The sequence below is a fragment of the Aquarana catesbeiana genome, linkage group LG02 (assembly GCF_042186555.1).
Source record: "Aquarana catesbeiana isolate 2022-GZ linkage group LG02, ASM4218655v1, whole genome shotgun sequence".
Taxonomy (NCBI): Eukaryota; Metazoa; Chordata; class Amphibia; order Anura; family Ranidae; genus Aquarana; species Aquarana catesbeiana.
Window position 1 is genome coordinate 293,212,500 of NC_133325.1, and position 72,089 is coordinate 293,284,588.

The window sequence follows — 72,089 nt, forward strand, 5'->3', positions numbered from 1 at the left end:
GGAACACCATCAGAGAGAGAACCCTGGTGCCCTGTGCCACCAGAGGGAAAGCCACACAGCCTAGCGCCATCCCTGGCAGAGAAAGGAATGGAGTCATTGCAGGAATACAGATCTGGGTGCTACCCAGCGGAGTCACCACAGGCAATTCAGAGTGAGCTGACTCCTGATCAGAGGAACCGTTGCTGTATCGCAGGGTCAGGTGAGAGGGCCAATCGGCCATTATGTACTAATGTCCATAGGAACTGCAGTCTCTGACCATCTCCTGTACTATGTCTGCAGTCTCTGACCATCTCCTGTATTATGTCTGCAGTCTCTGACCATCTCCTGTACAGTCTCTGACCATCTCCTGTATTATGTCTGCAATCTCTTAGCATCTCCTGTACTATGTCTGCAGTCTCTGACCATCTCCTGTAGTATTTCTGCAGTCTCTGGCTATCTCCTGTACTATGTCTGCAGTCTCTGACCATCGCCTGTAGTATGTCTGCAGTCTCTGACCATCTCCTGTATTATGTCTGCAGTCTCTGACCATCTCCTGTATTATGTCTGCAGTCTCTGACCATCTCCTGTACTATGTCTGCAGTCTCTGACCATCTCCTGTACTATGTCTGCAGTCTCTGACTATCTCCTGTACTATGTCTGCAGTCTCTGACCATCTCCTGTATTATGTCTGCAGTCTCTGACCATCTCCTATACTATGTCTGCAGTCTCTGACCATCTCCTGTATTATGCCTGCAGTCTCTGACCATCTCCTGTACTATGTCTGCAGTCTCTGACTATCTCCTGTACTATGTCTGCAGTCTCTGACCATCTCCTGTACTATGTCTGCAGTCTCTGACCATCTCCTGTACTATGTCTGCAGTCTCTGACCATCTCCTGTACTATGTCTGCAGTCTCTGACCATCTCCTGTATTATGTCTGCAGTCTCTGACCATCTCCTGTACTATGTCTGCAGTCTCTGATCATCTCCTTTATTATGTCTGCAGTCTCTGACTATCTCCTGTACTATGTCTGCAGTCTCTGACCATCTCCTGTATTATGTCTGCAGTCTCTGACCATCTCCTATACTATGTCTGCAGTCTCTGACCATCTCCTGTATTATGCCTGCAGTCTCTGACCATCTCCTGTACTATGTCTGCAGTCTCTGACCATCTCCTGTACTATGTCTGCAGTCTCTGACCATCTCCTGTACTATGTCTGCAGTCTCTGACCATCTCCTGTACTATGTCTGCAGTCTCTGACCATCTCCTGTACTATGTCTGCAGTCTCTGACCATCTCCTGTATTATGTCTGCAGTCTCTGACCATCTCCTGTACTATGTCTGCAGTCTCTGATCATCTCCTTTATTATGTCTGCAGTCTCTGACCATCTCCTGTACTATGTCTGCAGTCTCTGACCATCTCCTGTACTATGTCTGCAGTCTCTGACCATCTCCTGTATTATGTCTGCAGTCTCTGACCATCTCCTGTATTATGTCTGCAGTCTCTGACCATCTCCTGTACTATGTCTGCAGTCTCTGACCATCTCCTGTATTATGTCTGCAGTCTCTGACCATCTCCTGTATTATGTCTGCAGTCTCTGACCATCTCCTGTAGTATGTCTGCAGTCTCTGACCATCTCCTGTAGTATTTCTGCAGTCTCTGGCTATCTCCTGTACAATGTCTGCAGTCTCTGACCATCGCCTGTAGTATGTCTGCAGTCTCTGACCATCTCCTGTATTATGTCTGCAATCTCTGATCATCTCCTGTACTATGTCTGCAGTCTCTGACCATCTCCTGTAGTATGTCTGCAGTCTCTGACCATCTCCTGTATTATGTCTGCAGTCTCTGACCATCTCCTGTACTATGTCTGCAGTCTCTGACCATCTCCTGTATTATGTCTGCAGTCCCTGATCATCTCCTGTACTATGTCTGCAGTCTCTGGCTATCTCCTGTACTATGTCTGCAGTCTCTGATCATCTCCTTTATTATGTCTGCAGTCTCTGACCATCTCCTGTACTATGTCTGCAGTCTCTGACCATCTCCTGTACTATGTCTGCAGTCTCTGACCATCTCCTGTATTATGTCTGCAGTCTCTGACCATCTCCTGTATTATGTCTGCAGTCTCTGACCATCTCCTGTACTATGTCTGCAGTCTCTGACCATCTCCTGTATTATGTCTGCAGTCTCTGACCATCTCCTGTATTATGTCTGCAGTCTCTGACCATCTCCTGTAGTATGTCTGCAGTCTCTGACCATCTCCTGTAGTATTTCTGCAGTCTCTGGCTATCTCCTGTACAATGTCTGCAGTCTCTGACCATCGCCTGTAGTATGTCTGCAGTCTCTGACCATCTCCTGTATTATGTCTGCAATCTCTGATCATCTCCTGTACTATGTCTGCAGTCTCTGACCATCTCCTGTAGTATGTCTGCAGTCTCTGACCATCTCCTGTATTATGTCTGCAGTCTCTGACCATCTCCTGTACTATGTCTGCAGTCTCTGACCATCTCCTGTACTATGTCTGTAGTCTCTGACCATCTCCTGTATTATGTCTGCAGTCTCTGACCATCTCCTGTATTATGTCTGCAGTCCCTGACCATCTCCTGTACTATGTCTGCAGTCTCTGGCTATCTCCTGTACTATGTCTGCAGTCTCTGAGCATCTCTTGTACTATGTCTGCAGTCTCTGACCATCTCCTGTATTATGTCTGCAGTCTCTGACCGTCTCCTGTACCATGTTTGCAGTCTCTGACCATCTCCTGCACTATGTCTGGGGGCTCTTTCTAACAGACTCTCTAACAGAAGCCCTCTTTGTGTGCATCAGAGAGACTCCCCTTCAGGTGTCATTAGTGTGTATTTTTTTTATTGTTAAAAGATCATGGGAGGATCCTAGGGTAACAAAGACTTCTTAGGGGAGCATCTCTGTGTTTGAGTCGTTGCCATAGAAACATTTGTAAAGGGGAGGAGTTGGTAAGATGACCACGCCCATGTGGGGGCGCCAGAAATATTTCTGCACCCAGGCGCCGGTGACCCTAGGATCGGCCCTGGGTCCTCCTTCCTTCGCACACATCACCCGCCCCTGACGTTCTTTCTAGAATATTCACCGCCCCTTCTCTTTCGACGCAGTGGGAGATGAACATGGCAGAGACACAGCAGGTGCGTAATAGCAGTAACGAGGAGGAGGAAAGCCCGGAGCCCGAAACATCCCGATCTTGTTGGAGAAGATTTAAGGCCTCAAATATGGTCTCTGTAGAGATGGTGGAGATGGTGGACATCTTGAAGAGGGCCGACTGTGACTATGACGGGAAGTATGGACCGTACCTAAACCCAAATGTGAGAAAGGCCAAGATCATGACTAAAGTTGTGAAGAGTCTGCACAGGAATTTTGGGGTATGATGATCCAAGGAGCAATTGAGGAAACGTTGGTCAGACCTGAAATTGAGGGAGCAGGATCAGTACAGAAGAATCAAGAAAGTGTTTCTAAAAAGTAAGTAGTTGTTGCGTGTTCCGATTATTATTATTACTTGCATGCTGCTCCAAGTGCTTTTCTTTACTGTTGTACAGTTTAAAATGGCTACTTTCAGGCTCGTGGGCACAGTAATCGTTCGCAGTAAACATTGTTCATTCGCCAACTAAATACGATGTTTTTGGCAGATACAGGGTTAACTACATTTGGTCATGCTAATTTGTATTAAAAGAAGTTTAGGACATTGTTGTCTAGATGTGTTTGTAACTAGAATGAAATGCAAACTTGATTCAGTGTAATGTAAGGAGAGGACACTCAGCAGCTGTTTACACATCTGGACTCAGGAGCACTTGTGTGGGACACAAGAACAAACTTTTTAGGGTGTCCCACACAGGTGCTCCAGTGGATACTTGGGGTGTCTCCATGTGTGAAACTTGTCCAAAAAATTTAAGTATTCCAGCTTTGTTAAGGGAATAAATCATGTCTTCAGCTTGGAACTCTGTCCAAACAGACAATTGTACCCCACATCCAAGCAATGTTTCACATCCATATTTCTGGCCACAAATATCGTTGTGCTAAGTATACCTTTTGTTTCATTCTTATAAGGGAGAAAAGACTTGGGATGTCTGAGGACACCAGGGACCACCCACCTACTAAAGAAGGGGAACGCAGCAATACAACCACAAGATATGGAGGAAGGAGAGGTAGTTGAAATAGTGACCACAACAGGTGAGTGTCTGACACCACAGATTCAGGTAATAGATGTATGCCTGCATATTTATAATACATGGTGTGTATTTTTCTTTTAGGTGATGTGCATGTTGTGGAAGAACAATCTACTCATTTCACCACTGACAGTGCACAAAGACTAATCCAGGACATAATGTGGTGCATTCGGGATTTAGACTTCATAAAGGAAAAAACCAAGGAGATTGAACAAAGAATGAAGAATATGATTGATGTGTTAGGAATAATCTAAATCCAAAAAATTACACCTTTTTTTAAAATAAAATGTAACTAATGTTTTAATACAGTTTAAAAGCCACATTTGGAAGATGCACACAGTGTGTCAACATGTGCTATCTGCCATCAGGGTATATCAATGTATGCGTTTTGTGAGTGCAACCCCTTCCTCGCAACTCTAGTAGGTGAGAGGAATGGGTTGCACCCCCAAAACACGTCCATTGATCCCCCATGATGGGAGATAGCACATGTTGACATTAACATGGGATCAGGAGGGAAATCCCCATTTTGACTCCCAATTTGTGTGCATCTTCTAAATTTGGCTTTTACAGGGGTGACATTACCCCATCTGATGAAGACAATATCAACACATTTTTAACACTTTAATGTCTGATATTGCCTTCAGTTTTTTAATGTTGAACTTTGTAAGTTCTTGAGTTGTGTATGTTATGCCTTGAAACATGCCTGTTTACGTAAAAAAAAAAAAAAATTTCAAGGTAAAAATGTATTAATTAATTTTGCATTAAGCTGGTGTTTACAGTGACAATGGGTGTTATTTAACTAATGGAAAAATCACTTGGCACTACAAGTGCACTAGGAGAACCCAGGAGACAGATAAAAGAAACACAAGCAGTAAATCAAATTCAAGATTTTATCATATAATTTTTTTTTTAATTTTGAAAATATTTAAAAATTTGCTGGCATAGCAATGGCCCCCCTACCCATAAAATAATCAACATATTTTTGACGCACTTCATGGGCGCTTTGAGGGGGCAAGCCAGGATGGTCAGCTTCCAGGGCCGTCAGTGTTGGTTCATGAAGTCCGGTTTTAGGCCCAACTGAGGCAACATAATTAGGAGCATTTCGCTTTAAAAATGTGTGCAGTATGCAACATAACACGATGTGGTTAAGTTTGTACTCCACCAAATTTATTGCCATTAGAAATAGGTGGAACCAGCTGGCCATTATCCCAAAGGTATTCTCCATGACTCTTCTGGCTCTGGCCAGCCGGAAATGAAAAACCCTCTTCTCCGGGGTGAGGGTCCTCTGGGGGAATGGCCTCATCATGTGATCACCCAGACCAAATGCTTCATCAGCAATAAAAACAAATCGGAGTCCTTCGACGTTCTCTTCCACAAGTGGCAATCCCAAGCCACCACTCTGGAGATGTCGGTAGAACTCGGCCTGGGTAAAGACTCCACAATCCGACATCCAGTCATTCTTCCCCATGTCCACATAGAGAAACTCGTATGTTGCCGAGACCACCGCCATCAACACGATACTATTGAAACCCTTATAATTAAAATAGTATGACCCCGAATGGGGTGGTGGGACAATGTGAACATGTTTCCCATCGATTGCCCCTCCAGTTGGGAAAGTCCCAACGCTCGGCAAACTGGGATGCCACAGTCTGCCATTCCTGTGGCATTGAAGGAAACTGTGGAGTCAAACCAGAAAAAAACAAATTAGTACTTTTGCACATAACATTGCAAGCAGATTAGACACAAACATTCTTGGCCAACATCAGTATAACATTTATTTTAAGGAGTATTTAAAGACAAAAAGATAAGGTACACTTATCAGATTCCTCAGCTCCTCTGATGGATCATTGGAAAAAGTTTAGGGGGGGTTCTAAATGAGTTTGGGAGCCAAAAAAAAAAGCCTCTTGCACTCTACCTGAATTTAAGGACAACAATAACATTTGTACACATTTTAAGGGTTGTTTAGGGTAAAGCACTATTATGGAGCTGACAAAATACATTGTTAAGTGACTAGGCTAGGTGTGTATGGGCCCAGGATAGCATGCTGGGGAGGTAAGTAAAGGCAAATATGCATGAAGGACAAAAAAGGAGCATTAAAAACTTACAGCATGCATGAGAACAAAGGGGACATTCACAACATAATACAATCATGGTAATTAGGGAATGATGAAAGAAATACAAAACATTAGCATACATTAAATACATAGAATGTGATGTTAAAGGAGAAAACTTACCCTAATATAGTCCTTCTGCAGGACCTGAATGATGGTAGAACAGGTCTCTGGGATAATGATCCCCAGAGCCTGGGGGAAGATGCCTGTAGAGAACTTGAGGTCCTACAGACTTCTCCCTGTCGCCAAGTACTGCAACGTGGCAACTAGCCTCTGCTCAGGAGTGATGGCTTGCCTCATGCAGGTGTCCTGCTTCGTAATATAAGGGGACAGCAAAGCCAACAGACAGTGAAAAACGGGGTCCATCATCCTGAGAAAATTCCTGAAATCATCAGGGTTATTCTCCTGGATCTCACGCAGCAAAGGCATATGAGAGAATTGGTCATGCTGGAGCAACCAATTATTGGTCCATGAACTCCTCCCCACTCTGTTCATGGATTGGGCTTGGGTCAAAGCAAGAACCCCAACACCAAGCCCCCGCATAGCATGAACTCTATGACGAGCACGTACCCGCAACATGGCTTCAAAATGGTCGGCTGGTCAGAACAAACTAACAGAGCGCACTGAAGAATAGCAAGGCCTGTGAAGAGCGAGCTGAAAATCATAAACAAGCGGACAAGAAAGCATTGAAAAACAGATACGAACTGACTACACGCACTGAAAACCAGATAGAAACCCACAAGCACAAACTGAACAGCAGTAACGGATTGAAAAGCACAAAAGCTGAAAAGAGCGAATCGTCTCACACCAAACTTCTACTAACACGAGATTAGCAGAAGGAGCCCAAAGGGTGGCGCACTGGCTATTGAACTTCCTTTTTCTAGTCCCGTCGTACGTGTTGTACGTCACCACGTTCTTGACGGTTGGAATGTTATGTGACCGTGTGTATGCAAGACAATCCCTTCAGAAAAGCCATCATACCTTTTTCTGACCAAAATTCTGATCGTGTGTACGCGGCATCACTTTTATTTTCTGCTGTACTTGCTGGGGACATTTCCTTCAATTCTTGTGCTTCAGACACGATGGAAAGAGAGAGTGAACCTTTTCAAAGTGTGCAGAAATCTCCTCTTAGACAGGTGCCACCAGAACATGTGTACCCGTTGGGAGATTTCACATTTACTCTTGTTTCTGTAAAATTTGGGATGGTTACTAGGACCAACAGAGAGGGTGAAATTCCTCACTGATCATGATAAAAAAAATGACAAGACTATAGATACACTGGGGAGTCTAAGCTGAACGAAAACTGGAGGCTATAATTGCTGGCTTCTCATTCTGAACATGCTAGTTTCTTGGTTCTCATACTGATATCTGAATAAATGACCATAAACATGCATATAAGAAGTTCTGAATTCACTCTGACCTTGAACTCCAGATATCAAATTCCTTCCCCTCTTTCTCTATTCAATATGTTAAAGGGTAAAAGTCAACTTTACTTACAATCTTTAGTCGCTGACACACCAGGACCTTACTCCTCTATCAGAGAAGGATGCTTTTTCTTCAGTTATTCTGCTTACTGTCTAGATGGCATGGACACATCTTACTGGCTTTCCAGCAGTGTGATCTTTTCTCTAGCTCCACATGACTGCACAGGGTTATTACATAGCAAACAAGTGGCCAGTCAATTTTCGGCATAGACTGGTTCCCTGGTTATCACTTATGGTATTATGGCGTAAGACAAGTACCTTAGTTAGGTAAGTAAAAAAGAGCTTCAGAAGATATTTTTTTAAAGCTGATAAATAGGTGAGGGGGTGGAAGATGGGAGGGGGGGGAGCCTTGCCTGGAGAAGAGCTTTAAGAACTGCATACATCTAGGTAAGTAGCTGGGAAGGTACTACAGTCAGAGGTTCAGCATGACTGTCAGAATACAGCTGGAGGTCAGTAATGGCAGATTGCCATCAAAGTATCCTAGAGTATTTTCTTTAAACTGACTACAATTACTTCCAATTACAAAATTTTAAAGGCTTGAAAAAGCCTTGTGTTGCGTCATAAACTGTAGTCTGGGAGGCAGAGTAGTTATAGACTGCTTTAGTAACAAGTTCAGGCATCCATATTACACATGTAAGCTTGTGAGTATCTCATAACAGGAATAGGAACTGCAACATGCAGTTTAGTTTGCATTTGTCTGTCATGTAGTAGTTCATCTGGTGATGCCTGTGTAGTTGCATGTCTAATTGCTCTATAAACATGTAAGGACTCTGTAATAAAAAAAAAATTCACATGAATTGGCAGTCTGAGGAGCTTCTTAAAGTCTTCTCTTGAGTCTATCTCTGTCTTTTTCGGTTTGCTTGGGGGTAAGAAACTGAACACTTCCTCTACACAATATTTCCCTCTCAGGAGGGATTCAGATTAAACAAATTGTGGTCCATTGTCAGACACTAGTTCCTCTGGGTTACATTCCTTGCTGAAGACTGGAGAGAAAAGTAATTACAATAGCAGATGTTATATTTGAGATAAATTCAATTTCTGGCCATTTGCTGTAATAATCTATGAATGCAATAGCAAATTGGCAGTGCACAGGATCTTCTGTGAAAGGACCTACAATATCAATAGCAAGCATTTCCCAAGCAGAATAAGTAGATGGCACTGGCTACAGTGGTGGAGAGCGTATGACAGCTAATTTGTCATGACTCTGATAAGTAACAACAAATTTATTGAGAGTTAAGCCAGGTACACACTTACTAAAAGTTGGAAGGTTCAGCAGTAACAAGCCAACTTTCAGTATGTGTGTATGTGTGTACTGTTCTCTAGTCAACAGAAGCCAGTCTAATGACCAGCTTCTGTCAAACAGCCCTGCCAGTGGCTATAGGCACTGATTAGTGTGTTATGGTGGGGGGGAGTTCCCCTCAGAATGCAAAGACACATCGGGAGAGATCCCTGCATCAACACCATTTGTTTATTTTTTTTGTTCAACCCACTTGTTAAACAAAAAAAAATGTGTGTGTATTGCCAGCTTTAGTATTTGGGCATCCATGGCTGGCCACTAGTATAACTGAAGTAGTCTTTGCTTGTTCTTAACATTTCTTGGCTACCTCCCATGTGCAAGTTCTAAAAAAAAAACACTCTCTCAAGGTTTCTTGAAATCAGCTTGGAGACAGTTGATTGAAATTTTACAGTCACTGACAAGCACAGGAGTAGGCTCTCTAAGATGATTAACTACTTTAGGAATAGGTGCAATAAGTGGGTCATTTGCAAAGTACTTCTGGTAGTATAGAGAAAGCAGATTCTGTATCAAGCATCAAGATAATGGAGTAGCCCATGTTAGCAGAAGCAGTAGTAATATTTACAGTACATAGAAGTTGATCTGGAATTGAAGCATCATGTTTATATACACTTAGGCCATATCTAAACCAAAAATCTTATAAATTGCAGCTTACCAATCCTTGTTTTTGTTAGCCTTTTTTCTTTGTTTCACCTGGTGATAATGGCAATAATTCTGTTATTCTGTTCAATTTCCTTTAACAGATTAGGATGTCCTGCAAAAGTGACAGTTTGAAGGCTGAGACACACCATTTAATTTAAATGATGTGTGCCCCCCAAAAATGTATACTAAAACCTTATTCTACATAGAGGTTCTGTATGAAATTTTAAGGGAGACCCCATGCAAAATGATGGCATGAAGTACCTACCAATGTCTACAACATTATGCTAAATGGGGTCTGGTATGAAGTTTTAAGAGGCATCCTATGCTAAAAACAAAAAAAAGTATGGTGTCCCTCCTAAAAACCATGCCAAACCCTTATCTGGACATGCAGCCTTACTGGCCAGGAAAGGGAGGGGTAGCTATCATGCGTCCTCCCTCCTGAACCATGTCAGGTTACATGCCTTCACCATAGAGAAGGCACCCTGTGCAAGTGTTGATAGAGACAGGAGCCTCAAACTCCTATCCCTAGCCCAGTGGATGTGGGCTCTTCAGGGGGGATTTATTAGAACCTGGAAGTCCATTTTAACCCTTTCACTGCCAAAGGCATAAGGCTTACATTAAAACAGAAATACTTCCAAATGGCCAACTCAGTAAGCCTTATACAGTATCATTGGCATTACTCTCTGCAATAAGTTCAGGAATTTATAGTAGAATGTTCCTCTAGGTTCTGCTGATTAAATTAATAATTATGAAAAACAACTGACAAGCTGCGGATTGTAGCCAGTCATTCAAAATGTGATCATGCCCCCTCACTGCTACAACTAATATTGTCACTCTGCCTGCCAGATCCTCCCTGCTCAGTTCCATGCCTGCCAGCGATCTTCCCTGCCCTGCACCCATAATCTTACATGTCTCCTGTGTGCCTTCTGATCCATGCTGCTTTTACTGCTGCTAGAGATCTCTAGTATCCCCTGAAGATGTGCATGCGCACCAAATGCATTGGGAGGAGCTACGTGTTGACGTTACGCCTCCGCTTCTGTTTTTGGGACCGGCGGCCAACTTAGAAAGTGAATGTTCCCACATGGTAGATTTACACTCTGCTATACCTGTAATCTTTGATGTATGAATTTAATAAATTGATAGAAGCTGATTTTATGAATAAATTACTATATATCTTTTTTCTGTGGCTCCAGTGTTGTGAGCGTTCCTCCTAGGTTTGATATATCGGCAGATTACAATGCAGATGGATTCCCATGCTATGATGCCCTGTCAGTGCTAAAAACATTGTCTGGTGCCTTTTTGATGCAGCTTAATAGCTGGTGAGTGTGCAAAGGTAGTAATATGGAGCAACACAGTGGGATATATATTTGGACTGTTGGATGAATACTACGCACAAACAACTGTTGGAATTATTATTTACCACTAAGAAGAGTCACGTTTGTGGGATTTTCTATGAACTTTTAAAGTCACTTTTTTGTTTGTTATTTTTGTCATAAGTATATTATTTACACTTTGATTTTTAATTATAAGATTGTTATATTCAGTCTTGACCACTTAGGCACTGCTTTTTTGTTTTCACATTTTATTTTGGGGTTTGTATAGTTACCTTACTTGCTAGCTGCCTAAGCATTGCACTTATTTGATTTCAGAGGGTACGCAGGGTTGGGTCTGGTCAGTTCTTGGATGGGAGACGCATTACCTTGCTAGCTGCATACATTTTCTCTTTTTCCCTCTTTTCTTAGAAGAATAGTCAGCTCTAGGGAAAAGAAATTAAATAAAATGTGTTTTTTTCACAAAGTTATCATTTTAACAAGTTATTTCTCACATACAGCATAGACATAGTTACATATATACCCAAAAACACATTCTTAAATGGCTAGGGATAACACATGACTTTTTCATAGCTTAGATGCACAGATGAGCTCAAGATCCAATGAGCACCTTTGGGCTTTAAAGGAGCATAAATAACACATCTTATTTCCTGACTACCTATCATATTTCTTGAGTCCATGAAGTGCTAGGACAGGAATAAACAACCACAAAATGAACACATTTTGGAAATTAAACACCCTGAGGTATTTTCTGAAAGGCATAGTGAATCTTTTGAAAATGTCATTTTTGCCACAAGTTTTTGGAAAATGTGGAGCAGAATGAAAATGAAAGCAGAGCTTCACCCAAAAGGTTTTTGCACCTTTTGGGGGGAGCAGATACCTGTCAAAACCAGTTGTCTGCTCCCACTTCTGAGTAAGATCGCAGCAATCTTGTGCAGCGAACTTTGCAATGTCTGGCTCCTCCTCCCCTCCCCGCTGCTTTCTGGGAGACACACAGGTCCCAAAAGACAGTGGGACCATTCAGATGCAGCACGACTCAGGCATGCGCAGTAAGTAACAGGCTGTGAAGCCACAAGGCTTCACTTTCTGTTTCCCTTAGTAAGGATGCCAGCACCTGCACCCAAAGCCAATGGACAGATCAGCTAGGGGTGCAGACATTACGGGCTCCCTGGACAGGTAAGTGTCCTTATATTAAAAGTCAGCAGTATTTATAGATGCTGACTTTAAAAAAAAGTTGTACAGGCTGGAACTCCTCTTCAAAATGTATTTTTTACAAATTACAGCATAAGGCAAAGGCAAACTTATAATTACACCCCAAACCACATAGTGAGGCTCACAATCCAAGGAGCACCTTCAGGCTTTCTAGGGGGATAAATTACGCATCACTTTTCTGACTAACTCACATTTTTGAGGGTGGCCCTGGAGAACCAGGCTAGTAAAAACACCTACAAAATGGTCACATTTAGGAGAGAAAGTATTTAAAGGTGTTTTTAACCACTTACCACTGACCGAGCCTCTTTCTGAGATTTGTTGTTTACAAGTTAAAAACAGTTTTTTTTTTGCTAGAAAATTACTTAGAACCCCCAAACATTATACTTTTTTTATAACACCCTAGAGAATAAAATGGCGGTTGTTGCAATACTTTCTGTCACACTGTATTTATGCAGCGGTCTTACAAGCGCACTTTTTCGGAAAAAAATACACTTTTTTGAATTAAAAAATAAGACAACAATTTTATTTTATATTGTGAAAGATGATGTTACGCCGAGTAAATTGATACCCAACATGTCACGTTTCAAAATTGCGCCCGTTAGTGGAATGGCGACAAACTTTTGCCCTTGAAAATCTCCATAGGCGACATTTAAAAAATTCTTCAGGTTGCATGTTTTGAGTTACAGAGGAGGTCTAGGGCTAGAATTATTGCTCTTGCTCTACCGATTGTGGCAATACCACACGTGTGGTTTGAAAACCATTTTCATAATCGGAAGGCTACTCCCGTATCCGCTCGCTTCTGCATGCGAGCTCATCGGGACGGGGCACGTTTAAAAAATGTATTTTTTCTCATTTATTTTACCTTTTATTTTTTATTTTACACTGTTCTTAAAAAAAAAAGGTCACTTTTATTGCTATTACAAGGAATGTAAACATCCTTTGTAATAGAAAAAAAGCATGACAGATCTGAGACCTCAGATCTCATATTTACATTAAAATGCAATAGATGCAATAAAAATATTGTCATTTAAAAAAAAATGGCCCCTTTAAGAGCTATGGGCGGAAGTGTCGTTTTGACATCGCTCCCCCTGCATTGATATGGAGACTGGTGGGGACCGTCTTCCCCTCACTCGTCTCTATGTCAGGCCAGAAGAAGGATCCGATCGCCTCCGCTGCTGCCGACGGCTTCGGTAAGAAGGGGAGGGCACCGGAGTGCGGCGGGGAAGGGAGGCCCCTCTCTCACCACCGATAAAAGTGATTTTGCAGCCAAACCTGCTGCAGAGACCACTTTTATCTTGAAGCAAACCGCCCGCTGAAGAAGAGGATACCGGGGTTATGGCAGCTAGTTGCTGCCATAACAACGATACTCCTCTTCAAAATACCGACGTATAATGACGGAAGTGGTTAAGAGGCATGGTGAGTCTTTTGAAGACTTCATTTTTTGACACAAGTTTTTGAGAAATACGGAAAGAAAACAATAATGTATTTTTTAGTTTTTCATTGTTTGGACTGATTATGTACTGGACATTGTACCTTGTGTATTGTACTCTAATGGTCGCCTCTATACGAGTGGTCAGGGAATACAGCTTAGTGTAGCTTAGTGTAGCGTCACCTATAGCAGTTATCATTCCTATAAGCCAAGCAATCCTAGCCTACTGGTATGTGGCTGCCCCCAGAAATGCCATTTTCACTGGGCAGGAAATACAGGAGGCTGAAGAAAGGAAGAACAGTTAGTTTGATGTGCAGATGGGTCAGGCAGCAGGCAGAGACATGGTCAGAAAACAAGCAAAGGATCAGTCCAGGCAGCAGGCAGAAATTTGGTCAATAAACAGGCCAGGATTGGTACAGACAACAGGCAGAAGCAACACTGCACTGGTCTAGCTGTAATCGGAACACTGTTGCTGGCTTACACCAATCTGGTGACACTGGGGACTAGTGTGGCAGCAATCAGGGAAAACTGCTGCTGACTTACCGGTAAACTGATCTGGTAAAACTGCAACTGGTGTGATGGTGATAAGGAACACTGTTGCTGGCATACACTAGTCTGGTGACACTGACAATTTTTTTTACATACTGTCAACAGTGCAGGGTCACAATAGTGACATGGTACTGCTCTGGGGGGGTGATTGGATTTTTTTTGCTTACATAGTCAAGATGACAGTACAAGCAATCAGTTTTCTGACACCATTTGGCTGCATTCATGCAGCCTTTGTTTACTGCTGTGATCGTTGTGATTGGTCACAGTGATTACATGGTACAGGGCCAATGAAATTGTGACCAATCGCAGTGATCACAGCCGTAGACAATGGCTGCATGAATGAAAGCCTTTGTTTACTACTACTACTGTGATCACTGTGATTGGTCACAGTGATCACATGGTACAGGGTCAACAATACTGTCCCTGTACCCCGATCTGTGATCTGCTGTGTCTGAGGGACACATTAAAGTGTTACAGGAAGCTAGGATATATTGTATTAGAATATTACTACTGCTGCTTAGTAAGCAGTTGGCACTTTAAGGCCTCTTGCACACGATACTCCTGTTTGAGCATCTACTTTTTACACGTTTCCTTTTCTATGTATTTGCGCGTATTTTTGCACACTTTTGCGCATATGTGTTCGTGCAAATTTGCGCAATTTTGGGTGCATTTTTATGCAAACTTATTCTCACGTTCCTGTTCTGTAGTATGTACATGGTAATTTTGTGTACGTTTGTGTGCAACTTTTGTGCGTATTTGCATGCATGAGTCGTAACTTACTGACCAAAAATGTAGGTTTTTCTATTTTATCTTTACTGAATATTGCACGGCGCTTGTTTATGCGCCTGTGTGCATAGGCACATTAAAATGAATAGGCTGTATTTTAGCTCAGTAAAAAAAAAAAGCTGTACTGAGCTTTTTCAAGCTGTAGTGTGCAAGAGGCCTAAAAGATAGCTTCAGTTTCAATTAAAATCCAATTAACCCCCACCCCCGCCTAGCCACCTACCCTAATATAACCTTGAGACCCAACTCATATATTTACTTCCTAAGTTGTTTACTTACTCCATTCCCAAATCTTCTCCAGAGATAGCCTCCCCTGGACAGAGGCTCCCCATAGACTTTTATGGGGACATACAAGTAGTGTCTCTAGTGTTGCTCTGATATATGGCATCATTCAAGTAGATGGGGGTCATTTCACAAACGCAGCCACCACCAGAGAAAATTTCAGGCCAGGAAAGGCAAACAATGGAGTAGGTCACCACTGTCAAGAGAGGTAAGTAAATATCTAGGTAAGTGTATCTAGACTATTTTAGATGGGGTGGGGCTTTTGATTATGCCTAAGTTCTTAACAGAGCTTTGCTCCTTTTTTTCATGGATACTTCATAATTGGATAAATTATGATTTTTACACTGAATTCATTGTCATTTTATAATTTGAATATTAACATTGGCAGCCTTGAAGATATCATATTGTTTTGCCTAGCTGTTGAACTTCTGCAAGAAAAAAATCCTCTTTGTTTGGCAGTGGATGTTGTCTGTAAAGGCATAAAACATAGATTTGTTTCTCTAGATCTATCCACCATTATCTATATTTTTCTGGACATCAAGTAAAATCAATGGGCAGAGACAGGTGATATGCTTTTTGAAATATTTCAATTATTTTAAAACTGTATGTATCTATGAATTGCTGATAAATGATATAGTACTGTACCAAATATTTCATCAAAACTTCTAAAGTGCAAATACATCCAAGAACACAGTGAAAGTAAAAGAAATAGTTTGTGGTGTTGCATGATATATTTATAAAATGATTTTATATTTCTGTCATGTCCCCCATGCTTTCATTTGTTATTGACCCATCCATAAAACGGTCTGCTTATTTGTAGCTGTGTCCTAAATGTTGAACATCTATGATTGGCACTTAGGCAGATGTCTGTGATTCTCATTGACCTTGTCATCATTACAGAGGTCATATATTTTCTCAGAAATGAAATGGTCTTGAACAATTGTCCTGGCCAAGTCAGAAGCAAGCTCACCTTAGACATCAGTAATGCATGTCTTCTATCATCATCTATTTTCCCCTTCAACAAACGTTCTTATGTAGGCCACGGGCAGGACAATCACATTCTTTAGTACTATGTGACCTCCATCACATTGTTTGTAAATGGCAGGATAGCTGATTGGCCTGAAGTGTGATTGACTTCAGTCTGGCAGCCCTTCACTGTACAAACATTTGGAAAAAGTAACAAGCCATCAAACATTGAATACAAGTCAGATGAGAGACATACTGCTGATAGAAAAAAATGTTCACTCACATCACCTTTGGTTACTACTTTTTATGGGTCAGAATCATGTTACCATTTTTATTTTGCATGACAAAAGCAGCAATAGAATAGTCTTTTCCGGCAATGTGTTTAGAAAGATTTTAAATAAAGCATTAATGAACATTACAACTAGAGATTACACATGTATTCATTCGTTTCAGATAATGATAGATAGATAGATAGATAGATAGATAGATAGATAGATAGATAGATAGATAGATAGATAGATAGATAGATAGATAGATAGATAGATAGATAGATAGATACCCAATATTTAACCAGTTCAAGCACTGATATAATTTATCTGGTAATGTAAAGGTAGGAAGGGTAAAGGTACCTGAAATGTAAATTTCTTTAATTACAAAAGTCTGAGAAAAATAAAATTGATGCAGTCACCACATCTAGTAAGCTGCAATATACACCATTTTTGTTTAGATACACTTTGAGTTTATTTACTGAAGGCATATAGGTTGTTCACTTTGCAAGGAAATTGCCCCTTTAGCTTGGTGAACTTGGTGAAAATTCACTTTGCAAAGAATGACAAACACATTCAAGGAAAATTTTTAAAAAATTGCAACATATTTGCTTGCACATGATTGAATGATGAAAATTAGTAAATATTCAACGCATTCACTAAGCTAAGAAGAGATTCCCATGCAAAGTGCGATTTCCTTCTTACATTAGGCTAAGAGGTAAAACACTTTTAAAACTGTGCGTGTTTCCTGCATCACATTCAAAACTTACTGGGTGTGTGATCTTCTGCGGGTGTCAATCTAATCTTAACAACACCCCAAATGCAGATTGGAAATGCAGTGTGTTTGACTGCACCGGATCACATGGTACCACAGCACTAACAGCATAATGCATATTGAGATTAGTAGCTGCAAAAAAGTGGTGCACATAACTGAAAAACCTGTGCATGGCACGTGTTCCATGGGCAAGGTATTTTAAGGCCAATTGACAAGGGATTGGCAAACAAAAGGAATGGGAAGTTCCACTGCCCTGGGGGATAAGTACCAGTACAAAAAACGTTTTTAAAATTCAGTTCAGTAAAAAAAGTGTCCTCCTTTTAAGGCAACTTCAAGGGTCACGTTGGAAAAACTTCAGTCCTTTCAATTATATGTTTTGGAGATGCATATAGGCTGTGTGTATTGTTATGGAATAGTACAATTCCCAACACTGCATTCTGGAATAACATAATTTGCATGTGGAATACATTGTTTTACATTTATATTATTATTTGGCTGTAATGGAGCAGCAGAGTCCCAATCTAATTTATTATAGCCAGCAAAGAAAAGTTTTGTTTTAGGTAGTTTGTATGCAACACCTGTTGTTTTATAACCAGCAGTTTTAACTGGAAAAAGAGGTTGCTAGGGAATGGAATGTGCGGAACTTCCAACATCCTATATTATAAACATAGAGAACATGCAACTAGTGCATTAGGAGCCGCCCCCTTGGACTTTTTGGCAGAAAAGAGTATAAAGGTATAGAAGTATATAAAAGGCAGCTATGTGCCACTTTATTTAGGTACAAAACGGTGGCTATTGCCAACAGACGACAATAATTAAAAGGTTTTTTACAAAAAAACAAAAAATACACCAATAGAATTCATAATACATGAATATACATATATATCAAACCCAAGGCTAATAATCAAGGCACTGCCAGAGTCAAGCTGAGGTCAGTCCATGGAGATTTGTAGCATAGGAATAACATGGAAGAAACATAAAAACAGTGGCATATTTACCACATTGGCTGAAAGAGCTCAGACAAAGACCTGCAGACGTGCAACTGCGCAATCAAATTGATTGTTTTTATGTTTCTTCCATGTTATTCCTATGAAATCCATATGTAAGTACCTTTCGACTCAAAACAATGTATAGATTAACTATATGATACTATTTGTTTTCACATGTCACTGCACATATATTATGTATCATATTTATGTTGCAGATAATGATAAAGTCACCCCAAGTAAATTTTCCCTGATGAAGGAAAATATGTACCAATAAAAATTTCTGAAACATGTTGGGATGTATGCTACAAATCTCCATGGAATGACCTCAGCTTGACTCTGGCAGTGCCTTGATTATTAGCCTTGGGTTTGATATATATGTATATTCATGTAATATGAATTCTATTGGTGTATTTTTTTTGTAAAAAAAACCTTTTAACGATCGTCGTCTGTTGGCAATACCCACCGTTTTGCACTTAAATAAAGTGGCACATAGCTGCCTTTTATATACTTCTATAACTTTATACTCTTTTATGCCTAAAAAGTCCAAGGGGTGGCTCCTAATGCACTAGTTACATGTTCTCTAAGCATTTTTAACTGTCATGAATAAACCAGGGAAGTAGAAGCACCAACATTTCCAAAAGCTAAAGGAAATTGTACTCTTATGCCTCACACGAGCAGACTTTCCAGCAGACTTGGTCCGACGGTCTTTCCGCCGGACTTTCCGGCGGACTACCTGAACGGACGGACTTGCCTACATATGACCGGACTTTCTGGCAGGCTAGGTCCGCTCATCTTTCTGACGGACTTTCGCCGGGGTTACGGCGGACTTTCAGAATGAACGGACTTGCCCACACACGGACAAGTCCGTTCATTTTGAATGTGACTTGGGTACGACGGGACTAGAAAAGGAAGTGAATCTCGCCGCTTATTATTTTAATAAGAGGGCCCCCAGATCCCGGCCCCCCACCCTATGTGAATGAGTATGGGGTACATGGTACCCCTACCCATTTACCTAGGGAAAAAGTGTCAATAATAAAACACACTACACAGGTTTTTAAAGTAATTTATTAGACAGCTCCAGGGGGGGTCTTCTTCCGGCTTCAGGGGTCTTCTTCCGACTGCGAGGGCCCCTCCGGTTCCTCTTCTCCTGGTGTCCAGTTGGTTCTTCTCCACTCTCTCTGGCCTCTTCTCCCGGTGTTCCAGATCTTCTGCCAACTCCTCCGCTATATTCATGCCGCTCTTTTGCCAGCGGAGGCCAAGACTTCTGGCTTCTTGGCTTCTGGGCTTCTTCTCTTCTTCTCTTCTTCCGATGTTGACACGACGGTCTCTCAGGCTGGGATGCTCTCTGAGTGCTCCGATGTGACTTATATAGGCGGAGAACCCGCCCCCTTATGCCGTCACAGTCCCTGGGCATGCTGGGACTGTGACGTTTTAGGGGGACGTGGTCAACATCACCTGGCCAAACAGAATTGTTCTTATCCATCCTGGAGGCTTTACAGAATGAAGGGGAAGAAGAGCAGTGCTTCATATTCTGAGGGATCAGACTGCTACACTGGCTTTGTGGGCACTGACAGATCATTACCCATGGAGGTAAGTAAAGTGGGAACTGAGGGGGTGGGGGGATGTAGGAGATTAGTTCACTTTTTCAATTTATCTGAAAAGGTGAACTTACATTTTAATAGTGCCTGCTGAGACAATTGCATCACAGAGGTGATGGCTTTAAGGAATCCTACCTTTTAGATGAGAGTAGAGATGTGAATGTCTCTAATATTTAAAAGAGGCTCTTTTTGAAGCACAAACAGAACAAGATTAGGCCTTATTATTTAAAGAGTGATAGGTCAATGAAAGAAGATAGAAAAGGCAGAAACACGACCTTTAATAGTGCTGAAGGCCAAACACTGATCCAGGCCCATCCATTTTTCACAGTATTTTTTGGTCAAATATCTCTGTTTTCAAAGGGTTTTGCGGTATATAGGTTGATTCAGACAACAATAAGAAAATGGTTTTGTAACACATAAATCTGCAGTGCAATCAAGTACAATATGAAGAACACTAAAACATTTGACTTGCCAAAGGATAATTTAAAGAACTATTTGTGACAGACTCACCCGAGACAGAGGCTATTGGAGGGGACTGAACGCTAGCCTCTTGCCAACAGATTATCGGCCCTGGCATTTGGGGAAATGGTGCTCTCTGTGAGCTGTATGCCTGGGGACCCTGGGGTTGGTGTTACTTTGGATTCAGCTCCATGTCCCCCCAAAACACACAGACTCTGGGGACCCTGTATTTGCCATAGTGACTGAGCCATACTGTTGGGGCTCATAATGTGAGAAGATGCTAATGTCATCAACTCCACTCACCTGTCTGATGTCAGCTATAATGTGTTTAATGTAAATAAGTTTAGTCTAGGTTCTAAGGGTATCTCATTGTTTGTTCTAATTAACCCTGTGTTGATGTTTATGGTAATGTGTGTTAATTGAATGAGCTGATCACATTAGCCACCAGCACTGGCTAGGAGACGAACAGTCTAGGCTGAGGAAGGGGGAGATTGTTGTTTGTATTGTTAATTGTAATTAGCTCCAGCTATTGTGTTTATACTACTGTGTGAAGCTCGGTGCCCACAAGTCTGTCATCTGGTCTGGGTAAATTTTTTAGTAAATTAGCTCATGTTAATTAGGTTAGCTTTGTGTCAGCCTGCTGTATAAATGTGTGTGAGATCTCAAATAAAGAGTTAGTCCTGATGTACGCCAAGACTGGTGTTGTCTAGTTCTTGGGGGTTCCTATAGCCAGATCCATTGGACTCGTGTTCCAGAACTTAGGAAGCGGTATACTGATGGAAGCACTCAAGCAGAGTGTGGGACGTTCCGTGACATTGGTGGCAGCAGTGGGATCGCTTCCTGCAGTCTGGGACATCCAAACCTCCAACTGGATCCAAGATCAGCATAGCAGACTTCAGTCACCCCAGCGGAGATATGGACCTGGCATCAGAGTTCCCGGGGCTGCTGCGGATCATCCTTTCAACATACACCAGAACGGTGTCTGAGGATGAATACCTGGAGCTCAGGCAGCTGATTCGGGTGAAGCTCTGGATTGGAGCCCTTCAGCTCGCTGGTATAAAACAGGGCAAGTGCTTTCCAACCCAAGAGCAACGGGCCAGTGACCAACGGGCATTGCGGATGGCATTCCTGGGAGAGCGGCCCCAGGAGCAATGGGTGACTGAGTTGGACAAGCTGGTCCAGCAGGAGATAGAGCTGGACAATCGTTATCGGGCTCTGCAATGGCACGCAGAGGAGGGATATTTAGGGGAGACAACAGAATGCTCTCCGGAGGGATATGACTTTGGAGGCCCTGGATTGCTGTGGGAGAGCCTTACAGATCATTTTATGTTTGGTGATGAAGGGGAACCTGACCTTGAGGACCTGCGAGAATATAGAGAGGCTATGCTCGGTCTTGCAGGGGTCTCAGAGCTCAAACCTGATCTGGACCATTTGCTAACGAAGGAACAGCATCTGGAAAGGGCATACAGGAAACTGCTAGAACACGTTCAGCAGCATGCCAGAGAATCGGCAGTGGAAAATCTGAAGATTGCCTTTCCCAAACCTGAAGTGCTGACCACAGGGCAGAGTTCTGCTAACCTCTGTCCAGCACTTATAACATCTTCTGGGTTCCATGAACAGGAGATGGTGAACCTCTATCCCCAGACACCAGTTATAGAGATAGGGGATTTAATAGACTTTTCTGCTGAGGAAGAACAACCTGATGAGCCTCCAGCAGAAGAGCTGGTATTAGGGCCAAACTTTACTGTGCTCTGCCCAGCACCAACAGCAGTATCTGTGTTTACAACAAACTTCTCCAGCAGAAGTGCTGGCAACCGGACAGAGGGTCCAAGACCTCTGCCCCACACCTGTGGCAGTTTCGGAGGCCCAGGGTGAGAAGGTGGCAATCACTTCCCAGCAGCAGATACAGGGGGAGAAGGGAGAGGAGGTGTGTGTTGTCCCTCCCCAACAGTTGGCCAGGGTGGAGGAAGCGGCCTTCCCTCCCCAGCAAAGATCAGTGCACCTAGGAGACAGTACCATAGACATGTCGTCCAAGCAACCAGATGAGGGAATGGAAAAGGAAGCAGCCAGCCAACCTCCCCAATGGCAGCTACACAGTTTGGGAGTGGAGGAAGCCAGCCTCCTGCCCCAACGGAGTGTGGGACGTTCCGTGACACTATTCAAAGGACATTCAGGGACAATTACAGGCTTAACAATAAAGAACAGGCTTTAACAGGGAATATGAACAAAACCAAGAAAGGGAATGCAGGGTCAGGGAGAAAAACAAAGGAAGTAATTTTGAGAGTACCGAGAACGTTTGAAAGAAGGAAATTTTAGGAAGACATGGCCAAGTTACTGTAATACTAAGGAGTGATAGTCTCACCAACACTTCCACTTAGTAAGGACTTCTTCTGGACCTGTGCTATGTTCTGCTACAAGGGTTTCCAGTGCCATAATATCATTGAATATCTGGGCCCACTCTAGTATATGAGGAATGGACTTCCAGTGGCGGGAAGTAGCAACCCGAGCAGCTAGCATGTAGTGTCTCAGTACACCCTTACTAATTTTGGAGATGGGACCAAGGATTATTGACAAAAGGGCAACCCCTGGAGTTCCCAGGACTTGCTGCCATAAAGGTGAAATCAGACAACATCTATATGTGTAAATAGGAGCCTCCTATTTGGACCTACAAAAAGTTTTAGGAGTTAAGGGATACATGTGGTTCAAATCAATCAGGATCCTATACACAAGGAGACAATCTTGTAGTTTTTTTCTTTCAAAATACAAGGACATTGAAATTTATGTGTAAAAATGAAATATTTTCTCCCATCATCTGCATAAAGCTGAGTGTGTAAAAAAATTTCCCATTTTGAAATACAGAGAAGTTTTGCTTTGGAAGTCCTCTTTCTCAACATAGCATACAACTGAGACATTGTATTACTTGGGGGGGGATCTTGAACAGAGGACATCCAAGATGGAGCAGCGCCTTGGGCTTGCTCTCAACCTGACAATATGGAGAAGTTGCCAGACATGAAGGAAACTCACTGCACAGTATTGCCACCCAGGGACAGGATGAAAAGGAATGCTCCTTCTCCACATGCCTCTCCCAGCCAGATGCAACCAGTAAGAAAAAAGCATTATGCGGCTTCCAGCATAGATGATAATTTTGACAGCTATGAATATATCCTAAGCTGCTCTATCCATCACTGATAATCCTATGTCAGAGACAACTCGCAAACATGTGCTTCCAACTTTGCAGAAAGATCTTTTCTTCATCAATATCCAATCTCCAATCTCAAATATATCAGTTTGGAGACCGCACAGATCACATGGATCTGATTTATACTTTGGCAAAAAAAGCCTCTGTGACTTTCTCCATAAGCTGATCTAAATTTATAAGGAGATAGGGCAGGGAAGTAATCAAACCACTTGCTGACCGCCCTATTGCAGTTTTACTGCTACAGGGCAGCAGCTCTGCGCAGGATCACGTATATATGCGTGATCCTGCACTTCCGCCTGTAGGGGGCACACATGCCCTGCCAGCGGGCCGCTTCTGCAGTGATAATTTATAGAAGAAGCTGATCTACAGGTGCCAATCACTCGATGTCCTCTAGCACCCATCGATCGACATAAACTACACAGAACTGGGATCTGCCTATGTAAACAAGGCAGATCTCCGTTCTGACAGGGGGGAAGGGATAGATCATGTGTTCCTGAAAAGCAGGGACTAGAATCCACCTCTTCCCCTAGTAAAAGCACCACACTGTACACGCAAAAACACTGGCTAGGTACACAGTCAATCCTTTGATCACCCTAGATGTTTAACCCCTTCTCAGCCAGTGTCATTAGTACAGTGACAGTGCATAGTTTTAGCACTGATCACTGTGTCTGATTGTCCTCCACAATATTACAGTCCCGCTATAAGTCACTAATCGCTGCCATTACTGGTAAAAAAAAATACAAAATTAAAATTCCATAATTCTATCCCATAGTTTGAAGACACTATAATGTTTACGTAATCCAATCAATATACACTTATTGGGATTTGTTTTACCAAAAACATGTAGCAGATTACATATTGGCCTAGATTTATAAAGAAACTAGATTTTTTTTACATTTTTTTCATAGGATGTGTTTTATAGCAGAAATTTTTCTTCAAAATTGTTGGTCTTTTTTTGTTTATAGCGCAAAAAAATCAAAAACACAGTCGTGAGCAAATGTCAAAAGAACAACATTAATCAGCATTTATCATGATAAACAAGTGTCAGTACACTTGAAGCACACTACCAGACACACAAACTTCACATGGTCATGGTGGTCATTAACCATACACCTAATCCCACTGAAGTTTTCTAGATGCACACATTTTACACATTTGCAAAGTGGTTTTATTAAGCCATAAAGAATACAAACATTTGCATAAAATACTTTCAACTCCAACAGAAGCAAAACAGTGGAACCTGGGAACTCCATATGACAGAGGTAGTTAACATAACAACCACACAAGACTGTGACACATACAATAAAATAACTTGCCTTTAGTAGTGTGTAAATAATGACGGTGGCACATAGATAAGAAAAAGAAAAAGGAAAAAAAAACAATAACATAATATCAAAAAGACCCTTAGAAGACCACCAACAGGGTGGTCTCATAGTGCAAATGCTGCTATCTAAAAACATGTCAGGTCAAACTATATCCATTCAAGACCATCTTAAGCAATCCCAAAAAGGATCCTACCAGTCTGTATCCCAGCTTACGTCTCTAGTAGAAAAACAAGCATGCATATGGGACTAAACAATGTATTACACCTGCCATTATCCAAATCTAATAGTGGAGGGGCCAGCCCAGGTGTTTACAGTCAGGCTAGCCAAAGTGAAAAGAATTTATGGTGGGCATTTCTATGTTGATAGGTTAGTTTTTCCCTGATGAGAATAGAATTAACCTGTGGGGACATGTAGAGATATCCAAAATTGGGCTATTTGTTTGGGAGCTATATATAGGAGATGGATAATCATTATAGGTAATGGATAAGAAAGGAGTTCCTCATCAACCGCCCCTAGTAGACATTCTATTGGATCCTTCGGAACTTCAGAAATAATGTCAGTAACTTCTGTCCAATAGCAAACCAGTTTTAGGCATCTCCACAGCAGGTGTAATAAATCGCTCTCGTCCCTACAACCCTTTGGGCATAAAGGAGAATCCCGTCTACCCCATCTAAAAAGTTGCACTGGTGTATGATAAGCCCTATGTAGCAAAAATATTTGTGACAGCTTATATGATGACTAAACTGAGCTAAGAGGTATTGATTGTAAACATAACTCCCAGGTTTCTCTACCCAAATCACCTAAGTTCTGTTCCCATCTATGTCTACAAGGCAGCTGGGCCACATCTTTTGTGGTTGAAATGAGCATGGAATAGATCTTTGAAATCGTGCCTTTTTTATTCCTATCTGACATAACCTCACAAATTAATGGGTGAGTTACTAATGAAAATACAGTGTTGTGCCTGGTCCTGTAGGGTGTGCCTAAATTGGAGGAACCGATAAAACTGTTGCCTAGATAGAGCAAACTCTTTTAAACTTGTTAAGGATTTGAATACATTTTGACGGTACAATTGAGAAACATACTGAATTCCTGTCTCTTCCCTTGCCTGGAAACCTTCCAATTTATACCGTTCTGCGTATAATGGATTGTGTCGTAGTGGTGTCTCCTTTAAAAAATTCACCAGCTCTAAGGTATTTTTAGCTGTAGACCATAATTTATTCAATAGAGCCAAAGTGGGCCCTGTACCAGATATATTCGGGAATCCAGCCTCCAACTGTGATAACGCTACACGATTTGGAAACCACTATGAATAACAAACTGCTTATTGGGTGTGACGGGTCGGAAAGCCCCCATCCCCTACATGCTGGAGCTGGGAAGCCATAAAATAAAGTCTGGGATTGGGGACCGCCAAGCCTCCTTGGTCTTTGCTTTATTTGAGAGTTTACAAATGGATCCTATCTGATTTTTTACTCCGTATAAGGTCTCTAAAAAGAGTTTCTATGCAAATGAAGCAACAACGAAGAGTCCACTGCAGGGAATTATGAAAAATATATAATAATAATTTTAATCAGGTTTACTCTATCCACCACTAACAGCAGAAGTTTACACCAAGTGGTACATTTGAGTTGAAACTGTTTAAGTAATGGAGTAGATTAAGTTCTATATATTAACAGGGATTATCGGTCACTTTAATCCCTAAATATTTAAACAAGGTGACCAATTGAAGAGGCGAGCACATGCTAGTAATAGCTGAGGAAGTGGGTCTAAGGGGAGCAGGACCAATTTATTCCAATTGATGGAAAAACCCGAATGGTACCAAAACAGCCAATAAGGGACATTACATAACTGAGAGAGGAACTAGTGTCTCCTAAATATAGAAGAGTGTCATCTGCATACAGTGACACTTTATCCTCCCTAGGGCAACAGAGAAACCCTCTAATATATGGGGAAGCTCATATTGCAGCTGCTAGAGGCTCTAACACCAGCATGAACAACAGGGGGGATTGTAGGCATCCCTGCCGCATGCCTCTATGAAGTGGGAAAGAGTCAGTAAGATCCCCATTTATCTGTAGTCTAGCCACAAAGGCCAAGTATAGCAATTGCACCCACTTAATGAATCTATCACTCAACCCAAATTGCCCCAGCACTTCCCACATGTATGCCTACTTGACGCTGTTGAAGGCCTTGGCAGCATTGAGGGAAAAAAATAGCTTGATTACCCAGATTATCAACTGGCAGCTGGAGATTTAAAAATAACTGTCTAATGTTCAAGGCAGTGGATCTAGCTGGAATAAATTCAGATTGGTTTTTATGAATAAGTTTAGAAATAACATTAGCTAGGCTTATCGCCATGACCCACGCTAATAGTTTCACATCAGATGTCAATAGTGAAATGAGCCTATAGGAATCCAGGGATAGGCCATCCTTACCAAGTTTAAATAGGAGAATTATCACAGTTTTGTTCATTAAGGAGGGAAGGTGTCCCATCTCCAGGGCATCATTAAAAAACATTTTTAATTTAGACAGAAGAATGTTTGCATATAGCTTGTACACCTGTAGGCTGTCTGCCCCCAGGGAGACAACGCTTCTCTTCTCAGATGAAGGGAGCCAAAGAAGTGGGCACTTGGAAAGAAATGCCTGGATTTCAGTCAATGTGGGTGAAGCCTTAGAGGTGAAGCCTTAGAGGCATACAGGGTGGCATAAAAATCTTGAAAGGTACACAAGATGTTTGAGTGAGATGTTACAAGGGAGTCTTAATATAGCAGGGATATAAAAGACACCTCTCTGGGCTTTCGCCATCATAGCAAGCATGTGTCCTGTATTCTCTCCATCTTCAAAATAGCTCTGCTGCAAGAAAAATTGGGGTTTTTTTTGGCCTTCATTAAAGACACCTACCTCACTAAGATCTGTGCCTCCAACCAACATTGTTTGGTATGATCATTAGGATTATTAATAAAGGCAGCTTCAGTCCTCGTGACTTCTTGCAGAACAGAGAGCTCCCAGGACTTGGTCTTGGTCTTGATAGAGGACATGTGGGTATGGGCATTACTGCGCTAACCTCAAGTGACAGAGAAAAAGCAGCTACATAAAAATGTGACAAGCATATAAAGAATCAAAATGATGGATAATGTAGTGCTAACAAGTAAACACAAATATTGTAATATAAGTGGAACAGTGCAAAAAAAATTTTAAATAATGCTTTTACATGTAAATGAAACAAGGTAAAAAAATCTAATTATGCACAAGTAACATGTGAAAAAGGATATGTAAAAAAAAGTCCAATGGATGTGGAAATATATTGAAAAAGGCCCATGCATCAACCACTGAATAATAATGGATCAAAAGTGAAATGAACTGGCACTGTCCAATAAGGAAAACATCAAAGGTGATACATCTTCAACAAAGGAGAGAGGTATATGTACTCTTACCGGAACAGGTGGACTCAAATGTCAGCAACAAAGAGTCATACAGGCAGGGTGCTGAAAATGGCGGATGTATGGAACTCCAAAGGGTCCAGGACCTCAGAGAATGAATCCAGGGGTATTGTGGATGGCCACCAAATGAACCTCCGATGGAAGGAGCACCAAAACTGAATCTTCGATGCAAAAAGACCGACTGGACAGCAGGGCAACTCTCATCCGGATATTATGTGGAGACAAAATGGCTCCCATATGGTGTAGGTCAAATAATGAGGTTTTTTATTTCTAAAAACCAGTCTACAGCAGTAAAGATAAAAATTGTGATCACAGATAAAAATACAGAGCAATGTAAGGAGCAATGAGCCAATACTGATGTGTTTCGACCAAAAAGGCCTTCAACTGGGGTATATGAATATGGTCTTTTTGAACCCCCAATGACTGATTGTCCTGAGGTGGAAACAGACAATTTATCCAGGTCTGCATCAACACAGAGTCATAGGGCTTGATTAACTAAAATAGAGGTTGCTCATTTAGTAAAGTGAATGTTCATTTTGAAAAGTGTATTTTCAGTTTCCAAAGTGAATGTTAACAAGTAAGGTGAACCTGTGTTCACCAACCCCCCTTTTTAGAACAGCTTACACTTCTAGTGAGAAGAAATGGAAAAAATCTTGCATTGCATAAATACCTAACTCCATGTGCTTTTGGATTGAGTAGAGAAAAGTTTCATTCTGTCAGGTTTTTTATTTTGGTCCATGATCCTATTAGGGAAATTCCATTACCTGTCCATGTCCATGTGACGCCCAAATACAAAATAAGAGATGCAGTCATCCCTGTACCAGAAAGGCATGAACCACAATTAATACATTATTTCTTAACTTTCCTCAATCAACCAAATATTGCTTTTGGCTTTGTTTGTGTCCCCACTAATTTCCCTCCATTTTCTGTCTTAACAGGGTAGCAAAGGAAATTAAAAACAGATGTTCTGACTTTTCTCTGCTCTATTCAAAGCAAAATGTAAGGTGTGATTAAAGATGGGCTTATGTGGTTTAGTGTAATTTGGGATGGTAATCTGTTTGCTTAAAATTTGATTATGGTATGTGTGGCAATGAAAAGATTTAGCTTATTTGGTTACAGTAGTGGTAGAATGCACCGGTTTGTGAGTGTCACAATTTCCTCTGAGATAGCACAATAAACATAAATGGATGCTCTTCAGCAATCAAAGAAGCTTCTACGAAATTATTGACTGTTACTTATTACACAAAGTCATTTGATCCTTTTTCTGAGTTGTACCACCTGTTTGTCCTGTCTTTGGAAGAAGAATAAACTTTAAATTTGATTCAATCTTACAAGTTTCTACCTGGGGGTGAAGGGGTTCTCAGATAATTGTGGAACTAGTGTTTTCAATATGTCATGTGCTAGATTTCCTGCAACCCTAATAGGGGCTAAAGTCCCAAACTCCTGTCTGTTGTAAGTATAGAACAGAGCTTACTTTTACATACCAATCCCCTTATGACCTGCCTCTGTGCCTCAAAATACCCTTCCACATGTTCCCAAAGAAAACTGCTTGGTAAAAATGTACATCTTATATGTAATCCTTACAATGATATCAAACAAGGCCTCCAATAATTATAATGAATTACTTTAAAGTGAATAGTAACTGAACAGAGCTGCAACAGTGCAACAATTACCAACTGCCAAAGAAGTAAGAAAAAAATAAAAAATATATAAGTACTTTCACTCTGGTCATAAATAACAATTATTTTAGGCTTTTAGGGTTTTTGGTAGAGTCATGCTGTGAAGAAACTACAGTAACCAACTGAAATTCACTTTACTTTAGTAAAGAGCATGCAGAACAATGAAGACTATTTCTGATGCGTTAAGGGCATGCAGAATATTGCATACTGTTTCTAATGGGTTAAGTTTCTGCACATAGATCATCCGTTTTTACTTTATAAAAGGAAACTGGTCAGCAATATTCATCTCATGTACACATCATTTCAAAATGCCATTCCACATATTTCCCAATTAAATCTGCTTGGTAAAAAAAAGTTAGGTATGCACAGTACATCCTATAGGTACCCTTTACAATAATAACAAACAAGGCCTCCAATAACTATATTGATTTATTTTAAAGTGAATAGTAATTACAGCAAGACAATTTCAATGTTACATTGGCTACCAGCTGCCAAATAAGTACGGTAAATAAAAATTACAACAAAATAAATGATATTTGCATTTGCAGGCAATATACAGGGGAGAAGAAGCAGATGCACATTGTACAATATGTTCCTAATTTTATCATTCATCTTGTAATATATACAGATATAGTTAAATGGTTTTAGCTGTTGAGAATGTATTTTAGGTGTACTGGCTCTTTAAGGCTGAATCTAAAAAATACAATAGTACCTGCTGATGATAAGATACATAAATATGGAGTCATATTCAGTATCTCTTTAACATATTATGTCTAAGATGGATTTTTCACAGCTTACCTAAACTAAGATTATATTATTTTGGATCATGGAAAACACTAATAAAAAAAAGGTCTATGATGAAATAATGACAACAGATTAGTTGCACAATGCAGAAGTGATTCCTGAATAAACTATGGCCTCCCTGCCCATATGCCATTCAGCTTCCTCTGTCTTTTTGTTTACACTGGAAATACAATGGAAACTATAGTGCTTCCAATACATCATTTATAAGTGTATTCTACCTCTGAATGTACAGACAGAACTGGCTGCGTGAATAAGCTCTGTGAATATTGCCAAGACACTGTGCTTTGTTCAGCATTATTCTTCACAATAGATATCACACTTTGGAAGTAATTTTAAAAAGGGAATCAAAATAGTGGTACTTTTAGCCTTTGTTTCTTTTATACCACACTGCATTCTCTGTCTCTTATTCAAACTGCTTCTATTATACTGACAAATTAAATAAACCACTCCATTGGTAAAGAGGCTGGGGCAGGCAGAGCTGTACTACACAGCCGCACTGGGAACTTCCTATAAACATTATGCAGTTTATTCTACCAAGTTTAGTTAATATTAATCTTCCGTGGACAAAGTCAATGAGGGTCTCTTTAATATTTGGACTGATCTGCAGACAACTGGCTTACTGAAGCATTGGAATAATGACAAATGACTGGGTGAGGCTAACGACTTTCTTTTAATGATTCTTCAGTGCTTAGAAGGTCGGGAAAGTTTTGACTTCTATGCTTGGGGCCTCCAGAACTGAGATTGGTAAGTCACCCAACTCATTGGCATTATTGTATTTAATAAACACTCCATCCTATGCAATTCAAGATAAAGACAACAGACATTTTTGTTTCTGTTCTGTAATCTGATGAAGTGATTGCAGTAGTTTGAAAGTTTCTGTTCCTCTGTTAATATTAAGATATGTTAAAGGAGCTCTGTGAATGCCCGTGTTTTATGCTTTATTTTACAACAGAAAAGAAAGCTGAAGCTGTTAGGTTTAATTTTGGAATATACATGCTTTGGAAGTATTGTTTTCCTTAAAATTAATGTTTTTATAAAAAACAAAAGTTAACATTGCTTTTACACCAATATACTTTTTTGCTGACTACCATATACTTATAGTACCATTTAAGCTTTGTTTTTCCATGTAATTCTTATTTTAAAGTAAATATCTAGCCCCATGGCTCCCAATAAATGAATGGCAAAAGTTACAGATTTAGTCAAGGCCAGCACAACAATAAATGCAACATTCAGGTTGTAAAATAAAACAGCATATAAATTATAAAATGGTAACCTTATAAAGCTAGGTTTCTGCTTTGGGATAAATGTTGATCATTTGTAAAAATCTGAGGCAAGTTGTTTCTCTTAGAAAATGTTAGAAACAGTTAGAGTTCCTTCTGACAACAGAACTTCAGTAAATGCCAGTTGCAGAAGATGCTTTGAAGACTTACACCACCAACCACGCTGACCTCATTTAAAATGCAAGGAGCCGAATGTATCAAATGAGTAACTCCAGCAGAGATGCCCCTCTGCTTCTACGTGAGAGATCACGGCAGGGTAAGGAAAATATTGAGCCAGAGGAGTTTGGATCTAGCAATCAGGCTTCATCTTTTATTACTAAAAAATAACAGTTTTTTTTCTTTTTCAACTGTCTGCTACATCAGATCGTTTTAATTTGTCTCAAGGGAACTTCAACTGTATGTTGGTTAATAAGATCTTCTATGAAACTTTTCATTCTAATATATTTTGTATGTGTATAATATTTAAAAGGAATATTGTTTTGCCTATATATGTACGTACATTTTTAACTACAACTGTATATAAGATAGATAGATAGATAGATAGATAGATAGATAGATAGATAGATAGATAGATAGATAGATAGATAGATAGATAGATAGATAGATAGATAGATAGATCTTTTGTTATTCTGCCCACCTCTGACTGTACTAACTGCAGCATAATGTGTCTGTGGGGTCCATAGGAAAGAATGGGGCTCTCTGAATACAGCTGAAGGTCAGGGTTACCTACTGTGACATGACTTTTAAGCTAAAGAGGGCTTATTTTCTGTTGTTGTCATGTCAAGTCTAATTTGGTGTGCATTATGCTGGATGGGAGTGCCTAGTCATGACAAGAGGGGGTTAAATGAGATTACAACCCTCAAGAGTTGTCAGCAGCCACTGAGTCTGGGTATGTTAAATTGCAATTTAATGGCAAGCTTTATCTGCGTGCTTTCGGCTTAAATGTGGTGTTTTTAGCCATTTAATTGGTGTGCACTTAGCAGAAGTTTGAAGAAGTACAGTAAGTTAGGCATGCTGGGACTGCATTTTGATGATCCACTGAAATATCAGAAACATTTATGGAAATCTCATTTAAGTCATTTAAACACACAAATTGATTCTAGCTTTACAAAACATTTTGTTTAATTAAAGCTTGTGGTAGAAATTACTTCTGGAAAAATGACCGAGTTTATGAATGTTTTGCATAATGTTCTGAAGCTAAAGTTTTGAATCACTCAAGTAAACTTGAGGGAGTACATATTACTATATATCATATTATATAGAACAGCCATTTCATTTGCACAGTGTTGTTTGTGTAGGTTATTTATGTTGTGGTTTAATAATAGTTATAAGAAAATATTCCAAGTTTTTGTAAAATAATGAGGTATATGTAAAAGCTAAGATATATACAATTTTTAAAGCTGTTTAGAGGGAAAATAGTATAAAATGTATAGACTATAGTTACTGGTTCATGGCTATATGTACCTTTTATAGTCTTACTAAACCTAAGAATAAACATTTGATATAGTACAACCTACCAGACATTGTATGTGGTGGCTGCTTTAGTTTTCTTTTTTCCAGCATTTTTCTCCTTTATTTTTACTGGATGATCCTGCCAGTAACATATGTCCTGTCCTAGGGTAACAGGGCTCACTCACTGTATCGTGTCTATGGAGGAGCAGCAATGACACCCTAGGAGAGAATGAATGCTAGGACTCCAGAACACTGAAACTGAATCAAGTGTATCTCTAAATACTTTTGTTTGTGCTTTTCTAACCTTTTTATTGTTTCTTACACATTGTTGTGGCTATAGAATAAATGAACAGTTTGGATTTTTTAGCACTGGTCAACTGATTTAGGAAAAAAAATAATATTAAAAGGTAATTCATGAAGTAATAAACATACATATATTAATGATGATTTTCGAATAGGCCTATAAGTAGTCAATAACAGTCTAGCCATCCTTGGCTCTGTAGATAAAATGTTTCCAATCTAATCTGTTTCTCCTCTAATATTCTGCTTCTCTGTGAACCAGATTGCATTCTAAAGGCTTTTAATGTCTATGAGAAAAACTTTTTTTCAGATAGAAACTGTCTGAATAGAAATATGTGAGCTTTCACTGCTGGTCAGTTTTTAAAGGGCATGCTCCAGGAATGTCATGTTTATCATACATTACCTTGTTAGGCACTTATCTATAACAAGCATATGCATATCAATTACCAACATCTGATATACATATACTTGTTACAACTGACTGGCCCATGGGTAGTTAAAGTGTATCTAAACCCAAAAACAAAAATGTAATATATTGCAGCTTAACAGTCATTATACTGTATGCGGCAAATGCATCAGTTTAATATTTCTAAGTTAACCTCCCTGGCGGTATGATTATTTTGGATTTTAGGTGCTGAAAGCGGTACAATTATTTTGCATGGAAATTTGGCGTTTTATATTGTAGGCCTGTAATTCTTAACAATAGCACACTTAAATCTGTCCAAACAAGAGTCTAGTAGATATCCCGGGTATGATGAAGCTTGAAACACAAAAACATAAATTATAATATAATAAATAAATATAAATAATTTCAAAAAATAATAATATAATAATAATAAAATAAATTTCCCCACGATTCACCATCGCTCAATTCTGCAAATGTTCTAATTTACTATCGCTGTTTTCTAGCTGATCTAAAGCCACTTTTGACATAAAGGGACACTTTTTGGTTGCTATGGACAATCTCCAGTTTCCAGGCAGAAAGAACAGTATATATCATATAAAACTGCATGCAGGGCATGGGCCAAAGCACTGGGAACAAAAGAGATGTGAAATAATGTCATACAGTACTGTAATCTGTTATGATTTTTATATTTTTTGAATTTGCCGCCAGGCTCCGCCACCGTGCGTCACGCTGCTCGCAGGGAACGGAGCCTGGCACGGAGAGGCTTCGGAGGAGACAGAGCCTGCAGACACTGCGGGGGACATCGCAGGATCCTGGGGACAAGGTAAGTAACGCCGCACCAGGATCCTGCAATATAATCCTGAGTGTGGCTCGGGGTTACCGCTAATGGGACTGAAATTAACCCCGAGCCACACTCGGGATTACCGTCAGGGAGGTTAAGGACATGTTTAACAAATACAGAAAATACCTGTTGATCTTGCCAGAAATACACTGTTCTTGTAACTTCCACTGAGATTTTGAAAGCAAACACAAACATCCTCATCTGTCTTGTAAAACTCCAATGCTTTCCAACCACTATTTAATGAAGATGAACAAAGGCAGACATGTTTGAAGTCCTTTCATGTCTGAAGTCTGAAGACTATCATATCTAATTAGTCTATAACGTGGCAATTGGCAAAACAGTTCTGTCTGTCAACTCAATAAAGGGGACCTTCATATTTCCAAAACATTGGTCTGGTCTCACATGGAGCTTCAGTAAATCATTTTCATGCCCATTGTGTACTGGGCTTCTATTTCAATGGATATTTTGCAATGCTATCATTGGCTGACAAGCAACTCCTTTGATATTGATCCTGATTTTTGAGGTTCCGTCTGTGTGACAACTATGGCTCCTTCCTTCGATAAAGCGGAGAAATGAAATTGACCACGAAGGAACAGAATGTGTGTTATTTACAGGATTACCAGGGGTAAATACAAGGGACAAAAAGGAGTAGTGCGGGTTAGCTGTTGCTAATAGTATAAAGCCAAATGGTTAACGAACCAGGCAAATCTGCAAATTGCAAACCTTTATTTTTTTAATATATGTATGTAGATTTTCCAATCTGCAGGGAAGCATGACATTTATAAATGGCAGTTGCATGATTCCCCACTGACCAGTCAGACTTGCATGCCAACATTCAATTAAAACAAAATCAATAAATCTATCTATCTATCTATCTATCTATCTATCTATCTATCTATCTATCTATCTATCTATCTATCTATCTATCTATCTATCTATCTAATCCCTATCCACTGTTTTTTCGGTTGCTTTTGTTTGAACATTTTAAAATTACATTTTGTTTACATGCAATCATATAAGATTATAGTAATCACACTCCCTACAAGCAATGGTAGCTTTAGATTTACTCAGTAAATGAATCATATATAATAAAGTTGTTACAATATGTTATCATTTCTGCTTTTAGCAATATAAATATGTATAAGTAAAAGTAGTAAGCACTTCAGCTTTTGAGTACCTCACTTCATTTGAGTACTTTCACTTTGTTTTCTAAATGCTTTTACCTACTTTTTGATATGTTGTAAATTGATATATACAGTGTATTTTGAAAGAATTTTCATTGCATCAAATGTTAAAAACGTAAAGGAAGGAATTTAATAAACAATAAATTCATTGTTAGTTCTAAACAAGTATTCTTCTTTCAGAGAAATATCTACATTTTTATAAAGTTCCCTTAAACCGACCGGGTGTTTGCGATTAACACAGTTTGTGAGGTTGGACTAACTGATCCCTAATTTTACTGTATAACACAGCTTTCTACTCTCTAATAAATGTATTAACTTTATGAATAGTGATGGGTGAATGTGCTTGGGTTTTATTCACTGGCTGTTCTGTGACCTCACTTTAAGGCTCGGTTCACACTGATGCGAGTTCATGACGAATGTGATGCGTCAAAAACACTTTAAATTCGCATGTCATCCCTAAAGTCATTGTTTTCAATGACGGTCGTTCACATACATGCGTTGCGATTCCTCTACGAATGCGATGCGATTAAAAAAAGGGTCTTGTGCGAGTTTACTGCATTGCGTTGTGAATTTAGTCTCCATAGACATCAATGTAAATCGTTCTTGAATCGCATTGAGGGTTCACATATGTGCAAATTCCACCACACTACTCTCCACAAAAACCAGGAAGTACACAGGAAGTTAACACCTTTTTTTTTTTTTTTTTACATTATGATTCCATTGGCTGGAATATCAATCGCAGCAATGTCCAACTCCTGAAATTCGCGGTAAAATCGCGGTAAATTTACGGTAAAATCGCTGTAAATTCGCACCTCACAAAGGACAAAAAAGGGAAGAAAATCACAGCACATCAGTGTGAACCGGGCCTTAATCCAAAAATTGCGAACTTTATTGTGAAAGTTATTGAATTCAACAGGAGATGAATCTTGAAAATCCACTAATTTTCAAGTCTACTTGACAAGGGATTGTCAAACAATGGCGTGAAGAGCTGGACATTCACTGGGGGGACATGTACCTAATGCAAAAAAACTACTGGTAAAGTAACATGTCCCCATTTTGATAGGAACAAGGGCCTCTTCCCCACACTTTGGCCCATTGGTTGTGAGGGTTTTCAGGGGGAACTTAGCAGAATATAGAAGCCCACTTTAAATAAATGAACACCAGATATCTGTACCCACTACATGAGAGAGTAAAGGGTACATAGTACCTCACTTTACTCATTCACAAAATAAATTTAAATAGCAAATAAACACACACATTGAGACAGTCTTTTATTAATGAAAATATAACCTAAAAAAGGCCCACATTCTGAATCCATCATGTCATGTAAATCATACTATCTAGATACCATGTAGATCCAGCATTAATCATGATGAACAATGACCTTGATGACCTGCTGTTACAAACATGATGACTCACACATGATGACCCACACAATGATGACCTTGATGACCTGCCATCACAAATATGATGACCCACACAATACCATCATCTCCCACAACTGGCAGCTTGCCAACCAGCTGCAGAATGTCAGCAAGCTGGCCAATAACGGTGCCTGACATCATTGACCAAACATCTTATTGACCATATTTAGTCAACAACATCACCCAGGATGCTATCTGGCTTGTGTACAATTCAAAACAAGTAAGCCGGCAGCAGGATCCTTGGTTGCAAGGACAATGAGGCTTCCTGCATCCTTGCAACCAACGATGCTATGCCGCCACTTGTGTGCCAGAAATGCTTGTTGCCCGCATGCCGGGAAGTTGCCATTTAATGGCAATAGTAATACTGACACTAAATGAATGACTTCCTTCTGCAACAGCAGCAGTTTTACTGGTCCAGGAACCCAATGCCCTGAACGCAAAGATATTTTTTTAACTAACACTTGAAACTACACAAATATTTGATCTCTGTTTTATACATAAGACAAGGTTAACCATAAAGCAAATATAGTTATATAGTAACAAAACTTGATCATTTTCAGCTATGGCCAGAATTGTTTAGACTAGTGTTTCTAAACTGGGTCCTCAAAAGTCACTAAAGCTGGATATAGCATTTCAAAGGAAAATTCTTAGGAAAAGAATGTTCTAAGAAAGTTTGTTAATTTTTCTAATTATTTGTGGGTTGTATTGATGTTCGTTTTCAATCGCAGTAATGAGAAAATTCAAAGGAGCAGGATGAAACATTTTTCTTCAAGAATTAATTTTTAACATTGTACGTGGTTTTTTGAAAGCCACGCTTGGCTTGAGGAAGGGGAGAAAGACAGAGTTCAGGCTGTGGGTTGGAATTGAGGCTTGTTTTGAGAGAGTTTAGAGTGAAGTGGAGAGAGATAGAGCCCAGATTGTGGATTGCAACTGAGGCTTGCTTCTAGAATACTCGTTGGTTGAGTGATTGGGAGTGGAGAACTTTGTGGTTTTTATAATAATTTCTTAAGGAGTTTATGTCTTAAGGAGTTCATATAAACTAACTGTAAGTTGTTTTATATCTTTTAGTACTGGCAAGTGTGGCACAAGGTAGGATCACGTTAGGAATAGAATGAGCATCTGCCTTCTAGTAGTATTGTCGTAATTTTATTTGTGGTGGGAAAGGCTGTGATGGCTGCTCTGGTCAGAATTATTCTCATTGTGGTGTCTATACCAACTGTTCTTCCCTGTGTATGTAAAATTGATAATATTTATCTGAATATAGAAAGATAACTTTAGTTTTCAAGCAAACTAACTGTCATGCAGTTTTGCTACCATTGTTCTTTTATGCCCCTACAACACCATAAACATATTCATTTTTGCATAGTTTTGGTAACTGCTAAAGATGCTATAGCTTTCAGAAAAGAATATTCCACCTAGGAGGTCATCTAGGTAAATTTTAGTGCTTACTAAAAAAGAAAAATATGTAATAATGATTTTTTTTGTTTTGTTTTAGATGGAGTGGGGCACAGTCAAAACCCCGGTCAGTTTTTTGTTTTTTTTTGCCTTCTGTGTCCCATTGGGGAGACCTCCCCTCCCTGTCCCATAAACTTCACAGAAAATGAGAGAGGATCTCTCCAAAGTGAGGATAATCTCCATTTAGTTGTCACAGGTACAAGTGTTTTCATTGTAACCTATTCTGTAACCTATTTCTAATCTATTCCTGATCAGGTGGCAGCTAAAAATTTGGGATTTTTCCTCACTTTCAGTCCTGGTGATAACCACTCCAATAGGAACAGGGGTTCTAGTCATTCCCCACCCTATCCAGAACTTTAGATACACTTACATTTTGCTATTTACAAAAAAGTAGACACAAATTAACTCGGTAAGGACACCAAATTTGTATTTATTTTAAAACAGACAATAAAGTTAAAGGGCATAGAGCAATGATGAACATAATATCCTGTACTTTACAGTCTCTTAAAGTTTTTTAAATTAATTAACTTCTGACTGCCTGACTACATTACTACAAATTGCATTTTGTTATTTATCCTAGTAAACATGCTTTTCTAAACACTTACATCTGAACAGGTGGCCCTAGCCTTCCCAATAATGATAATACAAGAGGCATGTTTATCATGAGTGTGCAGAGTGATCTATACAAGGTAGAAAGCTGCTTGTTAATCCAGGATTACTGTTATAAAAAAAAGGCTTTTATCCAGTAAAAAAACATGTGAATTTAATGTGTGGGTGGTATTTTGTTGGAACAGGAAGAGTCTTGAGGTGACACACAATATATTATTCCTATGGGAGACAGTGGGAGTAAAAGTTTGGAAGCACTTTGTTTAAGGTTCTGCACCTCTCTAAGCAGCTGTCACATCCGTACATTATGGTACGTTGAATCTGAATGAGGCTCTCCACATCAAAACCTTGCATCCATTATGATATCATCTCACGCTCTAAGCTGTAATGCTTATTAATTCTGCACCCATACTCTCCAAGCTTCAGCAAATGTATTCCATCAGCCTAGCATTTAATTTAATTAGTACAGCTGGGCTCTCATTCTCCTTTCTGTGTCAGAGGTATTGTCAGCACGTTCGGCTATAACACAATTACTGATTGCTTTTAGATAGGCAGAAATATGATTAGGGTATTGGGTGACTGTATCATAAGCCTTATTAGATTCATTTGAAATCTGCAGATAAATAGGAAACTTTTATTTGCAGTGTAATGAGATTATGCTTATTAGGCCAAGGCCCCACAACCCTTAGCAAAGAAGGCAGTGTAGCTAAAGGATTACACACTGGAACCTCGCTCTTTTCCGTGACATACCTTATAGGTGCTTCTGCTTTTCTACAATTAGATACATGAAAAATATTATAAGGTCTAAAATGATTGGGAAAATCTAACATAAGTAATTGAACCATTCTAAAAATTGTACTGTTAGGGTAACCAAATGCTTAATATTTGATTCATTAATATTTCCACATTTATATTTTTTCTCAATTTCATTAAAACATTTAGGAAATGTTAGTGTTTTATGAGATGAAAAAACAATGTGTACAATATTTACATTTTAAATTTACAAGTCTTTTTCAATAGAAATGTTATTGTAATGGTGACTTGTTAAATTGAAGTTTTGGTATATTTTCAGTAACTACATATTGTAAGTTTTATGACTACATATTGTAAGTTATTACAAGAACATTTATCAGAAACATTTTGGGTTGCATTTTTTTTCCTGTTTTTTCATATCCTGATTTTGCATTTCATGACAAATATAGTTCAAATAAAGTTGTCCCAGGTACATATTTATATATTTATATATATATAAAGAGAGAGAGAGCGAGAGAGAGAGAGTTAGTGAGATGCCCTCAATCCACAGATAGAGAAAGACAACCTGGGTGCAATCTGTTTAAAATGTGTATACATATGTGTTACAATGGAGCTGTCTTTAAATTATCACTGTTTAATTGAACTCTAGCATTTTGGCGAGTCATAGCTCAGCTTTGATAAGGGATAAAGGTGAGCCGTTACCCAAAAAATAGAAATTCAATAAAATAGCAATGATTTAAAGACTGTTAAATCATGCAGGTTTCTATATATACTGTATATACAGTGGGTATAGAAAAGAATCACCCCCTTTGAAATAATCACATTTTGTTGCTTTGTAGTCTGAAATGAAGACAGGCACAGTTTTTTTTTATCCAGCTGTATTTACTATTGCAACGTATAACATCCAAGTGAGAGATATAACACCAACATGTAAAAAAAATAAATAAATCAAAAGCAGAATCACTAAGGTGAAAAATGGATACCCCTATTATGTCAGTATTTTGTTACATAGTTACATAGTAGGTGAGGTTGAAAAAAGACACAAGTCCATCAAGTCCAACCTATGTGTGTGATTATGTGTCAGTATTACATTACATATCCCTGTATATTGCGGTCATTCAGGTGATTATCTAATAGTTTCTTGAAGCTATCAATGCTCCCCGCTGAGACCACCGCCTGTGGAAGGGAATTCCACATCCTTGTCGCTCTTACAGTAAAGAACCCTCTACGTAGTTTAAGGTTAAACCTCTTTTCTTCTAATTGTAATGAGTGGCCACGAGTCTTATTAAACTCTCTTCTGCGAAAAAGTTTTATCCCTATTGTGGGGTCACCAGTACAGTATTTGTAAATTGAAATCATATCCCCTCTCAAGCGTCTCTTCTCCAGAGAGAATAAGTTCAGTGCTCGCAACCTTTCCTCATAACTAAGATCCTCCAGACCCTTTATTAGCTTTGTTGCCCTTCTTTGTACTCGCTCCATTTCCAGTACGTCCCTCCTGAGGACTGGTGCCCAGAACTGGACAGCATACTCCAGGTGCGGGCGGACCAGAGTCTTGTAGAGCGGGAGAATTATCATTTTATCTCTGCAGTTGATCCCCCTTTTAATGCATGCCAATATTCTGTTTGCTTTATTAGCAGCAGCTTGGCATTGCATGCCATTGCTGAGCCTATCATCCACTAGGACCCCCAGGTCCTTTTCCATCCTAGATTCCCCCAGAGGTTCTCCCCCCAGTGTATAGATTGCATTCATATTTTTGCCACCCAAATGCATTATTTTACATTTTTCTACATTGAACCTCATTTGCCATGTAGTCGCCCACCCCATTAATTTGTTCAGGTCTTTTTGCAAGATTTCCACATCCTGCGGAGAAGTTATTGCCCTGCTTAGCTTAGTATCGTCTGCAAATACAGAGATTGAACTGTTTATCCCATCCTCCAGGTCGTTTATGAACAAATTAAATAGGATTAGTCCCAGCACAGAACCCTGGGGAACCCCACTACCCACCCCTGACCATTCTGAGTACTCCCCATTTATCACCACCCTCTGAACACGCCCTTGTAGCCAGTTTTCAATCCATGTACTCACCCTATGGTCCATGCCAATGCACCTTATTTTGTACAGTAAACGTTTATGGGGAACTGTGTCAAATGCTTTTGCAAAATCCAGATACACCACGTCTACGGGCCTTCCTTTATCTAGATGGCAACTCACCTCCTCATAGAAGGTTAATAGATTGGTTTGGCAAGAACGATTCTTCATGAATCCATGCTGATTACTGCTAATGATATCATTCTTATTACTAAAATCTTGTATATAGTCCCTTATCATCCCCTCCAAGAGTTTACATACTATTGATGTTAGGCTAACTGGTCTGTAATTCCCAGGGATGTTTTTTGGGCCCTTTTTAAATATTGGTGCTACATTGGCTTTTCTCCAATCAGCTGGTACCATTCCAGTCAATAGACTGTCTGTAAAAATTAGGAACAACGGTCTGGCAATCACCTGACTGAGTTCCCTAAGTACCCTCGGATGCAAGCCATCTGGTCCTCGGTGATTTATTAATGTTAAGTTTCTCAGGTCTAATTTTAATTCCGTCCTCTGTTAACCATGTAGGTGCTTCCTGTGTTGTGTCATGAGGATAAACACTGCAGTTTTGGTTACTGAAGCCCCCCAATTCACTCGTGAAGACTGAGGAGAAGAATAAATTCAATACCTTTGCCATCTCCCCATCCTTTGTAACCAGATGTCCTTCCTCATTCTTTATGGGGCCAATATGGTCTGTCATCCCTTTTTTACTGTTTACATACTTAAAGAATTTCTTGGGATTTTTTTTGCTCTCCTCCGCTATGTGTCTTTCATGTTCTATCTTAGCCAACCTAATTGCACCCTTACATTTCTTATTGCATTCTTTATAAATTCTGAATGCTGTGGATGATCCCTCAACCTTGTATTTTTTGAAGGCCTTCTCCTTTGCTTTTATATGCATTTTTACATTGGAGTTAAGCCATCCAGGATGTTTGTTCGCTCTTTTAAATTTATTACCCAATGGGATACATTGGCTAATGCCCTTATTTAATATGCTCTTAAAGCAAACCCATCTCTCCTCCGTATTCTTTGTTCCTAATATTTTATCCCAATTTATGCCTTTTAGCAAGGTTTGTAGTTTAGGGAAGTTGGCTATTTTGAAATTCAGTGTCTTTGTGTTCCCTTCATGTGTTCATGTTGAACCACCTTTTGCGTTAATACAGCCTTTAGTCTGTTGGGATATGTCTCTACTAACTTTGCACATCTAGACTTTGCAATTTTTTGCCCACTCTTCTTTGCATAACTGCTCAAGTTCAGTTAAATTTGATGGTGACCGTTCGTGGACTGCAGTCTTCAAGTCATTCCACAGATTTTCAATGAGGTTTAGGTCTGGGCTCTGACTAGGCCATGCAAGGACATTTACCTTTTTCTCTTTAAATCACTGTGTGGTGATTTTTGCTGTTGCAACGGCTTACCTTGGTTGGAGTCCATAGTGCAGAGATGTATGCTCACCCTTACAAATACACACAGCCCACGGTAACTAGGTAAAAGACTACCTGGGCTGTGAATCTGAGCACGGGGGCTTGACAGGGAATTTACCAAAGGATTGTCGAAGTGAAGCCATAATCGGGCATTTCAGAAGTCAGAGTTAACGATGAACAGAGCCAGGGTCAGAAGCCGGGGTCAGTCTTGGAACACTGAAACTTGAAAATAAGAACACAGGAAAACCGGAACCTTTGGCAATACAAGAGACAATGAACTAACACAGCCCTCAAGGTGAGGTATCATTTTATACTCAGCTGATTTGATAAACTGCCTCAGCTGAACCAAGAGTGACAGATGCTAATTGCAAAGCAAGATCCAGAGTATAGCTCTCAGTGCTACATGCAGGACAAGGCATAGCTGGAAACCAGGCTGAATAATGAGCTGAGATGTGGCTCAGAGGCAATACTGCAGGAGCAGTACACAGAAAGTCATGGGTTCAAAACCTCCTTGAGCCACTTGGGGTGTGGCCATGCCTGGCTGTTTGCATGGCACGATAGGAACCGTGACAGTTGTGTGCTTTGGGTCATTATCCTGTTGGAAGGTAAACCTTTTTTCCACTGACAACTTTCTGGCAGAGTGCAGCAGATTTTCCACTAGAATTTGCTGGTATTTTTGCACCATCCATTTTAGTTCTATCCTGGCAAATGCTCCAGTCCTTGCTGCAGAGAAACACCCCCATAACAGGATATTACCACCTTCATGCTTTACTGTAGGACTGGTGTTATTTGAGCTGTATCGGATTTGTGAGCTGTATCGGATTTCCACCAGGCATATTGTTTGATAATTAAATTTGAGTCTCATCTGGCCATAACACCTTTTTCCATGTGGCCTCAGAATATTCAAGGTGCATTTAAGGTGGACAGATGAGTCTAAAATTGAATTATTTGGCCTCAATAATAAACGATATGCCTGGTGGAAATCCAATACAGCTTACCATCCAAATAACTCAATTCCTACAGTAAAGCATGGAGACGGTAATATCCTGTTATTGAGGATGTTTCTCTGCAGCAGGGCCTGGAGCACTTGTTAGGATAGAAGAAAAATAGATGGGGCAAAATACCTTCTAATTCTTGAGGAAAATCTGCTGCCCTCTGCCAGAAAGTTGTCAATGGAAAGAAGATTTACCTTCCAACGTGACAATGACCCAAAGCACACAGCAAAAATTACCACACGGTGGTTGAAGGAAAAAGGATGAATGTCCTTGCATGGCCTAGTCAGAGCCCAGAATTAAAAAGGAAGTAAATCCGGATGGTTTTTACTTCCTCTTTTGCTCCCTGCAAACCCTGCAAATTAAAAGCATAATGGGCTAGTATGCATTGCATACTAGCCCATTATGTGACACTGCAAACGAAGCCCGCACTGTCCCCTGTGCAGGCCACATCCATCTTTGCCCCTCTTTCTTCCAGGGTCATGGATTCCAACTCTGTGACTGGCTGGAGCCACGTGACGTCACTCCTATGCATGCGCACCACAGCCACAGTTATGGCACACACTGGGGAAGAAACGGCACGGAAGTCCATTTCTTCACAGCGCATGCGCCAATGACGGCATCAGTGTACTACAAGTGAAATATCTCCTAAACGGCGCATGTTTAGGAAATATTTCCACTACCTTTAGGTAAGCCTAGTTCTAGGCTTACCTATAGGTAGAAGTCACACAAAAGACTTTACAACCACTTTAAACCCCATTGAAAATCTGTGGAATGACTTGAAGATTGCAGTCCACAAACAGTCACCATCAAATTTAACTGAACTTGAGCAGTTCTACAAATAAGCGTGGGCAAATTTTGCAAAGTCTAGATGTGCAAAGTTAGTTGAGACATATTCCAACAAACTAAAGGATGTAATTAAAGAAAAAGATGGTGCAAAAAAGTACTGACATAAGGGGGGGTGATCCTTTTTCTAACTCAGTGATTCTGTTTTTTTTTTCTGTATATGTTAGTTATATCTTTCACTTGGTTGTTATAAGTTGCACTAGTAAATACAGCTGAATAAAACAAAAACTGTGTCTGTCTTCATTTTAGACTGCAAAGCAACAAAATGTGATTATTTTAAAGGTGATGATTTATTTCTATACCCACTGTATATATATATATATATATATATATATATATATATATATATATATATATATGAAACAACATTTTAAAACATTACACTTATCACCAAGCCAACATGTACTAAAGCTGAGCATAGATGGCTACAGTAGTTTTCCCACTCAGGAAAACTGGTCGAGGGATTGTGTATTTGAAGCAGTCACTGATCAAGAAACGTTTTCCAACATTCCCTTTCCACAGAAGTCATCCAAACAAGCAACATTGAACAGGAAGGGCCAAACAGTAATCAAAATGCAGCCAGTTGAGCAAGGACCAGTTGATTTTGATCTGTCTATGGCCAAGCCTAAGCTTTTTAAGCAATTCATTGAAGCAAGTAAAAGATTTAGCAAAGTATCTAGTAAAGTAGTAAACACAATATGTATTCTAAAGTTCACCCAATCTTTGCCAAAGTTCACCCAATTTAATTTAATCTGAGCTCTGTGTAATCTTTTGCATTGCACACAGCTCCACAGAGCATCAACAGTAGAACAGTAGGCATATGCTTCCTTTAACCTGTGCTGTAGTCTTCACCCTATGTCCTGCATCACCAATTGAATCCAAACTTTTTTTTTAAATTTGATTGGTGGCTGTGAGATGAGAAATTTTGAATCTGATATTTTTAACCACTTCAGCTCCGGAAGATTTTACCCCCCTTCCTGACCGGGCCATTTTTTGCTATACTGCACTGCGTTGCTTTAACTGACAATTGTGCGGTCGTGCAACACTGCACCCAATTAAAATTGATGTCCTTTTTTCCCACAAACAGAGCTTTGGTTTGGTGGCATTTGATCACCTCTGCGTTTTTTGTTAAACAAAATTTACTGTCAATTTTGAAAAAATAACAATATTTTTTATTTTCTGCTATAAAACATAACCAATAAAAAAAATGTAAAAAAATTGAATTTCTTCATCAGTTTAGGCCAATATGTATTCTGCTTTTGGTAACAGAAAATCCCAATAAGCATGTATTGATTGGTTTGCGCAAATGTTTTAGCATCTACTAACTATGGGATAGATTTATGGACTTTTTATTTAATACATTTTTTTACTAGTAATGGTGGTGATCAGCGATTTTTAGTGCGACTGTGACATTGCGGTGGACATATCTGACAAAAAAAAATGCTCTGTCACTGCACTAATGACACTGGCAGGGAATGGGTTAACATCAGGGGCGATCAAAGAGTTTTACTGTGTGTGTTCCCTGGGGATGCTTGCTAACTGTGTGGGGGATTGCCTAACTGAAGAAAGACAGAGATCCGTGTTCCTGCTTAGCAGAAACACAAAATCTCCATCTTCCTTACTAGCAGAATGACGATCTGCCTTGTTTAAATAGGCAGACCGCCGTTCTGCCTCTCTCTGAACGATTGCTAAGTTTCCAGTGGACATCGGGTCGACTGGACCCGCTGATTGGCTCCTGCTGTGTCCACTCACAGCGGGAGCAGGGCTATGGTGGCGCTCCCCAGAGCCCTTAAAAAAATGATGTACCGGTACGTGATTTTGCACAGTAAATATATGTGTGGTGGTCCTTAAGCTGTTAAGCAGGGTTTCTATGTGTGAGGGCCAGCAAAGAAGGGGTTTTATTAACAAAAGCTGGTGTGTTCCCGAACAACCAGGTTACAGACAGATGGGACTGAGGTGACTTAGCATATTAAATTAATGTCATTATGAAAACTGAGATACTTAGCAGTTCAGCTTTGCTTCCTGTTTAAATCTCAGTTTTACTCTATTTTGACTTGTGTGCTTTTGTGTGTTATTTGTGTGTGGGTACCTTTCTTATGCCTGTCATAGTCAGTTCGGATCTTGGCCGGTTCAACAGGAATCGGCAGAGATTCAAACTGTGTATGGGCAGGCTGAATGTACCAAGTTGATTGATCAATCAACTTGGGTATAACCAGCCTGACAAATTTTACTTGCAATTATCGCTAGCAGCTGGTATAGACAATGACTTGGCAGGAGGGGGGTGTCCACATCAACACTGTTTGTGTTGATGGGGGTATCAAGTAAATTTATTTCCAGCAATCCGTGGTTGCAGGAAAGAAATTAGCACCGTATCTGGCCTGCCTTACACCTGGTACACACTAAAACTGCTGGGTTGATTGAAAAAAAACTGACAGCGCCTGTTATTAAAGCGGAGTTCCGCCTTGGGAAAAAAAATGTAAAGTCAGCAGCTACAAATACTGTACCTGCTGACTTTTACTACATGGACACTTACCTGTCCAGGGAGCCCACACTGTCGGCACCCCAGACGATCTTCAGATCGACTGTCGGGTGCAGCTGCTGCCATTCCAGGTAATGGAACCCAGCAGTGAAGCCTTTTGGTTTCACGCCCGGTTCCCTACTGCACATGTGCATTTATGAATTGCCCGGCGGTAGAGGAAGGAGGAGGGGGCCAAACTTCCAGGAGATCGGGCCGCAGTCCAGTCCCCTCCCCCCTGAAAGGTGCCAAATGTGACACCGGAGGGGGGGAGGAAGCAATTAAGCGGAAGTTCCACTTTTGGGTGCTTTAATGATAATTGAACTTGCTGCTGCTCATAAAGGGTGTGCTGTCCCTTTAAAATAAATAACCCAAAAAAATGACAGCACTATTTTTAATGCATATGATTACACCAAAATATACCATTTAAAATCAAAACCTTATAAGAAAGAAATAGAACACAATATCTAGAAAAAGCTAGAATGTGCTTAATATAGTGTCCTCAGCGGATCTACTTCCGCTGCTTGACTCATGCAGGAAATAAAACACAATATTTATTTAACAAATCCAAGCTTGAATGTACCTAATATAGCGTCCTTGGTGGATCTACTACTTCCTCTTAGCTCCTATTTCATAGCTCCTGCAATATATGTGAGATCAAAATCATATGTTGATAAAATACACACATCCCAAGTCTCCTGTGAGGTGCAGGAGTCTCCTGCATATCTCAAGCGCCTCTCGGTATCCCGGGAATGATCGGTGTGGTGGGAGGGACAGCTGTGAACATCGATCTCCCTGTATAGCTTTTCAGCTGACAGCCGCTTCTCTCCCCCTTCCTCGGCTGTTGGCTAAATAGCTAAATAGCTATACAAGCCCCCCTCCATTCCCTTCTCTGCCCCCCCTGTTCTCATCAGCCCCCCTCTGTGTCCTCCTCCACCCCCTCCCTTGTCCCCCGCAGCCGGCTCCCCTCCTCTCCTCTCCCACTAGCTGCTGGGGGAGATCTGATCAGGATAGAGAATGGAGGAAGGGACCAGTAAATATGTAATGTACCGGTCCCTTCCTTTTCTGAATGGGACATAGGGAGCATTTGCTACCGATCGCTCCTGTGTTCCGTGATAACTGATCATAGTAAAGTGTGCTTCAGTTTATGAATGAACAGGAGCCTCTGTCATCTGTCAATTCATCTTCAATGCTGAGAAAGGGACTGGGGAATCTGTGTCCTCAGTCCCTTTCTCTGTCTCAAAGAGGAGATATCTGGGATCTATTTAGACCCCTGATATCTCACCAAAGCCCCCCAACAGGGCTGGTAAAAAAAAAATGCAAAAAATATTAAAAAAATTAATTGTAAAAAAATTCTAAAAAATGTAATTGTAAAAAAAAAAAACTACTGACACCACTCCACCCTGCCCTACCAACCCTGTCAACTGCCCCGACCCCCTCCACCCAAAAAGCATTCTGAAAAAAAATGTAAAACAAATTAAATTGTAAATAAATCTATACGTAAAAAGAAAAAATGACTGACACCATCTACTGCCACATACCCCCCACCCCTTCCCCAGAAGCACTGTGAAAAAACATTAAAAATGTATTTCAAAAAAATTTGCCGCAGGGGGGGTTGGGGGGTAGTGGGCGAGCACGTAGTGCCACCTCCCTGAAATGAGTTTGTGCAGGTTGGGATGTCTGAAAATATAATAAACGCAATCTCTATGCACAAACTAATCAAACATAATTTGTGCTTAATATAGTAACCTCAGTGGATCTACTACCTCCCCTTGACTCCTATTTCATAGCTCATGCAGTCTTTAACAAATAATGCTAAGTGCCTTCACACTGAATATTGAAGCTCCCTTGCTCTGCCCCCCCCCCCCCCCCCGTAAGTGCTCCCAACTCACCAGAAGGTTGTGACCCTATAACCATATGGCTATATGAGTCTCAATAAGGTTTTTTTGTATTCCACTTCCACACAGGTGTAAAGGATTGATCTGGTAAGACTTTTTCCAGGGATCCTCTATGTTTGCTTCAGAACTCCACCCCTTCCAGAGTTTGATTTACTCCATGTGTGTCAAAAAATAAAGGAAGCCATCATTGTGCAAGACTGTTTATTACTCACGAAAATATACATGCAAATACACTCACTTGTTTTGTAAAAAAATCAGGCATAAATAAAAAGCTTTAGACATCTGTAAAACAAATCCAAGCCCGGATCTATCGGCGTGCGTTCCACTGGCCGGATGTGATGTCACTGGAACTGGAAACATGTTCTAAGTATGTTTCGCCCCACCCAGGGCCTCTTCAGGAACAGAGTTCTCTGGTCCTAGTGATCCACTTTATATACCAAACTTCTCCTACTACACCCAAATTCACCTGCATTCCATCTTGGAGCACCTTCTAGCATTAATAAAATACCATACTGCCTCATGCAACATGGAAATGGCCATACTGCAAAATAGCCCTAAAGGTGCAAGGATTTATGTGTTTAATTAGATAGGAACTAAAAATATTAAAATTAGAAGTTACAAAAAAGGTTACAAAAAAACTATAAATGCTATACATCTCACTATTTCAACCTCATAAATATAAGACAACTAAATAGTATAGAATGCGACCTGTTAATGGTTACAAATAATATTACATAAAATATAATTGATATAAATGGGTGTATTTTACCCCTATTGGCTATAATTATATGGAATTATATATAAAGGTAAAAATTGTTAACACTTTTTTTAAATAAAAATGTTAAAGATTGGAAATTAAACAATTTATATCAATCTCTATGTTCAGTCCCTTTGTCATGAAAAGGTTTACCCGTTGGTGGCTTTATCGGTCTCTTGGATCGCAGTACCAGTGTCCACCAGCGGGTGTCTTCCAACACCTAGGACCTGTAATAAGAGGACTCACCTGCTGGTGGCACTGTTGCATCCTTGGGCCGTAGTACCGGTGTCCACCAGCAGGTGTACTCCTGCAGTGTGGAGCAGACAGCACCCTCTGCGCTCAGGTGTAATGTGAGGTCAATTACTGCAGCCTTATAAATACCCGGCAAGCTCTCACATGCTTGCCTTGGTATCTTTCTCCCTGTGCCCTGACCTCGCTGCTTGTATCCTGAACTTGAGCCTGGTCCTGATCTGATCCGATCACTATCCCGAACCCATCCTGGACCTGTCCCTCCTGTGCCCTGTTCTCCTTGTATCCCTGCCCAGCAGCCTATCCATCCATCCTCTCCCTGTCCTGTTGGTTTCCCATCCTTACCCATCTGCTGACCTCCCTGTGTATGACCTCAGCCTGGCTTGTTTACGATTCCAGTATCTCCATTAATTTGTATATACTATTTTTATACTATTTGTAGTTTGTGGGTCTGTGGTTGGTTTTGCACTGTTTATATTTCACTTATTTGTCACCTATTTAATAAACACCCTTATTTTTCACTTACATGTGTTTCTGGTTTCCTCTGTGCAGTCCACACAGTCTGGTCTACTACATTCTGTGACAGTATACCAAGGCTATCCCTGACCAGACGTGGCTGCATTGAGGAAGCATCCTGGTTGTTAGTTTTGCTAATATGGATTTCAATGAAATCATTTATTATTCTCTGCTGGCAGAAGAGGATGGTGAATATTGTCGCCAGATTTTAAAAGAGTGGACTAGTGACCAGCTGATGGAAACTATCCAATCAGCTCATTCCCTAGTCCCTATGTCATTTGAAGATGTTCAGCCCCTGATCCAGTTATGTGCAAAACCAGCCCTGTCATGCATTCCCGAAGGAAGCAATGATTTTTCTCCCCCCTTCAATTATGGCCAAGTTGAATCCCCGGTATGGTTATTAGAAGATGATCCAGCCTTTTTTATGGAACATTATTCCGCTTGTTCACAGCAGGTGTTGGCTGATTGCATCCATTCAGTACAATCCCTGGTTAGTCAGGCCGGGTGTGAATCAGCATTTGTTCAACCTGTGCTACAGACATGGTCAGATCTCCTGCACTTAGCTAAGCCTCAATATTCCAGCCCTTCCATTAATCACCTGCCTTCCCAAAAATCTATCTTCCCGTCACCTATGGCAACCTCGGCTACAGCCCAGTTTACTCAGCTCCCTTGCTAATACTACTACCCAGTCTCCAAGTGTAGCACCTGTCCTGCCTTCCTGCCTTTAATCCACCTGCCTCTTCTCCTCCACCTGTAACAACCCCACAGAACCGTCCTCCAGCCACTGTTCCTTGGTCTTCATTTTGCCCAGCTACATACTTTTCTTATGACCCTGCACCTACGTACAAAGCTGCAGTGGCTAAACCAAAAAAGAAACAAAAGTTCTTCCCAACCCACACCATCCTGCCAGTAACCCAACCTGCCTCCACACCAACCAACCTGTTTCAGCCTGCGTTTATGCCAGTTGAACTTGATGACCCACCTAAACCTGCCAACCCAGTGCCTGCTATCCAGTCTGATGTGCCTGCCTTCCAGCCTGAGGTACCTACCTTCCAGTCTGATGTGCCCACTTTCCAGTCTGATGTCTTGATGCCTGCCTTCCAGCCCAAAGTCTCGGTGCCTGCCTTCCAGCCTGATGTGCCTGCCTTCCAGCCTGAGGTACCTACCTTCCAGTCAGATGTGTCCGCTTTCCAGTCTGATGTCTTGGCGCTTGCCTTCCAGCCCAGAGTCTCGGTGCTCGCTTTCCATTCTGATGTGCCCGCTTTCCAGTCTGATGTGCCCACCTTCCAGCCTGATGTCTTGATGCTTGCCTTCCAGCCTGGTGTCTTGGTGCCTGCCTTCCAGCCAGATGTCTCGGTACCTGCCTTCCAGTCTGATGTGCCCGCTTTCCAGTCTGATGTGCCCGCTTTCCAGTCTGATGTGCCCGCCTTCCAGCCTGATGTCTCGATGCCTGCCTTCCAGCTTGATGTCTCGATGCCTGCCTTCCAGCCCGAAGTCTTGGTGCCCGCTTTCCAGTCTGATGTGCCCACTTTCCAGTCTGATGTGCCCGCTCTCCAATCTGATGTGCTCGCTTTCCAGTCTGATGTCTCGATGCTTGCCTTCCAGCCTGATGTCTCAGTGCCTGCCTTCCAGCCGGATGTTTCGGTGCCTGCCTTCCAGCTTGATGTCTCCACTTCCCAGTCTGATGTGCCCACTTTCCAGTCTGATGTGCTCGCTTTCCAGTTTGATGTGCTCGCTTTCCAGGCTGATGTGTTCGCTTTCCAGTCTGATGTGCCCGCTTTCCAGTCTAATGTCCTGATGTCTGCCTTCCAGCCCGAAGTCTTGGTGCCTGCTTTCCCATCTGATGTGCCCGCTTTCCCGTCTGATGTGCCCGCTTTCCAGTCTGATGTGCCCACCCTTCAGCTTGATGTTCGGTGCTTGCTTTCCAGCCTGGTGTCTTGTTGCCTGCTTTCCAACTGGATGTCTTGATATTGGTGTCTCAGCCTGAAGTTTTGGTACCCGTGTGTCAGACTGAAGTTTTGGTGCCCGTGTGTCAGCCTGAAGTTTCGGTGCCCATGTGTCTGCCTGAAGTTTTGGTGCCCATGTGTCAGCCTGGAGTTTTGGTGCCCGTGTCTCAGCCTGAAGTTTCAGTGCCTGTTACCCAGTCTTCTGAGCCAGTGCCCGCTACCCAGTCTGCTGAGCCGGTGCCCGTTACCCAGTCTGTTAAGTCGGAGTCCATCACTCTGTTAAGCCAGTACCCGTTATTCGGCTTGCCGGACCAGTGCCCAGTGTCCAGCTCACTGGGCTGGGGCCAGTTACCCAGCCCACTGGGCCGGGGCCAGTTACCCAGTCCACTGGGCCGGGGCCAGTTACCCAGCCTGCTGAGCCGGTGCCTGTGATCCAGCCTGCCCTTACAGTGCTCGCTGTTCCGCCTAAGGTTCCAGAGCCTGCTGCTCAGCTCAACAACCCGGAGCCTGCTGCCCAGCTCGACGACCCGCAGCCTGCTGCCCAGCTTAACGACCCAGAGCCTGCTGCCCAGCTCAGCGACCCAGAGCCTGCTGCCCAGCTCGACGACCTGGATCTTGCTGGCCCAGCTCGACAACCCGTCTGCTCTGATGTGCCCACTGTCCGGTTTGATGTATCTGCTGCCCAGTCTCAAGTGCCTGATGCCCAGCCTGAAGTACCCGATGCACAGCCTGATGTGCCCTCATCTGTTGTTCGGGTTGAGGTCATAAACTTTGGACAATTTCCTCTAGTTGGAGTGTCCAGAGGCCGCTCCTTTGAGGGCGGGTACTGTCATAAAAAGGTTTACCCATTGGTGGCGCTATCGGTCTCTCGAACTGCAGTACCAGTGTCCACCAGCGGGTGTCTTCCAACACCTAGGACCTGTAATAAAAAGACTCACCTGCTGGTGGCACTGTTGCATCCTTGGGCGGTAGTACCGGTGTCCACCAGCGGGTGTACTCCGGCAGTGTTGAGCAGACAGCACCCTCTGCACTCAGGTGTAATGTGAGGTCAATTACTGCAGCCTTATAAATACCCGGCAAGCCCTCACATGCTTGCCTTGGTATCTTTCTCCCTGTGCCCTGACCTCGCTGCTTGTATTCTGACCTTGAGCCTGTTCCTGATCTGATCCGATCCCTATCCTGAACCCATCCTGGACCTGTCCCTCCTGTGCCCTGTTCTCCTTGTATCCCTGCCCAGCAGCCTATCCATACATCCTCTCCCTGTCCTGTTGGTTTCCCATCCTTACCCATCTGCTGACCTCCCTGTGTATGACCTCGGTCTGGCTTGTTTACGATTCCGGTATCTCCAGTTATTTGTATATATTATTTGTAGTTTGTGAGTCTGTGGTTGGTTTTGCACTGTTTATATTTCACTTATTTGTCACCTATTTAATAAACACCCTTATTTTTCACTTACATGTGTTTCTGGTTTCCTCTGTGCAGTCCACGCAGTCTGGTCTACTAAATTCCGTGACACCCTTTAGGGGTAAAGGTGGACAGTTTATTTATCCATTTAGTTTAATTTTGAGAAATAGCTTTATCTTGTTGAGCCCTCTCCAATGTCTTTCTATTCCATTAATTCCACAGAATTTGCACTCTGTGGGATCCTTATTATGATATATCATGAAATGGTTGGATAAGCTATGGTGGTGAAAACCTTTTTTTTAATATTATTGATATGCTCCTTTAATATTGTTTCCAACTGTTATGTGGTCCATCCCACATACTGGAGCCCGCATGTGCATTCCAATAGGTATGTCACATGCAAGCTACTACACGTGACATGATAAACTTTGTTATATTATATCCTTTTCTTGTACTATTGGATTACATGCTCTACAAATTAGACACCTACCACTTTTAGAGAAGCCTATTTAATCCAAAGATTTCACCATTTTCTTAAAGGGGGTCTGGCACATTTTTTTTACTAATTTATCTCTTATTGTGGGGGGGAGTCTATACACAAACTTAGGTTTCTTGGGTAACACCTTGGCCAAAATGTCATCTTTAAACATACCGGGCCAATGGTTCCTTATTATTTTTTCTATGGAGCTATGCTGTCTGTTTTATTCTAATCTAAACACTAGAATCCTCTGTTTTCTTATGGTTAGTTACAAGTAACCCCTCTCTATTTAGATGCTTAACTTGGGCTTTTAACTGATCCAAATATCTCTTATACATTTTCTCCAAAAACCTTTCTGCTAATATACTTGTTTGTGTTTCAAAATCACATTCCTCGTCACAATTTCTCTTTGAATATTTCTCCGCATATATTTTCCCCTTGGTGCTTAGTCATTTTGGGTGGTGGCAACTACCATTTGGAATGTACCCGTTCCTATCTGTTTGTTTAAATTGAATACGAGTATATAACTATCAGGGCTGGGCTCAGCCCTTCCTTCTCCGAGCTGGTCGCTCAACTGTCGGATAATTGCCAGCTCCCATCTCTCTCCACAGTTACCCAGCTGTTGATGATCCCGCTCGTCAGTCCTGCCTACTTAAGCTATTCAGTCCAGAGGAGCTCTGCCTTCGCCTTGGTCACATCACGAGATACTATCTCCTGCATTCCTGTTTAAAGACTGGCTTTGCTGACATCCCTTCCGGCTCCAGATCCTGCTTGCTGTTCCACTACTTTGATCCCTGACTTCTGCTTGGCTGACTATCTGTTCCGGTTACTGAACTTTGGCTATGTTTTGACTACGTTTGTTCTTTTTACTTTTATTATTAAACAAGTGTGATTTTAACTGTACTTCTGTCTCGGTTTGATTTCATGGTTTCTGACAGTAGGCGAAGGCCATGAATTCAGAAGATACAGTCAATCCACTTGTTGGTAATATTTTTTCCAGATTGGATGAGCAAGATCACCGCATGGATCAGTTTGCCATAGCGTTACAAACGCTCCTGAGTCGCACGGCTCACCTGGAATCTCCCACTGTTGCTGCTCCGGTACAACCTGCGTTGCAGGCCGTCCCTGTGCAGGCACCCGCTTCGAGTATTACCTCTATAATAGGTATGTCTGGTTCTGCTCTGCTTCCCCAGCGATTTGGAGGTGATCCAGTTCAATGCAGAGGGTTTCACAACCAGGTTGAGATATACTTTGAGATGCTGCCCCAGGCGTTTCCCAAGGACAGAAGCAAAGTAGGATTCGTGATATCTTTGCTTTCTGAGAGAGCCTTGGCCTGGGCTAACCCTCTATGGGAGATGCAAAAACCTGTTGTCTTGAGTTACCCTGAGTTTGTGGCCTCCTTTAAAAGGGTATTTGACGTTCCCGCATGCTCCGCTTCTGCTGCCAAGTGCCTCATGTCCATCAGAGTATGTGAAGTGTTGCTGATTACGCCATTGAGTTCCATGCTCTGGCAGCAGAGGTTGCTTGGAACAATGAGGCCCTCGTGGCTGCTTTTTCTCATGGTCTCTCAGATTCCATCAAGGATGAGATAGCAGCCCGTGATATACACACTGAGCTGGAGAAGTTGATCACGTTTGCCATCCTCATTGACTCCAGACTCAGAGAAAGACTCTATTTTAAGGAGTGCTTGTGGAAGCCTCCTGTACGTTTGCCTCTGAGCCTTGCAGTCCCTCCCATGCCTCCCTCACCTCCCATGCCTCCTGGTACCGAGTTGGTCAGTGAAGATGAACCCATGCACTTGGGCTTCACGCGTCTCTCTGAAGATGAGAGAACCTTTAGGAGGAGGGAGAGATTGTGCCTTTATTGTGGCTAGGCAGGTCACTTTTTGAGGTCTTGTCCTTCCTGTCCAGGGATCACCCCAACCTTGAGGTCCTGTCAAGGACAGACCTTAAGTGGCGTTGTTTCATCCCCAGTTACCCAGAAGGATTAGCCCCTGGTTTCAGTCACCCTTTCTTGGGCTTAGTCATCCATGGAGATACAATCTCTAATCGACTCTGGGGCTGCAGGCCTGTTCATTGAAGCTGCCTTTGTATCAAAGCACTCGATTCCGCTGCAGCTGCGTGACACTCCACTTGCCATTGAGGCTCTTGACGGGAAACCTCTACAGCCTGCCCATGTGACTCATGAGACAGTTCAGTTGTCCATGGCAGTAGGGGCTCTTCACCATGAGATAATCCAATTCCAAGTTATTTCCTCACCTAAGTTTCCGCTGGTTATTGGATATCCTTGGTTACAGAGGCACAAGCTCTCTTCCACTGTAATGCCGTGCGCGAGGTGCGCAACGACTTATATAGGCATGGGGTGTGGTCACCGGGTGATGTCATCCAGTGACCCCGCCCCTTATGGCGCCCTTATGGCGTCACAGTCCCATCATGCCCCAGGACGGTGGCGTCATAAGGGGCAGGATCTCCAGATGACATCACCCGGTGACCACGCCCCATGCCTATATAAGTCGTTGCGCACCTCGCACACAGCATTACAGCGGGAGAGAGTGTTGTGTCTACGTCGGAAGAAGAAAAGAGGGAACAAGATGACGGAGAAGACCGAGCCACCGCTAGCAAAAGAATGGCAAAAGAGCAGAAGATATCGGAGGAGCCCGGCAGAAGAACCGGAGAGCGGGAGAAGAACCGGAGACCAGGAGAAAAGACCGGAGAGCGGGAGAAGAACCTGACACTGGGAGAAGAGGCCAGAGAGCGGGAGAAGAGGCCGGAGACAGCGGAGAATTTGGAAGAGACCCCCTAAGTTGGAAGAAGACCCCCAGAGCTGCCTAATAAATTACTTTCAAAACCTGTCTAGTGTGTTTTTTTAATTCACACTTTTTCCCCAGGTGAATGGGTAGGGGTACGGTGTACCCCCATACTCATTCACATAGGGCAGGGGGCTGGGATCTGGGGGGCCCCCTTATTAAAGGGGGCTCCCATATTCTGATAAGCCCTCCACCCGCAGACCCCAACAACCAACGGCCAGGGTTGTCGGGAAGAGGCCCTTGTCCTCATCAACATGGGGACAAGGTGCTTTGGGTTGGGTGGACCGCAGGGCATCCCCCTTCCCCAAAGCACCCACCCATGTTGAGGGCATGCAGCCTCGTATGGTTCAGGAGGGGGGGTGCTCGCTCGTCCCAACCCCCTTTCCTGACTGCGTGCTCACATAAGGGTCTTTTGTGGGGACCCCATGCCGTTTTTTTGGCGTAGGGGGGTTCCCCTTAAAATCCATACCAGACCTAAGGGCCTGGTATGCTCTTGGAGGGGAATTCTTTCTCGCGCTCGCTGCAATAGGAAAATGTGTTTTTCCTATTGCAGCCAATGCGAGATGTACAGTACCCTGTCGCCGAGAACCAGCACGATGGGATCGCGCTGGAAACACAATCTCGCGGGCAGGTACTGTATATTTCTGACCATCATAACAACTGGTCAGATCTATTACCGTGGGCAGAGTTTGCTCACAACAGTGCCTTGAATTCTGTTTCTCGATTGTCCCCGTTTATGGCGGATTATGGTTTCCAACCTTCCATGTTGCCTGATTCGTTTGTTCTGCAGAGTATTCCTGCGTTAGAGAAGCATCTCCGTGGTCTTCGTTCCACTTGGGCACAAGTCCAGGAGGCTTTGCATCATGCTAATGATAGGTACAGACTCCATGCTGATCGCAGATGCCTATCTGCTCCTTCCTACCAGGTTGTGGACAGGGTCTGTCTGCCATCTCGCAATCTCCGATTTCGTGTTCCCTCAAGTTCGCACCTCGGTTTATTGGGCCTTTCTGTATTCTTCGCAGGATTAACCCAGTGCCTTACGCATTAGACCTTCCTTCTAATATGCATATTTCTAATGTATTTCATGTCTCCTTATTAAAACCTTTGATCTGCAACCGCTTTACTACCTCGGTGCCATGTCCTCACCCTGCACAGGTTGAGAACCATGAGGAGTATGAAGTACAGTCCATTGTTGACTCCCGTAGGTTCTGTGGGCGCATACAGTACCTGGTGCATTGGAAAGGGTACGCTCTGGAGGAAGGCTCTTGGATCTCATCCTCGGACGTACATGCCTCTGTCCTCCTCCGTGATTTACATAGACGTTTTCCCCTCAAGCCTGGTGGTCCTCTGAGGGGGAGGGGTCGTTGAGGAGGGGGTACTGTCAGAGCTGGGCTCAGCCCTTCCTTTTCCGAGCTGGCCGCTCATCTGTCAGCTAATTGCCATCTCCCATCTCTCTCCACAGTTGCCCAGCTGTTGATGATCCTGCTCGCCAGTCCTGCCTACTTAAGCCATCCAGTCCAGAGGAGCTCTGCCTTCACCTTGGTCACATCACAAGAAACTATCTCCTAGCTTTGCTGACATCCCTTCTGGCTCCAGATCCTGCTTGCTGTTCCACTACTTTGGTCCAGTGGCGTCACTAGGGTTGGTGTCACCCGGTGCGGTAAAACATGGTGTCACCCCCCCAGCATGACAGGCAGTATTGCACTGAGCAGGCTAGCGCATTATGTGCCTCTCACGCCCCCCCCAGCCTGCCGCAGTGCTAATTGATAGTGTCACCCAGGGCATTCATCTTAGAGAAAAGGTGCAGGAACTCAACCATGCTCCACACCTTTCCCCAAGTAGGGGGGTGGGGGGTTGAGCGTGCCACAGCAGCTGGGAGTGGGAGGGTCCTTAAGGGTCATTAAATACTATGAGGGTGCTACATACAGAGTCAGAGGTCAGAGTTCAGTTGGGTGCAGGGTGCAGAGTTCAGGTGGGTGCAGGGTGCAGAGTTCAGGTGGGTGCAGATTTCAGGTGGGTGCAGGGTGCAGAGTTCAGGTGGGTGCAGGGTGCAGAGTTCAGGTGGGTGCAGAGTGCAGGTGGGTGCAGAGTTCAGGTGGGTGCAGGATGCAGAGTGCAGGTGGGTGCAGAGTTCAGGTGGGTGCAGAGTTCAGGTGGGTGCAGAGTGCAGGTGGGTGCAGAGTGCAGTTGGGTGCAGAGTTCAGGTGGGTGCAGGATGCAGAGTGCAGGTGGGTGCAGAGTTCAGGTGGGTGCAGGGTGCAGAGTTCAGGTGGGTGCAGAGTTCAGGTGGGTGCAGAGTGCAGGTGGGTGCAGAGTTCAAGTGGGTGCAGAGTTCAGGTGGGTGCAGAGTGCAGGTGGGTGCAGAGTGCAGTTGGGTGCAGAGTTCAGGTGGGTGCAGGATGCAGAGTGCAGGTGGGTGCAGAGTGCAGGTGGGTGCAGAGTTCAGGTGGGTGCAGAGTTCAGGTGGGTGCAGAGTTCAGGTGAGTGCAGGATGCAGAGTTCAGGTGGGTGCAGAGTTCAGGGTGCAGAGTTCAAGTGGGTGCAGGGTGCAGGTGGGTGCAGAGTGCAGGTGGGTGCAGAGTTCAGGTGGGTGCAGAGTTCAGGGTGCAGAGTTCAAGTGGGTGCAGGGTGGGTGCAGGTGGGTGCAGAGTTCAGGTGGGTGCAGGGTGCAGGTGGGTGCAGAGTGCAGGTGGATGCAGAGTTCAGGTGGGTGCAGAGTTCAGGTGGGTGCAGAGTTCAGGGTGCAGAGTTCAAGTGGGTGCAGGGTGCAGGTGGGTGCAGAGTTCAGGTGGGTGCAGAGTTCAGGTGGGTGCAGGGTGCAGGTGGGTGCAGGTGGGTGCAGAGTTCAGGTGGGTGCAGAGTTCAGGTGGGTGCAGAGTTCAGGTGGGTGCAGAGTGCAGATAGGTACAGGGTGCAGGTAGGTACAGGGTGTAGGTAGGTACAGGGTGCAGAGTTCCACCACTAAATCACCATCCTGGACAGAACTGTCTTCCCCCTCCCAGCACAGACACCCATCCCCCTTCCTGTACAATTAGCACATATTAAACTTTCCCCTGTGAACACAGACCTCAGATACAGCGCGGCTCAATCCAGAGAGATGTCCCTCCTCACAGGCTCCTCTCATGACCTGTAAGACACGTCAGAGCCGGGGAGGAGCCACCTAGCAAAAGCTTCCCCTCCCCGGCTCTTGTGTGACAGGCAGCGACGAGCGATGCTTGCTGCGGGAGTGTGGACAGGTGCCGAGAATCCGGCCGGACAGGAGCGCTGTGTCACTTCTAAATACAGAAGCATGGCTTCCGCGTTTAGAAGTGACAGTACTGAGCGGAAAGCACAGGGCAGCAACGTAGATGGCGGAACTCTCTTCCACCACGTTCCGGCTGAAAAAAGTCCTGGTGTCACCCCTCTTGCGGGTGTCACCTGGGTGCGGACCGTACCCCCCGCACCCCCATAGTGACGCCACTGCTTTGGTCCCTGACTTCTGCTTGGCTGACTATCCGTTCTGGTTACTGAACTTTGGCTATGTTTTCACTACGTTTATTCTTTTTACTTTTAATACTAAACAAGTGTGATTTAACTGTACTTCTGTCTCGGTCTGTTTTCATGGTTTCTGACAATAACCTGTATTTCTTTGGGTATACCTATCCAAATAGGCATCCCCCTCTATGCTGTATTTCCCTGTAAATGAAATGCTATATTGATTATCGTTGATTTGTTCCAGAAACTCTTTAAGTTTAGATTCTGACCCCTCCCACACAATAAAGATATTGTCAATACATCTTTTATAGACTTTAAGTTCTGGTCTCCATTTCCCATATACCTCTTCCTCTTCCTATCTGCTCATAAAAATGTTCACCACACTGGTGGCCTATGTGGCCCCATAGCAACTCCCTTTTTCTGTCCGAAAAACTTGTTTTTATACCAGAAATAATTGCCACCCATCGCAAGTTCCAATAGTTCCAGCATAAATTATATTTGTTCTGTTTTTAGTGTAATTCTGCCTCTCAATGCCCAATCTACTGCCCTTAATACATCATATTAGTGTACAAAGAATTCACATCCACACTAACCAAAATGCAACTCTTATTAATGTTTACAGTTTTTAAGAGATTTATAAGGTCCTTGCTATCTGTAGAATATGATGGAAAAATCATAAAAAAATATCCAAGTATTCTCCCACCCTAGAGAACAGTGTATCCACTCTACTTATTATTGGTCTCCCAAGGTTTTTTGTTTTTTTTTCATCTGGATCTTTGGGACCTGGTATATGACCGGAATGCTGGAAGCTTCGAGTGTTAAATATTTGCTCTCACTGTTGTTTAGCAAGAAAAATGTGCAAATTAGCGGTTCTGTGGTTCCACGTTTTTCCACTTGGTTTTATAATAAACATCTGAGTAGTAGCTTTTGAGAGTGTTGCTTTGGCCTTGTAAAAATCAGGTTGTATACAGGCAGCTTTAAAAGAAAGAAGAAATAAATACTATCGTAGGTAAGATATATAGACTTATTCTACCCATTGGAAAAATATCGTTTATCTAGACCAAAATGTATATATTTTTTTTATAATTAGTTTTTTTCAACATTCATTTGTTATTTTAACACACAGCTGCTATATATTTATATCACTATTCACCTGTTACAAATCCCATATATTATGTGATTAAACATTTTGGCATTTTAATTTAAAAAATATTATTTATCTTATTATTCAATTTCCATGTACATAATCACTGAGTAAGTATATTGCTTTGAACATAAAAACTTTATAATAGTTGCCAACTACATTTATTTTTCATTACATAAAATTAGTTTTATTATTTCTACATTTTAGGGGGAAGGGATGACAGTTTTTCATTACTTCCCAAAGCAGTATTTAACCCAAACATTTACTTTATTGCAGCTTACCAATTCTTAGATTTGATGGCTGCATTCATTTTCTTTTTCAGGCTTACATTCTTTTATTTTCATCTGGTGATCTGGCCAGTAAGTCTGTTTTTCAAAAGAACAAGCCCTCCAGCAGAATGTATCGCTTACAAAAATGAGACAAACCATTTAACACTGACAGGGACAGGGGTGTTTACAATGATCATCTTTTATTTATTTATGTAAAACTTTTTTTCCAACAAGGGAAAAAAACTTTACTGTAACTGCTTATAAAGTATTACCCTGTTTCCCCGAAAATAAGACCTAGCGTGATTGTCGGTGATGGCTGTAATATAAGCCCTACCCCCCAAATAAGCCCTACCCTGTTTCCCCGAAAATAAGCCCTACCCTGAAAATAAGACCTACATGGACTTTAGGACTTATTTGGGGTATAGAGCTTATATTGCAGCCATCACTGGCAATCATGCTAGGTCTTATTTTTGGAGAAACAGGGTAGCTGGACTTTGGCATCAATTTATTATTTTTTTTAAACTTGCTAGTTCATCTAACGCTCTCCTCCCCCCAGACTGACAATGCTGCAGTTCACAAAAGTGCCCAATGTTCTCCTTCATTCAGAGTGGGGGCACTCTAATACAGGAGGTGTGTTACTGGCCAGATCACCAGGTAAAACAGAGGCAAAAAAGACCAAAAAAAATTGATTGCAGCTACCACATCTAATGATTGGCAAGTTGAAATGCATTAAATGTTGGTTTTAATACAGCTTTTATACATTATTTATTCAAATTGTCATCTCATAGATACAATATTTCTATGGTGAAATGGCTATGTCTACCTCTAAAAAACTACAGTAGAGCATCAAAAAAGCAATTTATGAGACCTCTCTTAGCCACCTGAGTTTTCCATTTATTAAAATGATTGATGTATCACTAATTATAAAGGCAATTAGGTGTTATAACACTAGAAACACTAAAAAGGAAACTTCTAGAACCCATTAACAGTGCTATTTTAACTGTGAGCTGCTCAATGCTAAATTACAAGTACGCTGCAAAAAATGTATTTGGATAATTAGGTAAAGAATATCTGTATAGGCACCCATGGTCTCATATTGTAGAATAAAATATATGCACCACTGTAGATGCCCTTGAGTGCTCTGCTTTTCTAAAAATCTACTTCTGAATAGGCCCTCAGTCTGGATATTTCAATTAGTATTTAAGCTACAGGATAAAGACCAGTAGCATTATACTTTAATTACTCCTTATATATCAAATGAGGGAAAGCCAGGCTAACACAGGGGAGGATGGGAGGAAGTGGGAGCCTGCCAAAACATAACCGTAAACTAAATACAGTCCAGAGTTTTGGTGCAAACCAACAAAGGTTAACTGATAATCATTATTAACCGCTTCCCAAACGCCTCACGCAGATATACTGCGGCAGAAGGGCATGTACAGGCAGAATCATGTACCTGTACATTGCCCTTTAAGAGCTCCGTGAGCGTGATCGCGGATCCCGTGGACTTGATGTCTGCAGGGATACCCACGTTTGTCTCACGGAGAGGAAGAACGAGGAAATGCTAATGTAAACAAGCATTTCCCCGTTCTGCCTAGTGACACTGACACTGATCACCGCTCCCGATAATCGGGAGCGGTGATCAGTGTCGTGTTACACACAGCCCCTCCCCCCCACATTTAGAATCACTCCCTAGGACACACTTAACCCCTACAGTGCCACCTAGTGGTTAACCCTTTCACTGCCAGTCACATTTACACAGTAATCAATGCATTTTTAAGTGCACTGTGAATGGTCCCAAAATCACGCAAAAAGTGTCCGATCTGTCCGCCATAATGTCGCAGTCACGATAAAAATCACTAATCACCGCCATTACTAATAAAAAAAATGATTAATAAAAATGCCATAAAACTATCCCCTATTTTGTAAACGCTATAACTTTTGCGCAAACCAATCAATAAACGCTTATTGCAATTTTTTTTTACCAAAAATATGTAGAAGAATATGTATCGGTCTAAACTGAGGGAAAATAAACTTTTTATATATTTTTTGGGGATATTTATTATAGCAAAAAGTAAAAAATAATGCGATTTTTTCAAAATTGTCGTTTTTTTTTGTTTATAGCACAAAAAATAAAAACCGCAGAGGTGATAAAATACCACCAAAAGAAAGCTATATTTGTGGGAAAAAAAGGACATCAATTTTGTTTGGGAGCCACGTAGCACAACCGCGCAATTGTCAGTGTCGAATCGCAAAAAGTGCTCTGGTCTTTGGCCAGCCAAATGGGCTTAAGTGGTTAACTGTCCAAATATAAGTATATATTCACTGTAGATAATATGCATAAATGCTTTGACATTGGCTGTTCCTCATAAATATCACAGTCAAAAAGCATTAAAAAATTCTCAGATGATATTGCAAGGATCAACAAAGTAATAAACTCATGAAACACAATCCAAATGGATCAAAGTTTGCAGGGTTGTTCCACAATGACTAAAACTAAATGTTGTCTACAACACACCAACAGATCCAGACTTCATGCAGGCCACTGTGAACAAGTTAAGCAACCCAGAAGCCAGAAGCCTAGCTTAAATAAAGTACCAATAAACAGTAAACCATAATAAGTTAAGACTGTAGTAGCCTTAATATTGTTACAGTGCCCCATCTATAACTCAACAGTTCTTACTTTACAAACATCAGTGCCCCACAGCAATTAAAGAAGTTTACTAAATCAGTCTAGCCAGCTTCAGCCTAAGAATAAGACAGAGACCTTTAAAGTGTATATTATATATTATATATCAAAAGCAAAGAGTCTCTGGTATCATGTTATTAGGCACAGATGTTCACTGGGTCTCATAAATCCGACCATACATAGGTCGTTTGCAGTAAGCAGAATGGTTAATTTAACACAGACTGTCAAACTGAATCTTACATACAATCCACCACTTGAGCTGTCAGCCATTAATTTGGCTGTATTCAAGTTATACATGCAGTCCTTGTAGATAAACAGCCATTGGTATCATCACTGTGGTGTGTATTTGTGTCAAGAGTGCATACAAAAGGGGGCAGACAGAAACAGAGAGCAGACAGCTGACACAGCAACCAGGAAGCTATAATAACAGTGTTATTATAAGTCTTTATTATTATTTATTATTATTAAGTCTTTCTCACCATAACATAGCTGCCTCACCACCATACAGGGTCTCATGACCAGATGGATCTTCAGAAATAAGTTGCCGATCCTCTGCTATGACATTAATTTGCATACCAGACTGCCCCCACTTCCAATGTTCAGCTCCCCAGCTCCTTTCAAATAGGTCGCTGTCCTTGAGCACCTCTGTACATTCCTGAGTCACATTAGGGCTGACCAAGTATGACGCCAGATGTGCCAAAAAAAGTTGGGACGTTGTGTACATATCTACGTAAAAACAGAATGCAACTGTTTGCAAATCTCATAAACCCATATTTTATTCACAATAGTAAATCTTTAAACTGAGAGAAGGTACCATTTTAGGAAAAAAATAAGATCATTTAGAAATTGATAGCAGCAACACATCTCAAAAATGTTGGGACAGGGCAACAAAAAGCTGGTACTAACAAAGAAGAACATTTCAACTAATTAGGTTAATTGCCAACAGGCCAGTTACATGATTGGGTATAAAAAGAGCATCTTAGAGAGTCAGAGTGTCTCAGAAGTAAAGATGGCCAGAGGTTCACCAATCTGTGAAAAGCTTTGTCTAAAAATTGGCAAATACATTTCAGAATGTTCCTCAACATAAATTTGCAAAGACTTTAAAAATATCATCTATAGAACATAATATCATCAAAAGATCCTGAGAATCTAGAGAAATCTCTCTGCACAAGGGACAAGGCCGAAAACACAATATTTCATACCCATGATTTTTTGGCTTTCAGATTGCACTCAGATGGAACAGCCATGATTGTGTAATGGACATCACTGCATGAGCTTCCAAAAATCACTGTCTGTGAACACAGTGTCTTTGTGTCATCCAAAACTGCAAGGTAAACCTCTACCATGCAAAAAAGAAGCCATATCTGAACATGATCCAGAAACGTTGCCATCTTCTCAAGGCCTTGCATATATCAGCAGGACAATGCTAAAGCACATACTGCATCTATGACAGCAGCATGGCTTCATAGTAGAAGAGTCTGGGTGCTTAACTGGCCTATATATATAGGCCTTTCGCCAATTGACAATATTTGGTGCATCTTAAAATGAAAAATACAACAAAGACGACCCATATCAGGCAAGAATGGGCCGACGTTCTTCTCCCAAAACTCCAGCAACTGGTCTGCTTGGTTCCCAGACATTTACAGAGTGTTGTCAAAAGAAGAGGGGATGTACTTATTTTTTTTTTTTAAATGGTACAATTTCTCAGTTTAAACCATTGATATGTTCTCTACGTTCCATTGTGAATAAAAGATGGGTTTGTAATGAGCCCCTGCTCGATCGGTTCCACTCTCCCGACACTCCTCTGTGGCTATTGAATCAGATTGCAGATCATCCGTGCCGTTCGAATCCAGTTGTGATAGCTCAGAACAAACACCAGACAGGCTGTATGTAAGTTCAAACAGGAATCTCACTTTTATTGGATGCACACAACACACTTTTATACACAGCAGTTTAAACGCCCCGCCCCCAACAACCACTTTCCTATTGGTCAATTGTAAAGTACACTTTAGTCCTCAATTAGGTCCTCTTGGCCATGCAAATGAGGACTTGAAACAGGGTCAGCAGGGATTGATCCGATAGCTTGAATAGGAGGACTGATATGTGTAATAACACAAAGAAGCCCCAGGGGGTAATTAAAGTACATAAACAGTCAAAAACAGAACAATGCATTCCTTCCAGACCATGGAGCCGTCTGGAGGGGGTTAGCCTTAAAACAGGGCAGAAGATCCCCCCCCACTGTGTAATAGAATCAAAGGAGAAATGCTTCAGTATTCCAAGCTTCATGACAATACTCCCCCCTGGAAAACAGTCCAACAGCCACAGTGGGACCCCGAACGAGTCAACTCGAGGATGTTGGAAAAGTAGTCTTAAGGTTCCAACAGTATGAATCGGTCACACTGTAATATGGCAAATACAATTTCCCAGAGTCTGTGTCTCTTGGGGGGATATGGACCTGAATCCAAAGTAACACCACCTCAAGGGTCCTCAGGCATACAGCTCACAAAGAGCACTGTTCCCCTAAATGCCAGGACCCACGATCAGTCGGCAAGAGGCTAGCATTCAGTCCCCTCCAAAAGCCTCTGTCCTGGCTCAGTCTGTCACATTTCTCCCTTGTCAGCAGATGACTAACACAAGAGGAGACCCCAGACGGATTTACTCCGAAGTTAGTCCATAGTTTTAGTCCCCTAATGCCTGTACCCACACAGTACCCCAAACAAATTGTTCCATACAGAGCATTACTTACCCAGCCAACCTCTGCCTCTCTCAGAGAACACGCCCACCACTGGGGACAGGCCTGGACTGGCCTTTCTCCCAGGAGTCCTTTCAGCCACTGGATGAAAATCCCCCAGTGCTTGCAAAGCATGGCTGACATCCTTCTGTCTCAGTGTCACACCATTTTCTGGGGTTGTGTCAGTGGAGACCGAAGTCCCATCCACTACCTCAGGAACTCCCTCTTCTGTTAGTTGAGGGCAGAGGTCAGCAGCACTCTGCCCTGTTGCCAGCACTTCTGCTGGGGACTCCATATCCTCCACTCTGGCTAACCGTTGGGGCAGGAGGCTGGCTTCCTCCACTCGCAATCTGTGTAACTGCCATTGAAGAGGTGAGCCAGCTGCTTCCTTTTCCATTCCCTCATCTGGCTGTTGGGACAATATGTCTGTGGTACTGTTTCCCAGGTGCACAGATCTTTGCTGGGGAGGAAAGACTGCTTCCTCCACCCTGGCCAACTGTTGGGGAGGGACGACGAACACCTCCTCTCCCTTTTTTCCCCTGTATCCTGATCTGCTGCTGGGAAGTGACCACCTCCTTTTCACCCTTAGCCTCTGGAACCGCCACAGATGCGGGGCAGAGGTCTTGGACCCTCTGTCCAGTGGCCAGCGCTTCAGCTGGGGAAGTTTCTTGCGACTCCACAGATACTGCTGTTGGTGCTGGGCAGAGCACAGTGAAGTTTGGCCCTAATAACAGCTCTTCTTCTGCTGGAGGCTCACCAGGTTGTTCTTCCTCAGCAGAAAAGTCTATCAAATCCCCTGTCTCTGCAACTGGTGTCTGGGGATAAAGGTTCACCATCTCCTGTCCAGGAAACCCAGAAGATGCTATCAGTGCTGGGCAGAGGTTAGCAGAGCTCTGTCCTTTTGTCAGCACTTCAGCTTTGGGGATAGCGATCTCCAGATTTTCCACTGCCGATTCTCTGGCATTCTGCTGGACAGGCACATTCCTCCATCCAAGAACATCCATTGCAGAAACAGGTTCATCAAGGTCAGTCAGCACTTGCTCCATCCGCCATAAGACCTCTGCGTCCATAGCTGCGGGGGGCAGGTTGGCAAAGCATACTGTTACTCTGCCACATTGTTGACTCTTCAGCCAGGATTTCAGAGTTGTCAATTGGTATTTCCTGATAGACCCAGGCAAAGGGTGCTCCACCCTGCTGCTGAGCAGAGTCTAGCAGCTGTCTGTAGGCGATCTCCAGCTCCCATTCCTGAACGGCCAGAAACTCCAAATCTTCCCGTGTCCAGTGCACTTCCAAGACATTCAGTCTTCGCTCTCTGTGCTCCATTATTTCCTCCAAATGCCACTCCCGATCACTCCCAAAGTCAGGGTCCCTGGACAGCCTCCAGTACAACAATCCCAGGCCATCGTAGTCAAAGCCTTCCGTGGAGCTGTCATCCGCTGTCCACGGGCACACTTGGGCTACATACCACTGGAGGGCTCTGTAGTTCTCGTCCAACCACATTTCTGCCCGGATCAGCCTGCTTAACTCAGCTGTCCACTCCTGGTTCTGTTGTTCCCCCAATAACAGCATTCGCATTTCATACTGCGACCAGTACCTTACATGGATGGAGGGGAGGACTTTTCCCTGGTTTCGCTGCTTACGGGCTAGTGCTTCCTTCCAGAGTTTGCAGCGGATAGAATCAAACCATCCCAGCAGGACCTGCTCTGATACTGGTCCTCTGTGCTGTATCTGCATCTCTCGCAACCTCCTTCTGAATTCCTCTTCCATGGTGGCTGGTATCTGTACCTCTCCTCTCCTGCTATCTGGACCTTGGATCCAGGTGATGGTTTGTATGTTCACGGCAAGGAAGCATGATCCCACTGGTCCCTCCCGGCTCTCAAGTAAGTCTTTCAGCTTGGCTCTCCTGCAGGCTGGTTTGGAGTGTCCCAGTAACTGGAGAGCAAATCCCACGGCTGCCAACCAATGTAACGAGCCCCTGCTCGATTGGTTCCACTCTCCCGACACTCCTCTGTGGCTATTGAATCAGATTGCAGATCATCCGATGCTCCGGGAATCGAACTACAGCTATGTGCCATTCAAATCCAGTTGTGATAGCTCAGAATAAACACCAGGCAGGCTGTATGTAAGTTCAAACAGGAATCTCACTTTTATTGATTGCACACAACACACTTTTATACACAGGAGTTTGAACGCCCCGCCCCCAACAACCACTTTCCTATTGGTCAATTGTAAAGTACACTTTAGTCCTCAATTAGGTCCTCTTGGCCATGCAAATGAGGACTTGAAACAGGGTCAGCAGGGATTGATCAGATAGCTTTAATAGGAGGACTGATATGTGTAATGACACAGAGAAGCCCCAGGGAGTAATTAAAGTACATAAACAGTCAAACACAGAACAATGCATTCCTTCCAGACCATGGAGCCGTCTGGGGGGCGTTAGCCTTAAAACAGGGTAGAAGATCCCCCCCACTTTGTAATAGAATCAAAGGAGAAATACTTTAGTATTCCAAGCTTCATAACAGGGTTTATGCCTTATACTTCCCTTAATCAATGGCATAACTATATCCATAGCGATGAAGGGGTGGATGTAACCCCATTAGAGAGGCTGTTGAGGCAAATTAAAATGTGGAGTCTTTAGTCTAGAAGAGGTGAGATCAGATGCACAGGAGATATCTTCACAGATCCATTTGTTTTGGTTTGGCAGTGTAGATTTATTGTGCCTGGTACTTCTTTACTCAGCTATAGTTCTGCAAAAAAAAAAGAATTTTAGGTAGTATACATTACGTATACAGTGTAATTGTGTGAAGGAGCACTGACAAGTTTTATGTCATAATATAAAATATTGTGATGGTTATTACTATTGCTACTATCTCTTTCAACACTTACACTAAGACCCTGTAATCTAAAAAAGCCTAGTGAGCTATAGAGGACAGAGAAGTTAGCTCTTAGCTGTATAATTTTGGGTTAAAAGTGTATTCCCCCTGCTCACTGACACTTTATATGTACAGCATTGGTCTCTAGTCGTGTGCTGCCTATGGTGACATGTTCTCCAGCTACGTGTACTTGGTATAGGTATCATTATGTTTAAATCAATAACAGTTTTTTTCATACTTGACACAGCCAGGAGCCACAGAGAGAAGTTGTCAGTGAGGCCCCATCTAAATTTTGCCATCAGGCTCAAGGATCTAAAGTTACACCATTGCCCCTGGTAATTATAATTGTGAATGCTATTAGCTGTAAGAAAATAATACAGTCCTTTTTTAAGATATATTATCAGTTTTTCAGTTACTTTCTTACACAGTGGGATATTACATTTTTACAGATAATCTGTAACAAAGCAAATTACCAATGTGATTAAATTGAAATGGAAGCAGTTATTTCCTGCCCCAAGTAGC